Genomic DNA, 72,089 nt, shown 5'->3' with positions numbered 1-72,089 from the left:
TCATCGTTGTGTCCTTCGCCTCTTTCACCTTGTTCAATGTTGTGTCCTTGGCCTCCCTTGCCTTCTCGGTGCCGTAGTTGGTGTACTCGCCAGCTTTGTTCACAGTTGTGTCCTGTACCTCCTTTGCTTTCTCGGCTGCATAGTTAGTGTACTCGCTCGCTTTCCCCACTGTTGTGTCTTTAGCACCCTTTGCCTTCTGAGCGGCATAGTCTTTGTACTGAGAGGCTGTCTCCATTGATTTGTTTGCTGCTTCTTTCGCCTTCTGAGCCGCGGTGTCCTTGGTCTCTCTTGCCTTCTCAGCAGCATAGTTTGTATACTCGCCTGCTTTCCCCATTGTTGTATCCTTCGCCTCCTTCGCCTTCTGAGCCGCGGTGCCCTTATTCTCTCTTGCCTTTTCAGCAGCATAGTCTGTATACTCGCCCGCTTTTCCCATTTTTGTATCCTTCACCTCCTTTGCCTTCTGAGCAGCCGTTTCTTTGGTCTCCTTTGCTTTTTGAGCCGCCTCGTTCGCCTTCTGAGCAGCAGTGTCCTTAGTTGCCTTCGCCTTTGGAGCTGTGTAATCCGCATACTCACCCACCTTCCCCTTAGCCGCTTCCTTCTTCTCCTTTGCCTTCTCCGCCGTTTGTTTTGCCTTATCTGCAGCGGCTCCAGTATACTTGTTTATCTTCCCCCCGGCTGCATCAGTGGTCCCTTCCCCTTCTGGGTGGTATACTCCCTGCCCTTCTCTTGAACCTGACTTTCTTCGTGGTGTTTCCCCACCACAGCTTCCTTGGCATGCTCCAAAGTCCCTGTCACCGCCTTCATCATTGACCCGAGCACACCGGGCTTCTCATCGCGCTGCGCAAACTCTATTGGCCTCCCCAGGTCATCAGTCACATAAGTAGTCTCCACCCTGACCGTCTCTTCCTTAACAACACCTCTGTTAACGTCTGTCGGTTCATGGGCAGCGAGCCTCGCTGCTGCTTTGGCAGCTGTCTCCTCCTCCATTTGCTTGGACGACGCCATTGAAAACCCACAAAATGCACTTCGAAATTAGACACGAAATTTTTTTTTTTTTTTTTTTTTCAAGCAAACACTTGGAATGGTTTTCGAGTTTTTGATTTCTCTCCTTTTCTGTTTATTTTGGTACTCCGGAAGGCAAGAGGTGGTCGTATATATAATCAGTGAAGTTCTGGGAGTGTGACACGTGGAGGTCGGGTGCGGTGGTAGCTGCTACGTGCATGGTATTGTGGGACGAGAGTTTGACACGTTGATTTGCATGCAGAGTGATGAATGGCAATGTCGGTGGATTTAGGATGGATTAGGGGGTCCTTACTCCTTACTGTTTTGTTCTAGTTGCATTCCACGTTTCCTACCAGGTGGCAAATTGGGGTTGATTTTGGCTCTTGGTCGGTTGCTTCGAGTCGATAACTTTTTGGCTAAGAGAAATGCAATGGACTCCATTTTGGTTTTAAGAATCGGGAAAAATAAGTGCACTACTAGTCGGCTTTAATAAACGTTAATTAAAGCCTGCATTTTTGTGTCCCATGCAGGGAACTGTGATTCGGAGCTATTGGAATAAACGTTAATAGAACACAGTAGCAGAGCTCAGATCGGTTGGTCAAAAGTGTGGCAGAGGTCACAAGGTTCTCAAATTGGAGAATGAGAAGGTATATTTATCCGTCGCCGCACTGATATTAAACCTCATTTGCTTTGTCTGTGATATGCTTGGATGAATTAAAGAATCGAATGAAGTGCATGATATTGTTATCTAAAGGCCCAATCCCGAACTGTACCAAAATACTGAAACTCTTTTTGGAACACCTAAATTTTGGTTCGTTTTCGATTTTCAAAATCTTGTGTCGAAAGTGATCTGTTCGTGATTCGTTTTATGCTTTTGGGTTCGAGATCCGATCCGAACAACCCCTACCACAAATAACTGTAGCTATTACATTGGAGTGGGATGCGTAAACTGTGGATGAGCAAATTCGGGCTAAAAATTGTGTTAAGCATCAACCCAACCCAACTTGATAAATGATTGAGTTGACGTCTGGTTGGAACTTCATTATGTCATCCCCAAATAGGAAAATTACCATTTGCCATCGTCACATGTAGGGATGGTAAAATATCTACGGGTATAGATAACTACAGTTATTTATTTATTTAAAATTTACGATTACTGTTATAGGTAACCGTTTAAACAAATAAACGGTTATGAGTCTGTTAAATATAAATGGACGATTATGGGTATTATGCGTCGTTACAAACAGGTACCCATTTAACCGTTCATTAAAAAAAAAAAAAAAAAAGTCTCTCTTTGGCACTAGGATTATGACAAACATCTACTTGGTACTAGGATTCTGATACAAACTTGTTCTTTCTAATCAATTTTTTTTATGTTGAATTACCCTTGAAATTGTAGCGTTCTATTTCCTTTTCAGCATTTGATTTTTAAGTGATCGTAACTGAGAGAGATGCTAATGTACCATAGGTCAGAACTTTGCACTGTGACGAAATATAATTTGATTTTTAAATGATATACACCAGCCCTGCCGCCCAGTTGTGTTTTTGATTAGGGCACAATCCGGAAATCGAATGAAGAAGAGGAACAACTTGAGGCTACTGTTTGGTTTTAACATTGTAAACCATTATTTCAATTTTCGAAATGTTATGAGGATTTAAAGATTGAAATACCGATATGCATTTTAAATGTTTCTATAACAATGTTGAATTGTCAACAAAGAAAATTATGACAAATTTCTTTTTCAAATTTTAACTTGTTGAAAAAAAGATAAACGAGTAAAAGAAAATGGTAAACGGGTAAAAAAGGGGTTAAAAATGGGTAATGAGTAAAAGGGTATGTGGTTATAGTTAAACAGGTATGCGGTTGCAGTTAAAAAAAGTATGCGGTTATGGGTACGGCTAACCGTTTATAAACAGTTATGGGTATAGGTATATCAGTTTATGCAATTACCCAATGGGTAAACGGTTATGCGGGCAAGGGCTTAAATAGTTACGGGTAAATGACCGCAGTTGCCTGTCCGCCGTAACTGTTGCCCATCCCTAGTCACGTGCACCTGTATAATTAGAAAGAGTAGTTCTCATTTTAACCTTCTCACTTTTACTCATGTCACGTGTATTTTACTTGGTCAGTTTGCTGACCACTGTTGCCTTCTTAACCATCACAACATTTGCTAGGGTAATTCACATTTCTGATAAATTTGATGATGAGTAGTTTATCCAATTCCACTTTCATGGCTTCATAACACTTAGCATCATATGATTGTGCGACTTCGGCCTAATGGGTATGTAGTGGGGTCGAGGCTGAATTTATGTTAGATGACGTTCAGATTTATTCTCGGCAGGTCTGTGTAAGACCAATCAAATACATTAGGGTGGGTCTTAAAAAATTATATCAATCCGCTCAGAACTTTGCTATTAGTTTAGTACCATTTGAACGGTCCTGGTCGGGCATTATTCTAACTGTATAATAGTCTCTAATCCTTCCATTTGCTCAAGGTGTTCTCGACCCTCATCATCATTCAGATCTGGTGCAGTAGACTCCCTACAGGAGGTGGGCAATACTGTTGCGTGCTCAGTCGAATCAGTGGTCTTCTTTTCTTCCTTATTGTCCATCATGGTATTCGGGTAAGTGTTATTTCTTCATCGCAGAATGTCTAAGTTAGATGGGTAGAAAGCACAACCAAATTGTATGCGATTCCCATAGACGGCGTAAAATTGTTAACGCTCAAAACTTGCAGGTTAGATAGGAAATTATAACTCATTCCCTCATTAGGGTTTTTAAGAGAAGAAAGAGAAACACAAAAAACTCTCTTTCTTCTCTAGAAGGCCGGCCCTTAGGGATGATTTAACTAGCATCAAATCCTTTCCAAGTCACTCGTATTTTCTTCAATTCTCTTCTTGGTGTGGAAACTTAAAGGTTCTCTTTCTTGGGAACTTGGAGAATCCATTCTTCCACCCTCATCCCAAGATACCTACGGAGCCAAGAAGCAAGGAATGAAGGCCCTTTCTTTTGGGTGATTAACCTTTGCTTATGCAAAGAGGATTCAACAAAGGTATAAAAAATCTCAACGGCTTTCTCTTTGATTTGAGTTGAGTCTTGGTTCACCACTACTAGGCTTTGAATTTTAATGGGCAAATTTTTGTTTTTGAGTACATACAAGCATGATTTCGCCTTCAATTGTTAATTGGATGTGTAGATGTTTCTCAAATGAACTTAGTAAAATCAATTTTTTCCTTCAGGCGCTAGGGTGCCGGTCCTAGGCTGCTCGAGATGGGCCATTAGGTATAGGCCCATATGGCTATAGAAGCTGTTGGGTTTGGGCCCGTGCAGTAAGAGAGAGAGAGAGAGAGGCGGGCGAGCCGGGGGAGGGGGGAGGGAAGTGCCAGTCCCTCTCTTGTTGGTTTGGGCTGCAAGGCCTTTAGGATGCGAAAAAGGACTAGGCTGGCTGCTAGGCTCTACGCTTTCTTTAAAATATTTTTTTCTTCTCCGAGCAACCTTCTAACAATATTTTCTTGCGCCGTTGTAAGATTTTTTTCAAACATGTCTTCCTTAAGCCACAAGAATGATAATTTATTTCACAGTTGTATTACCAGGGCGGATTTGCAAGTAAGCTAGGTTACTTCAGGGTTGCTCATATCAAAGTAGGTTTCAATAAATAGTTCAAAGACTTCCTCAAGATGTTTATGCATGCAATTTCGTCTGGGATTCACGTGAAGCGGGCCAAGGAAGTTAGCATCCGTGAATCGTGTGGGTCTAGGAAAGCTATCAAGTTTCACCCCTACTACTTTGTGCTGGGGTTCACCTTTCCTATGCCTTGATTCTTCTAGGCGGTGATTTGGTCCATGAAGTGTGCTCCTACTCAGTGTTAATCGAACGCAGTCCGCGTAATGGCGGGGTTCTGTAACTTGAGCAGGTTCTTTGACTTGGACCTGACTGTCGATGAGTTTTAGTACTTCTTTGACATATGCCACATTGATGGTGTTGGGTAGCTAAGGACTCACCATAGGCTCTTCGATCATGCAAGCAAAGGGGATCATGATTGGGCCAGGAAGACCCTAGAAATCAGTAGAAAGTAGGGATCCAACTCCTCTCCTGGGCTGCGCATTCTGACTGCTTTCATAGATGGTAAATGGGCTGCTTAGTCTCTAAGTTGCTTAATACTTTTGTTGAGCTGCCTTTTAATTTGTCATCCTCTGTTTATGTAGATTTGGAATTGGGTTTAACTCCCAAAATTTCTCTATACATGAAGAAGGTGCACATTGCTTTAGGGATCCCTTCTGAATATCATGAGTGGCGTTGGTTGCTCAATCCTCTTTGTAGGGAGAAAGGTAGGCTTCCCCCGAATGAGGAGATTAAGAGGATCAAAGGTGAGGCGTTTGCTCTTTTGATTGCCACCGTGGAGCCAATTGCTAGTGAAGGTGGGAAAAAGAGATCTTCGTCGCTTGCTTGAGATCCCTTCAATGGAGAAGAAGCCAAGGGCTTCCTCTACTAATCGTGAAAGTCTGTCTACTACTGAGAGGCTCATGATTGACTGAACTTCTTCCAAGGGGAAGAAAAAGGCTGATGGATCTGAGCCTGTGAAACCTGCTGCTCCCAAGGTTGCTAGAACCTGTTGCTAACAAGATTAGGCAGTGGAGGAGTTCTGCCATGCCCTTTTTGCCTAGTTTTATTCCTAGATAGACTTCCGTGTCTAAGTCAAATCTAATCTTGGAGGAGCGCGCAACGGAAAAGAGTGAAATTAATGATTTCACTACTAAGGCTATGCTAGGGTTGGCCCCTTTTGTTGAGAAGAAAACACTTGCCCACACGAGCAACAATGAATAACCAGCCTTAGGGGAGTTTTTTGCGATCCATGCACTGTTGAGGCCCGATTTGCTTGAGGACACGGAAGCATGTGCCAAGTTTTTTTATGGAGTTAGCAAAGTTGTTGACTTCAGTTTCTTTATAAGGCGTAAGACTCAATCACAGAAGGGTTTCCTGTTCGCTATGATGACTCATATGAAGCAGGATAACGCCAAAGTTACTAAGGAGATAGTGACATCTATGGTAGCAGAGGCTTGCTTAGCTGTTGAGAAAATTAAAGTGTTGGAGTTTGAACTTGACTTTTTGAAGGGCTCTGATGTCTCTGCCCTTACTGCTCTGCAGCTTGAGACCGTTGCCAAGAGATCAGTGACTTAAAGACTTCGCTTGATGTCATCCAGGGGAAGTATGGCATTGCAAAGAAAAAGATTGATGTCTAAGCGTTGCTAGTGTAGAACCTTGAGTAGGCCATTTCAGAACTTTGGTCCGCTCGTGAATACCAAGGATGTAAAGTTATTTGTCATGCATAATGACATGGTTCGACTTAAGAAAGTCGTCAGTAAACTTAAGTCCAAGGAAGTGCAGTTGCAAAGAGTGTTATCTGCCAGCGAGAACCTGAAGAAGGAACTAGATGAGTTCCAGAGTGCTCGTACTAACCTGATTGAAGAGAATAAGCAATTCAAAAGTGAGAAAGTCCAGTCTTGAGGTTGTTCATGCCCATGGTCAAGCTGACTTCTACAAGCTTGGCTACATAGACCATTTCCTAGGCATACCGTCTGACTACGCCTTTTCTGATAAAGACCTCGAGCTTTTTGCTATTTCTTCCAAAGATCTTCTTAAGTTTTCCTTCAAAAGCATCGTTGGTAGAGCTATTGAAGATCAGCTACCCAGATAGGTGCGGCCGAAAGTGGTGCTGCCCAGGCAGGGTTGGCTTGTGACAATGCTGCTCAGGATGGGGCAACTGTAGATGAAGCGCGGGAGGTTGATGCTGCTGTGAGTGATGCGACTGTTAAAGATGTCTAAGCTACTGAGGAGTAGTCTTTTTAGATAGACTTTATGATTTACTTTCTATTCCTTTCCTGCTTTAAATCATAGGCTGCTAATTGAATTGGCAACGGCTTTAGGTTTTCAGGGATACACATAGATCGCTAGTTGGTCACATACAAGATGCTCAGCTACTTATGCTAACTGGTCACATCAAATATGCTCAACCACGTGAACCCCATGCATGCAGCAGGAGCTAGAATTCTATATCCCCGTAAAGATCACCTATGTACTGCACCAAGGATGCTTAGCTGTGAATGCTAATTGGTCACATGACAGATGCTCAAAAGGGATGTCCCTCCAACGGGTTGAGAGAATACTATTTTGTAGCACGAAGATCGCTAGTTGGTCACATACAAAATGCTTAGCTGGGGGTTACTAGTAGTTGGTCACATCAAGAATACTCAACTGCTGTCCATTTTCGTGGGCAACTGTCTAAAGGGCGAGCTGGGAAACGTGCATCCTCTGGTCAAGCCTTGAAAAAAGATCATTATGGCTACTTCTATGGATGCCGATGCAGACAATCGTGCTCTAGTTACACCAGGACAACCCGACCCATCCACGTCTAGATATTTAAAATGTGTAGTTTACCCTCTCCTAGGGGGAGAGCATGGTTGGTCCCCGGAAGGGCGCAAATCCTAAAATAAGTCCCTGATAAGGCGCGATCTTTATTGAAAGCAGAAGTAGACAATTGTTGCAGGTACATAATCGAGCCAAATGATGAATAACTTCAAAAATTGTCATTGAAAAAAGAGACGAATGATATTGAACTTAGCTGAAAGGTTGAAATTGCACAACAATTAGACAGTCGTTGGCTTTGCAAGGTAGTGCTCATCAAGCTGCTTGAGCCTTCGAGCTTTATTCAATTCGAGTTAGGCTTAGGGTGAAGTGGAAGGTCATGCGTAGTAATTCCGCAGGTTATAAGCATTCCACTATTTGTCGATCTCTTTGTCGTTCATGGTGGTGAAGGTGTAGCTACCCTTACAGCCTACTCTGCTAACTTTGTACGGACCTTTCCAAATAGGATTCATCTTTTTGGAGCCTTTTTTTTCAGGCAATGATGAATGTTTTTCTCAGGACTAGATCTTCAAGCTATAACTGTCGGATATTTGCCCTTTTGTTATAGCTGGAGATGAGATGTTGCTCGTAGGCTGCAATACGGGTGATAACCTTCTCGCGGTCCTCCTCTGCTAGATCTAAATTTATGGCTATCTCTTTTTTGTTCTCCATAGTTGGTAGTATGGTGTTGATGCTTCGCACGATAACATTAGGGGTGATGATTGCTTTTAAACCAAATGCCAAAGAGAAATGAGTTTCACCAGTTGCTCGTCGTTTAGTTGTGCGATACGTCCATATGACACCAAGAAGTTTGTCTGGTAGCTTTCCATGCTTGTTTGTGAAGAATTTCTTGAGTCAATCTAGGATTGTCATGTTGGATGCCTCCACTTGCGCGTTGCCTTAGGGATATTTAGGCGTAGACATGTGTTGCTTGATGCCATATTTCTAGAAGAACTTCGACAAGTTTTTGCCCACGAATTGCGAACCGTTGTCAGTAACGATATATTATGGGATGCTCAACCAGCGGATGATGTTCCTCCATATGAAGTGTTCTATGTTTGATTGAGTAGTGGTGATTATAGGCTCAACTTCTACATACTTGGTGAAGCAGCCGATAGCCATGATCATCATGCTTCTGCCCATAGTAGCGAGCGACATGGGCCCTACTAGGTCAATTGCCCACTGCGTGAATGACCATGGGTTTGCCTGCGAGTGCTGCTCACTTGCAGACAATACAGGTACATGCTTAAAGTGTTGGTAGCTGTCGCACTTTTGAACAATTTTTTTATCATCTTGATGCACGGTAGGCTAGTAGTAGCCGTCATTGAAGACCTTATGTGCTAAGGATCGGCCTCCTGAGTGGTTTCCAAAAATTCCTTCATGGATCGAGCTCAGAACTTTCAAGTCATCGGGCTAGGCAGCAAGGATGTGGGCCTGAAAAGGATCTTCGAACAAGAAAGTTATTCCACATGCAGTAGCTTGCCACCTTTATTTAAAGCTTCACAGTTTCCAATCTTTCTGCATAAAGTGTCCTATTGACTAGGTAGTCGATGATGTGATCTTGCTAGCTTGGGGTTGTATTTACTTGTAACACCTCGGATGCTGGTTCTTCTTCTATGCTCGGCTTTCCCAAATACTCGATCGGGATGAAGCGTTTGAACTGGTAGTCCAAAGCAAAGCTTAGGGCTGCCACGACATCTACGTGAGCATTGTCAGTTTGTGGCATCTATGTGAGAGTGTAATCTGAAACGCCTTAAGCTGCTTTCATACCTTCTTGAGGTATAGTGTCATCATTGGATGTGTTGCTACATACTCCTCGGTAGTCTGGCCAGTGATGAGTTGAGAATTGGAATGAATTGTAAGCTTATTAACTACCAATTCTTATGTCATTCGGAGGCCTACCAATAAGGCTTCATACTCTGCTTTGTTGTTTGATGCCTTGAAGCCTAAAGTGATTGCCTGCTCGAGCATCAAGCCTTCTGGGGTGATAAGAACCAAGCCTACTCCAGAACCCTTGTAGTTGGATGAACCGTCGACATGGAGGCACCAAAAGTCTTTGCCAGGAAGGGTTGGTGCGGCTAGGTTGTGCTCAGATGCTTCAGGGGCGGCTTTGGGCTATGCTGTCGCATAGTTTAGGCTGGGAGTGAACTCTACTATGAAGTCTGCCAAAGTCGTATTAGCCGAGTTCCAATGCCCACTTCATCACTTGTTGAAAAGCGTCTGGACCATGTAGGATAGATCTTAGGGGATATTGAGTCATGACAACAACCATATATGCCTAAAAGTATGGTTTGAGCTTCCGAGCTGCAACAATTAGTGCCAAAAATAAATTTTCAATCCTCGAGTATCTTGTTTCTCCTTTGTGGAGAGCTTTAGAAGTGTAGAATACTGGCAGTTGGGCCCCTAGCTCTTCTCATATAAGGGCAAAGCTTATTGCTACATCTGAGACTACCAAGTAGATGTATAATTCCTCAGCTACTTCTGGCTTGGATAGTAGCAGAGGGGATGTCAAATATCTCTTCAAGTCTTGAAATGATTTCTCGCACTCATCGTCCCATTTGTCTCTTTATGCCTTCTTGATGACCTTGAAAATGGCTTGCTTTGATCGGTTGAGCGCGAGAGAAAACGGTTTAGTGCGGTTGGGCTCAGTTGTGAGCCGATTTTTGTCATCTTCTCTGGCTGCTCAGGATCAATGATGATTTATTTGATGCCTTGTCCGTGTGTCTTCCTGAATGCCATCATCTTGATCCACTTGCAGTAGTTGTTATTTGGTAGCAGGCTTGTCATTCTTGAAAAATAATCCATGCGTCAACTCTATGATTTTTAGAATTATTTTTGACTCCACACTTAACTACGTTCATACTTGTTTGTTTGATTTGCACCACCAAGTCCAATACGTTTGGACTAAGCTAACAACAACTAAATCTCAACCCCCTTCCCAATTTTAGATCCAACAGTCTAACATCACAAATTTAGTAATTTGGCTCCATCTTTCATGTACTCCTCATCTCACTTTCAACGAGATCTCTCTCGAATTTGTTTGAGATTTTTGTTGGATTCTTTTAGAATGGTATTTAAGCATTTAAGCTGTGATTTCATATGGCGCAAAGTGTGCACTATGCAATGGGTATAACATAAGGTAGAATTAAACTTACATGTAAAACGTTTAGAAAAAAAAAAAAGCGTTAAAAAATAGAGAAGTATTTAGTGCAGACAGTTTGGTCGCAGCCTCCACTTTGTGATGAAGAACTACATGATGCGAGAATTATACGCACACAAATTAAACCCTCTTTTTTCAATTGTAGTATAAGTATAAGTAGGGATCGTTCTGGACCGGGGATTAGGAGGGATTGTTAACCACTTGGATTTGACTTCAAAAACGTAAAAACAAGTTTAAAACACTATACTAAACTCGAAGAATGCAAAACTAAAAGTAAGAAAGATTAAGACTAAAACTTAAACAAAATATGGGGGGGGGGGATTTAGGTTTGGACGAGATTAAACTAAAGTGGATAGATTGCAAAGAAAACAAATTGTAAATACGAAATTGACGGAAATGAATGGATGGGAAAGCTAGCTAAGGGGTTCATCTCCACACATGTTATACTTGCATACAAATCGATTTCTAATTGCTTTTCAATAAACCATGAATTCTCAACGCCCCGGGTTAATTAGGTCCGCTTAAATTAACCGTCAAGTTTTCCTTAAGTTAATGAATTGGATGATTGCATACGACAATCCAAAGCATTCCTCACAAGTTCCCTACATGAATTGCATAATAGAGATACAAGCAAGAATCATTAAGCATCATGAAAACTATAAGTGTTGACGAGGCATTCGTTACTATGATTGCATGAAACTTATGCCAAGAATATGTTTAACGCGATTGTTTATAAGCAACCTCCACTACTTGTGAATATAAGTTCATAACTATTACGTGAAACTCACTTATATTCTAGCGTCAAATTCATGCATGAAAATTAAGCGTTCATTCTTAATAAACATACATAAATAGGTTATCAATCAAACAGTTAAACAAATTGAATTCATAACTTATGAAACGTAATTAAAAGTAATCAAATCATATTACAAACATAAACATAGTTTCGAATCACCCCCTAGCTAAAGGGGGTTTAGTTCCTCATAACTTTGAAATCAAAGAAACACCTAAACATTCCAACAACTCAAAACTTGAATTGTATGAACGTTTAAGCACTCTTTTCTTCCATTTCTCATACGTACAAAACAAAGAGAATTAAAATGAAACTTTGAAATCAAAGAAACACCTAAACATTCCAACAACTCAAAACTTGAATTGTATGAACGTTTAGGCACTCTTCTCTTCCTCGTTGTTGTAGCACAAGGTTTAAGGATAGGTTGGTTGGGGGGATGGAAGTGTTGGGGAATTATGGAAATGGATGAGGATTGGTGGAAATGGAAGATGGTTTTTGGATTCTAAGGGAGAAAGGAATGTGTTTGTGGTGTGTTGTTGTGTTGTGAATGAGATGATCCTTGAATGAATGAATGCAAGGGTATTTATAGGAGGAGTGGAGATGTATATGGCTATTTGTTTAAGGTGTTTGTGGTTGCAATGATGAAGAATTGCATGTGGAAATAAAAGGGAAAATGTGGTGAAATGATGAAGTAGGAAGGTGGAAATGCATGTGAGATGTTGGAAGGGAAATGGGAATATGAGTAGGCCATGGCATGGGAGTTGTTTTGTTGGTGTAAATGTGCCATGGTTGCAATGATGAAGAATAAAGGGTGCATGTGGGGTGGAATTGAATGAATGCAAAGTGAATGAATAATGAAATGAGTTAAAGAGGGAGAATGTGGTGAAATGATGAAGTAGGAAGGTGGAAATGCATGTGACTTGTTTGTGGAATAAAGAATGAATGGTGGAATGATGAAGAGTTGCATAAAGAATGCATGTAGGGTTAGCTAGGTTGGCTTTGTTTGGGTGCATGTGTGTTAATGGTGGTTTTGCATGTGAATTGATGGATTGTTTTTGATGGAATGGATGGTTCTTTGCATGGCTTTTGAAGTGATTGTGGGCTTTGGAATTGGAAGGAAATGCATGGCCTTGGGGTTGGTTTAAGAGAGAATGGGCTAGGCCCTTTGTTTTATGTCCAAAATGAATACAAGGCCTTCAAATTCGTCCAACACTTTGGCTCCAATCATATGCTATCCATTCCAAGCCCAATTTTGCTCCAAAATGCTCCAAAATGCATCTTTTTGCTTCCTTAGCCATATGAACCTAAAAACACACGAAAATGGCTTAAACTACTAAAACAACTATGAATTAACAACATAGATGCACGAAAACAAGCTAAGTAAGTCGCCTAAATATGCTCCTATCAAACTCCCCCACACTTATCTTTTGCTAGTCCTCGAGCAAAACAGAATAAAAACAAATAAACAAAACGACACTAAACACGTAAAACACAACCTACACCTTCCAACAATCGTTTCAGGGATTTCCAATGCACATGACAAGTTAAAAATTATTATTCCCACAGAATTTAGCCATCTTTACCCTTAAGTACATTCTTAATCATAGTCACCACATACTAGTTCACAATTAAGCATTTAAAACCATGTTTTGAATGTAGTAACATGCCTTAGAGAATTTGCTCAATTCCTTACAAGATATGCACTCAATTTTCACTCAGATTTTCTAACTACACACCCTAATCTAGTCATATGTGAGAAGATTGATGTAAACATGAAAACGAACACTCACATATATGTATCACAAAGAACGCAATTTTTGGAGTTAATAAGCATGTTTAGATTATGATCTCATGAATGGAATGCTACTACTTAGACGCGAGAACCAGTGATACCATATGCTCATACCAAGTTCAAACTCCACAAATTGAAACACATAACACTCAAGATTGAAGTCACGGGTTGTAATGGGGTTTGGGGCATGTGGATAACAAAGAAGGGATATGGAAAACAAAGGTTCTCAAAGAAATAGTGAGCAAGGCAATTGAATCAACTTAGAATTCACTTTTGAATGAAAACTCAACTTTGGAACAAAAGGGAGAATTTAGACAATTTTGGGCCAGAATTGGTGTTTTGAGCCCTTTCTTCAATCACTCATTCTTTCATTTTTTTCAAGCTCTTTTTTCTTTCTTTCTTTTTTTTTTTTTTTTTTTTTTTTTTTTTCTTTTGAAACTCAAAACATACTTAAGAATAAGCATTCCTTCCCCCACACTCATTTTCTTGCATAATGTAACTCAAAAGGAATTCATTTAAGTCATGCTCACTATCTTTTAAGAACAAGGGTAAGGACGGTCATATTCTAGGTTAGGTGAAGATAAAGTGGGTTAACAAAGAACATGGGCTAACATGGCTCAACGGGGGTAAAACTTACAACATATACGAAACATGGGAAGTGAGGCTATTTGGCTATGGTGGCAACTACACAACTTCATCTTGATATATGTTATGCAAATCAATAACATGCTTTGAATGAAATGGGCATGAGTTCTAGCATTTGGAACTATATGATGAAACGCCTTCTAAGTAGTAACCAAGCAAAGAATAATGAGATCATGCAACAACTTTAGAAAACAAGAAATCACAGATTATACTCTCCAAAGAACGTTATGGGCTCAAGTCTCTCAGGGTTGTAGCGTTTGTTTGAGTTCCTTCCTTCAAGCATGTTACATAACTAATTTTTTCTTTTATGATTGCATGTGAAGTCATACATTATAACCATAACCAAGCATATACCAAGAGTAAATCAAACTTTTCTCCATGTTTATAACTCTTTTCAACAGTCATGCAATTAGAAACCAAATCCTTATCATTGTGTTGGAAGGTGACCTACGACACAAAAACGACTTAAAACACTCTTTTTAGGCTTTTCAAAACATGTTTTTCAAATTTTTATGTGATTTTTGAATTTTTAAGTCAAAACACACTAAACACACTTAAAAACAGCAAGAAACAACATTTGAAGTTATGGTGGATAAAATCCTACGAATTTGCATTAAACACTTTAGTAACTAATACCCCCACACTTAAATCAAACATTGTCCTCAATGTTAAAAACCACACTAAACACAAACAAACATATAAACAGCAATTAAACATCTAAACATGGCAGAATGTATCTAACAAAGAGAAGAGTTTAGAGATGCAAATCTGGTTATGGAGTTTTCGTTCCATCTTCTCCTTAGTGATTGCAGTGAGGCTTGGATCTTTGTGATTCCACAGGCTTACTCTTGAACTGCGCTGCTCCCATCGTTGATTTTCCTTTGTGCTACTCTTGAACTGGGTAGCAGGCTTCCTTTGGTCTCCCCCGAAGGTCTGAGCTTCCTCCTCTTATCTGTTTCTTTGTTCAATCTCTCCAATTCGTATTGAAGAGGGTTAGAGGATAGCTCAGCAAAGCTAGGTAAGCAACCAGGGAATAGAGTCCAGATAGACTCCAAGTGCCGGCTGATTGCTTCTTTCACTTTGCCATGCAAGTAATATCAAGGACAAAGGAAAAGACAGGGAAAGAGCATGATATGAGATACTTTTGCTTTTGACCTTGATGATATGAGATACCTTTGCTTTTGAAGAAGCGGTGAATGAATCAGCACATGTATTTGTGGTGCTGTTTCCTCATGGGTCATCTGTACTCCAGGCATCTGGTATCATCTTTGGGGAAGAAGAAAAAATGGAGTATTTCGAAAGGCTTTGCTGGGAGTGCGCCCTCAGAGGTGAGGAAGAGTTGGGCATTTTCTTCAGTTCTGTCTTGCCATAAAATATGAAGGTCGACATATATAGGGAATTCAATAGCAAGTGGTGGTACTGTTCTTTTACCGTTGTCGACAAACATTTTGATCCCGCAAATCCGGCTTTTTGGAATAGTGACGACTCTTCGATCTTTGAAGACGCCTCTTCGATAAAGCTGCACGCGTTTTCTGAAAAGCAGATAAAGCGTCACCGAACTTTGCGCTTGTCGGCTAAAGACGTGTAGTTGCGATGATGGCCTCCACGTGTTGAACGCGTTTTCTGAAAAGCCGCATGAACTTTCGGCTTTTTGAATTGGTGGACGCGTTGCCTTGGCTTTTTATAGAGCTATTGATCACCGCCAACTTACACACTCTGAAGATTTGCCATTCTTGAAACTCGTCTCCGGCCCTTTGAAAATCTACTCCGTCCACCCCTTCTCTTTTAACTTCGTGAACAATGGCTAGCTCATCCAACCCATCGAACCTTTGCTTAGATTTGAGTCTAAGCAGTGATCCGGTCGCATCTCGTCAGGGTAAGGTATGGTGCCCGTCTTTCTTATCTTCCCATGGCCCTCTTACAGATGAGGACTCTGTGATGACGGATCCCACAACGGCTACGATAGTGGCTCGGAACCTCCTCACTCCCAAAGACAGTCAGCTGCTTTCAGGACGGTCCGATGAGTTGGCCGTTCAAGAATCCCTGGCTCTGAGTGTTCAGTGCGCTGGCTCTGTGTCCAACATGGGCCAACGCCTTCTTGCTCGCTCCCGACAGGTTGAATCCTTGATGGCGGAGGTGGAGAACCTGAAACAAGAGATCAAACAACTTAAGTACGAGAATAGAACTTTGCATGTGCTTGCCAATAACTATTCGTCGGGCATGAAGAGGAAGCTTGATGAGATGCAAGAATCTCAAGGTCGGATGCAAAGTGACCGTCAACGGCTTGCGTCTTTCTTCCAGGAGCACCTCTTTCCTGGGTCATCCAGCGTTCCGCCAAGTATTGGGGCCTGGAATGCTCTATATCCTATGCCTCCCGCTCCTATGCCTCTTGCTCCGATGCCTCTTGCTCCGATGCCTCCTGCTTCGATGCCTTCTGCTTCTAGAGTTTTGCCTCGTGGTGGGTCTTCACGCAAACAAAAACAAAAACAACCTTTGTGAAGCTCCATTTGTTAGATACATTTGTAATTTCTTGAAAATTAATGAAAAAGCTTTGTTTTATTCACTGTATTGGGTTGCCTCCCAAGTAGCGCTTTCTTTTACGTCTTGTAGCCGGACGAAGAACACAATCATGCCTTAATGGAACCCACGGCATGGAGTTGATCATTGAATGGATGATGATACTTGAAATGTTCCGGCAATGGTTGAATTTCAAGAGTGGGTGCCCTAATCATTGACATCAACAACATATTAGTCAAAAACGACTTTGGATTTTGAGTTGGGGGCTTACCTACATGCTCCAATAAGAATTTAAGTACATCCTCCACGAAATGCTTCTCAAAACATTCAAGAATTGGATCTTTGTATGGAGTGGAATAGAGATCTGTCCTAAGATCCATGTAAACTCTTTCACCAAATTGGATTTGAGTAGGTGCCTGCAATGAAGAATGTAACACACGATTAATTGAAGTGGGAATTGGAATTTGAGTTGGTGGCTTACCTATGGGCTGCAATATTGGCTCTAAAGTCGCAGCACATTCAACAAATGCACAAGGGATGTTTTCATTCAGATTGGACATTCTGAAGGTTGTGGCTGTGTGATCCACTCCAATTTCCTCCTTGATGAATTCAAGATGCTCCTCAACCACTTTTTCCTCGTGAATTGTTGGAAAGGTGTCCAAGATGTCTTTCTTCCCCTCATCTTTCATGGATTGCATGAACCTGCCAGGGAAGGGTGCATTTGGGGGAACAAAGTTAGAAATAATTAAATTTGGAACAACCTTACTTGAATGGGGTGGTGTAGGAATATTGGGAGGTTGCGGCAAGGGTTGTTCTTCCCTTGCCGTGCCTTGTGCATCCTCCTCCTCTTCGAGCAGTAGCAATTCATCCATGGGCTCATCTTCAACCATTTGTTCTTGAATTTGTTCCATGCATTCTGCATTCTGCCTAAATTGACTGTTCCACTCAGCCAACTTTTTTGCTTGATAGAAATCCTCAATTGGTCGCCAAAATGCGTCTTGTTGAAATGGTTGAGCTTCCCTGCCCTGCTCCACAGAATTCAGTTGTTGAATAACTTCCTTATAATAATTTGATATACCTGAATTTGGATGTGAAGATTGAGGGGAAGGCTGTGGTGGTGCATATGAATCCTCATATGGTTGCCAATATGTTTCTTGGTGAGTCTCCTTAGCTTGATTTTGTGAACCCTGCACCAAAGAGTTTAATTCATTAAGAATTTGATTATAATCTATTGACGAACCTGAGTTTGGTTGGGCATATTGAATATGAGGTTGTGGTGGATGCATAGACGTTGAATAGAACTCCTTATAAGGCTGCCAATATCCTTCTTGTTGAATATGTTGAGGTTCCCACCATATAGAGTTTGAATGATCACTCCAATCGGAATTGTAAGTATTGGAAAACACGTCGTTCCTTGATTGATTATGATCAAATGTACCAACTCTTTGCGTTTGGTACTCTTCCATAAGCTGTGACAAAAGAGAAGCACTATCAAGTGCCATGTCTTGCTTCTAAAATCAATAAAACTAAAAATATATACACACAAACGAAAAATAAAACAATCCAAGAGATTAGCAAAGTTGCTAATCCCCGGCAACGGCGCCAAAATTTGGTGCGAGTTTTATACGCGCACAAATTAAACCCTCTTTAATTCCACATGCATTCACTTCATCATTACACCACCACTCATTCTTTAATTCCACATGCAATTCTTCATCATTCCTTCACACAAATGCTTAAACAAACATCCATATGTTCCCTCCACTCCTCCTATAAATACCCTTGCATTCCCATTCATTCAAATCATCTCATTCACAACACAACAACACACCACAAACACATTCCTTTCTCCCTTAGAATCCAAAAACCATCTTCCATTTCCACCAATCCTCATCCATTTCCATAATTCCCCAACACTTCCATCCCCCCAACCAACCTATCCTTAAACCTTGTGCTACAACAACGAGGAAGAGAAGAGTGCCTAAACGTTCATACAATTCAAGTTTTGAGTTGTTGGAATGTTTAGGTGTTTCTTTGATTTCAAAGTTTCATTTTAATTCTCTTTGTTTTGTACGTATGAGAAATGGAAGAAAAGAGTGCTTAAACGTTCATACAATTCAAGTTTTGAGTTGTTGGAATGTTTAGGTGTTTCTTTGATTTCAAAGTTATGAGGAACTAAACCCCCTTTAGCTAGGGGGTGATTCGAAACTATGTTTATGTTTGTAATATGATTTGATTACTTTTAATTACGTTTCATAAGTTATGAATTCAATTTGTTTAACTGTTTGATTGATAACCTATTTATGTATGTTTATTAAGAATGAACGCTTAATTTTCATGCATGAATTTGACGCTAGAATATAAGTGAGTTTCACGTAATAGTTATGAACTTATATTCACAAGTAGTGGAGGTTGCTTATAAACAATCGCGTTAAACATATTCTTGGCATAAGTTTCATGCAATCATAGTAACGAATGCCTCGTCAACACTTATAGTTTTCATGATGCTTAATGATTCTTGCTTGTATCTCTATTATGCAATTCATGTAGGGAACTTGTGAGGAATGCTTTGGATTGTCGTATGCAATCATCCAATTCATTAACTTAAGGAAAACTTGACGGTTAATTTAAGCGGACCTAATTAACCCGGGGCGTTGAGAATTCATGGTTTATTGAAAAGCAATTAGAAATCGATTTGTATGCAAGTATAACATGTGTGGAGATGAACCCCTTAGCTAGCTTTCCCATCCATTCATTTCCGTCAATTTCGTATTTACAATTTGTTTTCTTTGCAATCTATCCACTTTAGTTTAATCTCGTCCAAACCTAAATCCCCCCCCCCATATTTTGTTTAAGTTTTAGTCTTAATCTTTCTTACTTTTAGTTTTGCATTCTTCGAGTTTAGTATAGTGTTTTAAACTTGTTTTTACGTTTTTGAAGTCAAATCCAAGTGGTTAACAATCCCTCCTAATCCCCGGTCCAGAACGATCCCTACTTATACTTATACTACAATTGAAAAAAGAGGGTTTAATTTGCATACAAATCGATTTCTAATTGCTTTTCAATAAACCATGAATTCTCAACGCCCCGGGTTAATTAGGTCCGCTTAAATTAACCGTCAAGTTTTCCTTAAGTTAATGAATTGGATGATTGCATACGACAATCCAAAGCATTCCTCACAAGTTCCCTACATGAATTGCATAATAGAGATACAAGCAAGAATCATTAAGCATCATGAAAACTATAAGTGTTGACGAGGCATTCGTTACTATGATTGCATGAAACTTATGCCAAGAATATGTTTAACGCGATTGTTTATAAGCAACCTCCACTACTTGTGAATATAAGTTCATAACTATTACGTGAAACTCACTTATATTCTAGCGTCAAATTCATGCATGAAAATTAAGCGTTCATTCTTAATAAACATACATAAATAGGTTATCAATCAAACAGTTAAACAAATTGAATTCATAACTTATGAAACGTAATTAAAAGTAATCAAATCATATTACAAACATAAACATAGTTTCGAATCACCCCCTAGCTAAAGGGGGTTTAGTTCCTCATAACTTTGAAATCAAAGAAACACCTAAACATTCCAACAACTCAAAACTTGAATTGTATGAACGTTTAAGCACTCTTTTCTTCCATTTCTCATACGTACAAAACAAAGAGAATTAAAATGAAACTTTGAAATCAAAGAAACACCTAAACATTCCAACAACTCAAAACTTGAATTGTATGAACGTTTAGGCACTCTTCTCTTCCTCGTTGTTGTAGCACAAGGTTTAAGGATAGGTTGGTTGGGGGGATGGAAGTGTTGGGGAATTATGGAAATGGATGAGGATTGGTGGAAATGGAAGATGGTTTTTGGATTCTAAGGGAGAAAGGAATGTGTTTGTGGTGTGTTGTTGTGTTGTGAATGAGATGATCCTTGAATGAATGAATGCAAGGGTATTTATAGGAGGAGTGGAGATGTATATGGCTATTTGTTTAAGGTGTTTGTGGTTGCAATGATGAAGAATTGCATGTGGAAATAAAAGGGAAAATGTGGTGAAATGATGAAGTAGGAAGGTGGAAATGCATGTGAGATGTTGGAAGGGAAATGGGAATATGAGTAGGCCATGGCATGGGAGTTGTTTTGTTGGTGTAAATGTGCCATGGTTGCAATGATGAAGAATAAAGGGTGCATGTGGGGTGGAATTGAATGAATGCAAAGTGAATGAATAATGAAATGAGTTAAAGAGGGAGAATGTGGTGAAATGATGAAGTAGGAAGGTGGAAATGCATGTGACTTGTTTGTGGAATAAAGAATGAATGGTGGAATGATGAAGAGTTGCATAAAGAATGCATGTAGGGTTAGCTAGGTTGGCTTTGTTTGGGTGCATGTGTGTTAATGGTGGTTTTGCATGTGAATTGATGGATTGTTTTTGATGGAATGGATGGTTCTTTGCATGGCTTTTGAAGTGATTGTGGGCTTTGGAATTGGAAGGAAATGCATGGCCTTGGGGTTGGTTTAAGAGAGAATGGGCTAGGCCCTTTGTTTTATGTCCAAAATGAATACAAGGCCTTCAAATTCGTCCAACACTTTGGCTCCAATCATATGCTATCCATTCCAAGCCCAATTTTGCTCCAAAATGCTCCAAAATGCATCTTTTTGCTTCCTTAGCCATATGAACCTAAAAACACACGAAAATGGCTTAAACTACTAAAACAACTATGAATTAACAACATAGATGCACGAAAACAAGCTAAGTAAGTCGCCTAAATATGCTCCTATCACTACAACAATGGTAAACAGTTTGATCTTCATCTCGTTATAAAGCATTAAATATTTTTAGCGCAATCAGAAAATATTTAGCGACCATTTCAATGTCTAATTCATTTTTCAAATATTTTCTTTTTCTCTGGAATTATAAATAAATAAAAAATTACTGTTTAAATAATTAGTTATAATGGAAAAATTGTCAATTTATTAGCAAAATTTAGAGTTAAGAGGTTATGTCAAAGTGAACTAAAATTTAGTGTAATTTTTCAAATGTGAAGAAGTTTTGTGAAAACTTGATAAATTTTGAGATTATTAGTGTAATTACCCCAATTTAGATTAAAGAAACAATTCAAAATCAGGGCGATTCAAGATGGAAAATCAAACATCCACGCGTTGCATGCAAGCACATCTCGGGAACTTCCGGGTTTGGATTACTTGAGCAAGTTTCTTTCGAGGATTGACTTTTGACTTTAGCTCCAACTTCTGCAGGCACATCTCGGGAACTGGATTCCTTGAGTAAGTTTCCTTCGAGGATTGACTTTTGACTTTAGCTCCAACTTCTGCAGGTTTGATGTCACATTGTTATTCTTTTGTTTGATGTCACATTATTATTCTTTTAGAACTATAATACTGATAGTTATTCAATAAGTAAAAAAAAAATATAACCAGACAGTAATAATAGCGACAAACATTTATTATTAAGACAAACATTTATTATTAAAACATTTATAAAATGCATTCGAAGTCTAACACATTGTCAAAGCCTCCTTAATGAAAGTCCATCAAGGTGTGCATCACAAATGCAAAGACAAATCAAAGCAATGAAGGGTGGATTCAAACCAAGTGTTCGACTGTCGTGGTACTCGTAGGCGTCAAGCTGCCATCAAAGAATTATTTACAAGAATGGTACTTGTTCATAACAATGGTTTGCTTGATTCCTTCTACTTGCATTATTGTAACTACAATTCCTTTGGTGACGAAAGCATTGACACCCTAATTAAGGAAAAAAAAAAAAAAAAAAAAACCAAGAAACCTAGAGAATGTAATTTATTTTCTCACTTGTTACACAATTGGACAACCCCCACATAAAGAATTCCATCACCCTATGAACAAGAGAATCACAACTTATTGATCATCATGTACTCTTACGTTCAATCTTCTTAACCATATAGAATGGAGGATCATGTGAAAAACGTCGAATCGTTTTGGGGGAGAATTGACCTCAAAATGTCTCCTTACTTGTAACATTCTCCTCTGCATTCTCAGGTACCGTCTTGAGGATATGCTCGTTAGTATTTTCTTCAAATTGGGAATGTCACTCACCGAAACCTCGATGGAAAACGACTTCCAATTCAAAACATCACTGAAAGGTGGCACGTAATGGTCTGAGATGAGCACGGGGACACATCCGGCGTAAATTGCCTCTACTACCCTTGGGCTTGCAACTTCATACCCACTTGGGCAAAGGCAGAACCTGCTCTGTCTCATCATGTCGTAGTACGAAACCCCCTTTGGAAGGTACTGATGGACCCTCAAGTCTGGATCCTTGTTCTCCCAATGCTCTAGCAGAATAGGCCTAATAGGGCCATGAACCCCTCCAGCGAAGAAACCCAGGATCGAGCGTAGCCTTGGAGAAGGCCCGCCAATGAAGCCGTGCGTGTCACCTGTTTGAAGATTGATTTCGGGAAAGGACACATCCTTAGAGGGGTTGAACCCTTCTGAGGTATTTGCATTGCATAATGCACGGATTGAGTTTTTGCGAAGATGAGGATTGGAATTTGAAGTTTCGGGCCCCTGAAACAGAATCCAAGTAATCAAAATTAGAACACTGGCATTCATGAAATATGAGATTTTATTGCAATGTAGTAAACATAATAAAGTGGTTAGAGCACCATACCCAATCATGGCAAGCAAGCATAAAATGGTCAGCTCCAAGGCTTCGGTTCCAGTAGGGATATTTTTCAGAGACAATATTCACATAATCTCTCACTGTTCGTCTGATTGGACCGAAGTCATGTGAGTCGCGCACATAGACAAAACGGACCAACATTGTCACACTAAAGGGTAGAAAATAAACATGCGCTTTTTCTGGATCTCGAGTCCGAAATTGTTTATTCACCTCAATTTCATGAATAAAGTTCCCCTCCATGGAGTATATGCTCTTGCAAGGGCCATTATGAAACAACGGGGGTTCCCCTTCTCCATAAACGAAGACCTTGAACTTTTCTTCCATTTCCAAATAGCTCCTGCAAATTCAAATTGAGTTAACACATTCAAGACTAAAAAATAATAACGGTCATTCCATTGTATAATATATGTTACATATTTAAGTAGTAATAACATTGGTGAATGAATAACAAAATACCAAATTGACATTTTGAATGGTAACTTGCAAAACTAAATCTAATTCATTATAAATATAATTGAAGTCGGTACGTACCTGTGAAAGGCATTAGCATTCCAATACATTGGACCATTAGGAATGTAGTCGACGCCACGTGTTTGATTTCCAAATTTAGCGTCTCTTATTGCAGCTCGAGCTCTTCTAAGGCGGGCCTCCAGCCACCCTAAATTCGTTTTCTTTCTTTGTCGTCTTTCCATGATAGAAGCATGAGTTTCATTCATGAAGTCGTCTCCCCTTGTCACATTCTATATAAAAAATTAAATTAAAAAAAAAAAAATTTAATTGTCTTATTGACTAAGACGCAACCCTTAATCAATTAATAATCCAACTGTTCAAATTAAAACTCTGTAGGCGAATCAAAATTATTGCTGAGAGAAAGAGCAACATCGGATGACAAAGATTGAAAGCATCCATGTGACACGTTAATAAGATTGGAATATATGCCAATTACACACATATGGTCCATATTACCTGGGACAATATATAAATAGTAGAAACTAAAAAAGTAGATGCAAAAGCACAGAGAGATTAAGTACTTAAGTTAACTTTTTTACAACTTTATTCTCAATTACTTCATTCACCAAAAAACCAGAGGTGATGGGGAAAAAGGACATTAACTGTGACAGCAAGACATTTATTACATAATAATACCCATTGGAACTATATATTTTTTTTTCTCTCGATCATAATAAAAACGTGAAGTAAATTTAATAAAATTCTGATGTCAAAGATTACAGAACCATTAAACAAAATAAATAAATAAAATCCAGGTTCTTAATTTTTTTTCTGACAATTTTTTACAGAGCTTAATTAATTTTTCCCACCCAAAAATAAAAAACAATTAAATTAAAGCCAAAAGCATAAGAAAGATGGCAAGAACAAGCAATCAAATAAAAAAAAATTGCAAAAAAATTAAAGCATGAATTAAAGGAAAAGAAATTTTAACATGCATGATAAGGATGAAGGACTTACGGGTTGTTGAAGAGGTGGCAAAGCTGCTTCTTCTTCTTCTTCAACGGCGAGAGGAGGCGACGAGGATCGATTTTGTACCGAGTCATCGGAGTGAGCTTCTTCTATGTTGTGCATATCTACCACAACCACCGTCGATTGCAACCCCAAAAGGTCATCGTTTGAATCACTATTACCACTACTAGTACTAGTAGCAGTCAAATTTAAAGGCAAAGAAGCAGAGGGGGAAGTAAAAACCCAATTGGCGGTGTCCGGACCCAGCAAAGAAATCAACCCGAAAACCACAACCAGCGGAACCACAAACAGCAGAGCCGCAATCGACGAGGAGGACGACCACCATGCATGCTGATGAGTGCTGCCGGAACTACTAGTTGTACCCACCTTCTTACTACTTGCCGCCATCATCCGTAGAGCTGGATAGGTAGCTAGAGAGCTCTAGCCTTCTGTTTGTTTGCTGAGAAAAGTGGGAGAGATTTCGGGTGGTTTTAGAGAAAGAGAGAGAGGGACAAGTTAACATTTGGTAATAGATGGGTGCGGCATCACGCCAAGCGTCGTCTTATTCTTCCCTCTATTTCCGAGTTTCTCATGCAACTTTTCTCTTTTTCCGATTCTGCCCTCTCACTTTTTTTTTTTTTTTTCTGGATAACTTAAGCTAAATAATATTCTTTTTCTACTACCAACCACCGATAACTTTATTTATTTTCAGCAATTAATTCTGCCACCTTTCTCAGACCCATGCCACGAAATAAGAATCCCAACCAAGGTATTAATGGACCAACACAACTGAACTAAACTGAACCACGGGACACAAGTATCATAACAAATGATAAATCATGATAAACTAACACAAGAAATTGAAAATTTAATATTCACCAAATAGTTAAAGTTAAAACACTACCTATATGAAGAAATTGCGAGATACTGGTGTCGTTTAAGAATTCTTTGACCCTCAAGTTTTGGTCAAGCTTGGTGTGCAATGTGTGTACAGTGGTGTGAAATTGTTGAGTGCATACGTTGTAGGAAGGGTTCATATAGTAGTACGAAGGATTCTTGTTTAATTAGGAATTGTAAACATGCGTGTTTGAATTTAACCCTAAAATCAAGAGGAAACCTTAGTTAGCTTAGTCGGTTGATTGTTCTCCATCCTTCCCAAATGTAAGTGGATTTGATCCGAAATAGTTAAGTTTCAAGTGACTTATAGGAATTATAGGAAGATTTATCTAGTAAAAGTAAGTGATTTATAAAACTAACCAAATGCAAAACAAAGTATATAGAAATATTGGGAAACTAGTAAGCATGCCGTATTATACACATATTACTAAACACAAAAGGAAAGCCCTAAATATTACGAAATATAGTTTGGCCACGTTTTGATGTATGCCTAATAAAAAATGGAACATTTGGTAAATACTAAGTAAACACATAATAACACATAATGCCTTTTATTTTTTATTTTTTATTGTTGTTGTGCAATACGTGGTCATTTTTCTAGGACTATGACAAAGGATACTATTTTACATAGAATGAGTTCATTGTCATTGTGAGTCGATGACGTTTTGATTTGGTAATACAATATTATGTACAAATTTTTTTACATAACATTGCATTATTGGGCCAAAAAGCCAAATGACGAGATTAATTGTTCATGTAGATAGGTTTAGAGGTGCTTTTAGAATAACTGAAAGCGCTTTTGGTGAAAATGTTTTTGTGTTACAAGAGCACTTGATGCATTTTGGAAGAAGCAACAATTACGTTCTACTTGTTAAAGTTTCAAAGACACAGGATGAATGGTCTAACACCAATATTTTTCCAACTTAACCACGTATAAAGAGATATGTGTAGTTTTATCCTAAAAAGTCTTGGGTAATTAGAATGAGACTGTTTGTATATAAATTGTAATTTGTTTTGTCAAATCTCTAATGTGGGATTTCTAACACTTCTTGCAAGAAGCACTTCAAGTATTTTTCTAAGACTCACTTGTACGTTTATTAAGTATTGTTTCTGAAAGTACTTTCATTAAAATGCTTTTAAATATTTTAAAAAACACTTGTAAAATAAAAATAAAAGAATATCACAAGGCTTCAAAACCCAAAAAAAAACAAAACAAAAGAAAAGGGCAGGGGCCAACCAAGTAATTTGAACTAAGATTTGATCTGGCAATTGTAACGACGACCTTTGACGTACTTCTGTGTGCATTTGTTTCGTGGGGTAGGAATGAGATGAGAGCACGCCAGGTCAAATCTATGCTGCTGATTCCCGAAGCCAAATTAGGCCAAACCCCAACCGCGTGGATTCAACGTAAGCCTTCAAAGTTCAGGCCCTTAACTTGTAACATTAGTGAAGAAAGCGACATCGTTTACAGCTTGCCATCCCATGTCTCTTCGCTAATTATTTACTCGGCCAAAACCAAGAACCAACCGCATTCTCTGTTTGTTTGTTGCTATGACAACAGCGGCTCCAGAATGAAGGGTAGTTTAGTCTTTTAATGTTATTTTAGCTGTTGGCCCTCGTGAACTGACACCTCTCATTTACTTCTGCAACGGGCGACTGGACTCTTAGGATTTTTTATTCCTTTCTTTACCACTTTTAATCTCTTTCGTTTTTTTACTTTTTCTTTCTTTTGTTTGTCATATTTTGGCTCTTGGTTTCTATTTTTCAAAAACATTATTTTTGGTTTTTTTTATTATTAAATATTAATTGTGGCTATATTCACTTAACATTATCTATACTTAGATTATCTCCAACTTTTCAGTTAAAACTTAAAATTTGTAACCCATAAATTTTAGATTTTTACTTAGAAATAGTTTTTCTACTTCAATCCTTATGAATTAAATTTTTAGCTCGATATTATTAAAAAATGAATTTACGTTAATTTTTTTCCTTAAAGTATGACACGCCCAACTCTGATATTCTCCCAAACACCAGGGTAGGCACGTGATGATCGACACCCGAAGGTGATGAAGCCATATTAGAATGCATGAGAACAAAAAATAAATAAGACTTATAAATTTAAATATAATTAATATGCAAATGAGGAACGTGTTCAGAGCATATAACTAATTCTATACACTAGAAAAGAAATGATATAAAATTGAATGAACAAAGGAGTGAGTCCTACATCGAGAGAACTCGAAATGCCGATGCGGAAGTGCTTTGACGCCAAGATCATACGCCTTGAATCTAAATCCTGAGGGGCTGCAAAACAAACATGAGTTGACCAAGTTGATATATATATAAGTAGTACAACATAGTTATTCAACAACGTATTAACCCCAAAGTTTTATGAAAACTAATAGCATAATATGTGATAGATTTGCCGAAAACCCTAGCATGCCATAAAACCTGTCATAAAACAAATATCATATATGGTGTGTACTAACTAGTGGAATTAGTATCGCCCGAAGGCATATAGAACTCTTCCTTAAAAAACTTCCTTCACAAGTATCAATTGCCCGTAGGCTCCTACAACACCCAACTTGAAGGTTAATATAAGTATCATCGCCCGAAGTCTCCTACAACACCCAACCCGAAGGTCAATATGTAACCACTAGATACGCACAAAACCATTGAACATAGACTTTCCAACCATAGGTACATATATATCTCAAAAACATCTTCATAATATAAAGTCATCCATCATCTATACTATAAAGAAGAGTGCAAAAGCATGTTCATAATTATACTTAATTTCAAATATTTATATTTCAAGTCAAGCATGTTAGATTTGTGGAAATGCTTTCGGAATTATTAATATAGTGATATGTGGATATTTGGAATTGTTCATGGAGCTGAAAACTTTAGTGTTGCATTACTTCGAGGAATAAATGTAAACTGCACACGGGGACATTAGGGCAAAATATCCAATAGGAGTCATGTGGTCAGTTACTGTCACATCTCGGTCCGAGCCCCCACCACATACCTGGCTCGACTTCACCGTAGCACGATATTGTCTGCTTTGGGCCCCTACCACACCCTCACGGTTTTGTTTCTGGGAACTCGCACGAAAACTTCTCAATAGGTCACCCATCATGGGATTGCTCTCGCGTGCTATTCGCTTAACTTCGGAGTTCTGACGAAACCCGAAGGCAGTGAGCTCCCAAAAGGCACCGTGCTAAGTAGAGATGAGAATATACATATAAGGCTTAGAGGATCTATTCCCCTGGGAGATGTGGGATGTTACAATCCACCCCCTTTAGGGCCCGACGTCCTTGTCAGCACACCATGGCCAGGGTTAGGCTCTGATACCAAATTGTGACATCGGCCCGGGCCCCCACCACATCCCAGCCTCAACTCCACCGTAGCACGATATTGTTCATTTTGGGCCCCTACCACACCCTTACGGTTTTGTTTCTGGGAACTCACACGAGAACTTTCCAGTGGGTTACTCATCATAGGATTGCTCTCGCGCTCTATTTGCTTAACTTCAGAGTTCTGACGGAAACCGAAGTCAGTGAGCTCCCAAAAGGTCTCGTGCTAAGTAGAGATGGGAATATACATATAAGGCTTAGAGGATCCACTCCCCTGGGCGATGTGGGATGTTATAGTTACTATTTATGAAGGATATAATGAACACGTAAAGGGATGATGTGATATGGCACTACGTGCTTGATGATTTGATACTATTATTGTATTTTCTATAGTGACTAAAATGGCATCGCTTGACTGGCATATTACATATTCTACTCACTGAGCGACGGTGGTTGTTACTCACCCCTCACCTTTTTATTATTTGACAAGATAAGTGCTAGACGAGCTGAGTTTGGGTTAGACAAGAGATTTAAGAGTTTTCTTATTTTTGTACACTTTGTAAGGATTTTGTAATAGTTACTTGTTTAAGAGAAGTTATTGTTTTACCTTTTTAGTTTTACTTTAACTTTTACTCGCGCACCGGGCATGAAGTCCCATTGACTCCAGGTCCGGGGCATGATAAAGTAACTTTTTTTTCAAAAAATAAAAAAAATTATGTAAACTATCCTAATTAAATTGTATGAACATTTTAACAAAAAAATATTTAAATTTCAATAAATATTGAAAAATCGCTAAACCAACACCATGAGTTTCATGGAATACTATGAAATAATATGAAACACATGGAAGATATATATTTTTTTTTAATGTTTTAGTCGTTGGATTTAAAATTGGATCATTAGATTTTTTTTTTATCGTCAAATTTAATTATAATATATCTTAGATGTTGAACTCAATAAATTTATAAATATAAAACTAAAAGTACACATATATGGTGAGCCAACCCACTAACCCAGGGTGAAATTATGGGCTAAATTTGCCCCAAAATGAGTTTTGGGTTAAAAATCATATTTGGCTCAAGAGCTGGAGCAAGTTGGAGTATGTTTATAACTTAAATTTTTAGTTTTACTCCAAATGTTGGAGTGGGTCTTAGAGCATGTTTGAAAGTGCATTTAAAATGATTGAAAGACCGTTTATTGAATATGTTTTTGAGTTCTAAAAGCATCTAAAGTGCATTTTAGAAGAAACACAAACTGATGTTTTTTCTAGGAAATACATTAAGTATTTTTTTCAAGATTCACTTGCATTTTTACTAAGAATTAGTTCCAAAAGCATATACATTAAGAATGCTTTCAATCATTTTAAAAACGTCTACAAACACACTGTTATTGTATATCATTTTCTTAGCAAACTAATAATTCTCTTTGCACTCATGATTCATGTCTAAACTATTCTCACTCATAATCAACCTATAGCCACACTCATTATGTCATTTTATTTACTCACAAAATTTATATTGAATTATTGGATTAAGTTTGGACTTGTGCAGTTCATTCTCTTATGGCAATGTCAATTCATCAAATTGTATTGAATAATTAATTGTAGATCACAAGTCCCTCTACTATGAATAATGAATAATATATTCTCCAATTCAAATCTCAATGCTTAGAAATTTAAGATGAAGTACATTAAATGTTGATATTGGTTCATATGTGCGGATACAAATTTTGTACACAGTTTATTTGACGAATTTCATCTATAAGAGAACAAACACCATTAGAATATTTGACAAATACGTTGAAAAGAGACCAAGGTATCCACCTAAGGGCCTCCAATGCCTAAGTCAGAAAAGTAGTAGAGAGGAAAAGAGAACTTAAGAGTACCCTAAGTAGTAAGCGGCGATTACCGTTTCCTCTATTTGACTTGGCTATTTATAGAAAAAATCCTAGCAAGCAGTTGGGAGGGAAGGTTATAGAGCATACTAGGCAAGTCTTTAATTATGCAGGCCATTCTTTGCAGTCTTGCCAGCTAGTAGTTCTGAAGGTCGTTGTTGGTAAGAGAACACATTCAGCAAACACCCAAGAAGAGACTCCAAAGAGTTGGTACCGTGCAACCATTAAACCAGGGTATGGCCTGATAGTAGAAAATATTAAGGGTGGCCCAAACAACCTATATTATATGTCATGGGTAGGGTGAAGAGTCCATGACCCATATCGTGGATGGTGTTAGAACCAAATTCGTGCATATTCACAGACGGAGGGGAAATCCAATTGGAATTGCCCATGATCTCCGGCAGGGGAGAATGAGGTTGATTAGGGCGTGTGGTTGAATCCAGATCGACCTACATATATCTAGCAAGGAGAATCAAGACACGAGTGTATTTCTAAAGAAGAATGGTGTAATGTCCAATACATCGTGAACGAACCTTGATGAATAGCCTATGACAAGGTGTTAAGGAGATGAGTTCTTCATGGACGTATCTATGCATCTATGCGTAGACGGCGTCGTACATGCAAGATGAGCCTTTGGTAGGTGTAGAGATAATGTAAGAGAGACATATCTTTGGTTCTGATCGATTGATATAGATCATTGGATCATAAAAGACTTCGCGAGATAAATACCTAGGCTAAAGTATTTATAGACATCTTGAGATTCCTTGTAGGGAAAGTAGTCTCAATTAAATCGGCAGACTATATGGGATGGAATCTAGAATAAGATATTCAATACTCCTAGGACTGTGATTACGTTGCTTAATCCTCAAGACATCCTAATTTGACTTGAATTAGGGTTTTCTTTATCATGTTGTGATGTAGGCCACACAACTCAAAAAATCGAAGATTCAAATACCAACTAAGCAGCACATGGTTAAAAGGCAACAACTCACAACAAGCTAAGCAGCTCGACACCCCAGGAAGCCAAGACTCACGACCACAGTGGCTACGTGGACTCATCTGCTTGACTAAAACCAGTGTGCCCAACTGCCGATGCTGTGGCTAAAAGTTTCACAAGACAAAGCGAAGTTACAAAGATGGGGCTAAAGCGATGAAAGCAATTTATTAAATTTCTAGCAATATGATAAACTTTCATGAATAGTACCAAAATCTGACACAAGCTCAACAAAGTAGACTACTTATTATCATCTTAGATATCTATGGCTCATTAGCAGCCACCCCGTATCCAGCGGCCATCCCGCATTCAGCAGCCACTTTGCACTCAGCAGTTTGCTCATCTGACACCTCATCTTCAGTAGCTCTGATCGTGGAAGCTCCATCCTCAATTGCTTTATTTACAACAGCTGAGAAATCACACTTGAGCAGTTTTCTTTGAAACAACTCGTCTCTACTTTTACGATTTTATTAATTTTTAAAGGTGTAAATCGGACGATCTAGGCACATTCTCACATTGAGGGACAAAATGGTATTTTGGTACCCTCAGGAATTTCTTACTTGCTTAATGAATCCAACGAATAAGTGATCGATATTACGATCTGCAGCCCGCAAAGTTTATAATAATAATACTAAGTAAAACCATTTTTCTTTTGAACATACTAATCCCTTGTTTTGAAAACACATATATAATACTACATAATAGGTTTTCTGAAAAACCCTAGCATGCCATAAAACCTTCATAAAGCGTGTATGTATAAAACAGTGCTCAGTAATGGTAACATAGTCGCCCAAAGGCAAATCCATAAAATCTTCGTAAATTGAAATAATAAAGTACTCAACTAGGGGTATCATAGTTGCCCGAAGGACATAACCATCATCCGAAGGTGAAGTTGTACGACACTATGTTATGCTAGAGAAGAAATATATAACTACATCGCACACCGACACTAGTCGTGGGTAGTGAAGCTGTTCGACACTGGTTTCGCTAGTGAAGCTGGGAGTATGCCATAAAGATCTCACTACTCATCAACCATGACCTATGGCCATGGACAAATGCATACTCATGTTGTGTGTATGTGTTGTATGATTACCCATTAAGTAAGCACCGAAAACATAAATCGTCTTTCTCGTATCAAATCATCGGAGCTTAAAAGCTCAAATCATCATCTCATAAACCATAATAAATCAATCATGTGAAAACATAAATTCATATTCGTGAATCCATCATATATCATAAGGCGTAAAAAACCATGGTTCATAAATCTTTTGTAAACGTAAAATTTCAATAAATCGTAAATAAATCATAAACAATGCGTAAAACGTAAAATCATTATTACACCTAGTCTTGTTCATGTCAGAATATCTCTGCATGAACTCGGGTGTTAGCATATGTCGATGAGCACTTGATATTTTATGTTTGTTTATGCAAGATTATGTGATTACTAGACATTAGATATTTATTTATGAAATATTGTGACATGTTGAATTCTTGAGATATTGTAGGCAACGATAAGTATTTTCATACTATATGTAGTACGTATATTTTGGAAACTATACTTGTTTTACAGCGAGGGGTTATTACGTTTTCAAAAAGGTTTTTACAAAGCTTTACTTTTAGGCCTACTCACCCTTATTTTTCGCCCCTCCAGGTTTTAGTGGCAGAGTTTCTGTGTCGATGAGGATACTTGGCAAAAGTTGGAGTATGAGATTACCTTCGATGGTATATTTCTTATCCTACTTTTAATGTACTTATGCTCTGGCATCACGTGTGAATTGAGTTCATTCCGCTCACATGCGCACTCTTACATTTAGGCATTTTTAGGTTTAAATTTACTCACATTTTCCATATCACTACACTTTATGGCTTTGACACCTTCCTGGTGTCAGCCAGCAGAACTCGATTCGAAGTCCAGGTGGACATTCCGGGTTGCGGTGTGTCATCCTCTTTCTTAGAAGGCAATATAGATGTCGTAGCAACAAAAGGAGTATGCTTTGGCCCCTTTTTGTAGCCGAATCAACTTTCCCAAGTGACGAACTTTCCCCTCACTTCTCATAGTGGCAAGCTTTTCAGAAGCCAATCTAGACTTAGCCATAGTTGGATATTTCACTCTATGTTTGAACCCAGATACTAGAAATAGCTCGATAACAACCTTTTTGGAAGCAACAAAATTTCCACTAGCATCAAAGAAAGCCCTTGACTTTTTCTCAATTGAAGGTTTAATAAACAGGCTAACTTACCAACAACAGCAACTCGCGCCAAGCCCAAGGGGTTAATCCTCACAGGCTCGCCCAGCTTTGCACCTCAATGTGCCATTCCCCTCGGCTCGAGCCAAGCCGAGCTCTTGGTTTCTACCAGTCGACACGTTGCACCACCTCGACTGCTGTTTTGCGGTAGCATAACCCAACAAAAAGAAGAAGGAAAAAAAAAATTTCTTACCTTGATGCAGCATAGAGAAGAAAAACAATGATGACGATAATCAACACTTTGCAAGGGCAAGCAAAGAAGAAGGCTAAGGGAGGGGGAATAAATTTCCTCTGGCTTTTTCTCTTTCTTGTTAGGATAAAAAAATTTCTTCAAATTTATTTAGCCCCTGCCTAAATAAGCTTTGGTGGCAATTGTTTTCCCTTTCCTAGAAGACTTTACTTCCAAGACAAATTGGAAGATCAACATCAAATTGGGAAACAGTTCTCTGCTTACCTATGTAGCTTGGAACTTTTACACCTACTGCCATTTTTTGAATGTAGCCCATCAGGGTTGGGGGCATTTATGGAGCCAAAAACAATCCCAAAAATCCTAGGGGCGACATGTGAATTTTTCCTCAAGAAAGACAAGATTGCCCTCATTGAACGGGTAGGGCACACAAATATTCCCACGATGCATTCAGAGCTTTGGAAGTTCAAGAAGCAGACTACTAATGCTCAAAGCTCCCCTGATCGTTGCATGATAAAGATAGGGTTCAGTACTAAATTATATCTTTAATATATTCCCAATTGAAGATCAACTCAATCAAGTAAGGAATCCCTATCACAATCACTTAGGGAAACTTCCACCATTATCCCAAGGTCTTTCCTCCTAATTATCTTTCCTCCTAATTAATATCTTGGGAATATTATTTCCTCATTCATCCAACGATGACATACCTTGACCAATAGGATGCCGCCATGTGTGGGGCAAAACCTTAACATTATGGCCGGCCACCTTCTCTATAAATACCTCATCTCCACCATATTTTAGTAAGCTTTTTGCTACACATACAAGCCCTAAACACTCACTATTTTCAGAGATACTAAATTAGGTATCGGAGATCCATTGGCCAAAGCCCCCCATAGTAGGCTTGTGAGGCTTTGGTCCTTGATCAAGGGTTTTAATTGTTTAAACTCAAAGATATTGTTTTTGCTTTATCATTGTAATTCCCAACAGAGTTTTGAATTTTTTTCAATTTGCTCACCACATTTTCCCTTCTAATATTTGTAGACGTCAGTTAATTTGATACAAAGTGAGGAATTTAACATATGGCTTACATGTCATTTGTAAATTAAATTCAAAGGAAAGCTAATAAATTAATATGGGAACAAAGAGTTTGAGGCGAAGGTAATTTTACATGAGTTTTGCTTCATTCTTTGGTAATCTTTGCATAGTTCCATTCATTTTTCACTCTTTGCATGTCTATGTGTCAATAACGTGGGAAGTAAGAAAAGAAGAAATTCAATGAGGTAAAAAAATATAAATAATGCAAATTAGATCAACTAGTCTTTTTTTTTTTTTTTTTTTTTTTTTTTTTTTTTTTTTTTTTGTGTGTGTGTGTGTGATATGGACATCAACTAAATCTCATAATTGTAGTTTATCTATTATTTTTGGTTTTGAGGTTTTTTTTTTTTTTTTTAATCCAAATAATTGATATCAAATTTGTCGCTAACGAGGTTCGAATCTTAGAATTTTGAACAAATGAAGAGGTTGATTACTAATTTTAAGGTAAGACTCACATAACCTTTACTTCTTCGTGTGTTAGTAAATATAGAAAAGTTGCAGTGGCCGAACCCGGATTCCTTGTGAGGATGGGCCTCACACAAGTATAGAAGAAGAAAAAACAAATAGTGCTTATAAAATTACTAATGCAAAACATCATAATATATCCAAATAATTAAGTGGTCAAAATATGTATAGATAATTTTATCTATTTATAGTAATCATAATTATTCTCGACGAATTTCATATGTCGAAACCATTGCATGATGTCATCTATACTATTAAAAGAATTATTAAACTCAACATAGAGAATTACTAAAAATTTTGCAAACCCTAAAACTCAAGGAAAGGTAGGATAAAATAGAAACAAATATTATATAGAGAATACTAGAGTTTTACAAACCTTATTACTCTTTATTCAATAAATATGGGATTTGGATTGGCTAAATATATGAAATACAAGAAGAATAGGAGTAATAGCTATGCCAATGCATGAGTGAAGGATGATTTTCTTTTTCTTTTTTTTTTTAATTAAAAGGGAATGAAGGGTTTTAATTTAAATGTTATTGATTTATGATAAATGACCATTTGAAGTATTATACTTAATTTTGGGATGAGATTTGGATGAAAAGATAGACAATGATTGCATTTGCTTTGATGTGTTGAGAAGGGTTGCAAAGTAATAGAAATAGGTGTAATACTAATCTTGTTTTTTCAAGTGGTAGGTCTAGGACTAGTCTAGTCCTTGTGTGCCAGTGAGAAGTTGCAAAATTTATACAATATGAATCGTTTATCTTTTAGGTTTTCTCTAAGAAGTAACTTTACAAAAAAGCATCAAAATCCAAAATCCTATGATCACTTGATTATATGGGGACAAGGATCCTCTTTGGATTCTCTTTGTGGGGATCCGGAGGATTAATCAATCGCAACCGTTCATCTTTCATTGTGGGGTCAATTTTCGTTAGGTACTGTTTATATTTAATTTTAAATAAAAATTTTAAAATAATTTCTAACCGCACAATGTACGATGAACTGACATAATTGTTGATCCTTTAGATCCTCACAAATAGGATCTATATGGGATTCTATTCCATTATATAGTAATCATTTTAGTGTTTTTTGAAAGTATCGTATTCATTGTCACGATTAGACGTCTTATTCATGTCAAATAAATAATCGCGTGTTACTAATTTCAAGCTATTCCAGCGTACCCGATGAATTTATTTAAGTTTCCATGATTGCTGGGTTCTGGTGGGGGTAGAGAAATGGTGAGCGGAAAATTCATTGGGTATCAAAAAATGTGTTAGGCCTTCCAAAGCATGAAGGGGGTATGGGTTTTAGGAACTTTAAAACCTTCAATGATGCTCTTCTTGCCAAGCAATGTTGGAGGTTAATCACGGAGCCGAATTCGTTATGGGCTTCGGTTCTCAAGGCCCGGTACTTCCCATATTGTTCTTTTCTAGATGCTCAGTGGGGAAGCTGGGCATCATGGGCTTGGACCAATTTATTAGTGGGAATAGATATATTGTTGAAGGGGGCACATTGGCAAATCATGGACGGGCATAATGTGTGGATTTGGGTTGACAAGTAGCTCTCATCCCTCCTCTCGGGCTATCCTATTCCAGGTGGAGAGGTGCCGATCACCAAGGATACCTGGGTGGCAACTCTTATTTGTCCAACTACTAGAACTTGGGAACTCAACTCCCTTCAACCCTTCTTATCCATAGAGGATCTTAATTCCATAAGTGATATGCAGATTGGTGATTCAATGAGTGGAGACAAATTCATTTGGCCGGCTACCAAGAATGGAGGGTACTTCGTAACGATTGGGTACCAATGGGTTCAATCTCGAACTTGGTCCCCGGTGATGCAACATCCTTCTTCATCCCGTGTTACCCCGAGTCGGGTTTAGAAGTTCATATGGAAGCTTCAAACCCCAGCAAAGATCCGTAATTTCATGTGGAAAACCCTCCACAGAGCTTTGGCCACGATGGAAGAATTGTACAAACGGCGTTTCGCCCCCAACCTGACATGCCCGATATGCCACAACCAGGATGAGTCAATCGAACATTTACTATTATTATGCCCATGGGTGGAGACCATCTGGTTTGGAGGGATTCTTAATCTTAAGATTGACAGGAATGATGTCTCGAATTGGATGGAGTGGTTATTCTTATTCTCAAACCTGCATGTTGGTACTAATGGTGACCGAATGTCTTTACTATCATATGTAGCCTTCACGTACTGGCATATATGGAAAGCTAGGTGCAACCTTTGTATAATCAAAGACAAATCAATCCCACACAGATCCTACGTGCAATCACTAACTCGGTTGGAGCATTCTTTGATGCCATCTGAAGGAATCCGGAGCCACCTGCACTTGTGATGGTGGCTGATCAATTGTCCCAGTGGTTTTTCTTGCCACGCCATATACAAAAATTAATGTTGATGCCCGTTGGTCGGCGTCGACGAGATCCGATTTTGTGGTGATTGTTTTGCGGGATGTTGGGGGCCCTTTCGTGGCAATGATCATGCATGCCATTCGGGCTCTCTGTGTGTGGGTGCAGCTGAAGCCGTGACCATCCTTAAAGGTTGTGAGTTTGGTGTGGCAATAGGGCTTCACAAGGTTATTGTTGAATCTGATTCCTCTGAATCCATTTGTTCTCTTTTAGATTTGCTTGAGAATGGTAGATGGGAGGCCTACCCTTCCTTAGTGAAAGCTAAATGGTTAGGGGGGTCTTTCCTGGACCATCGTTGGTATTGGATTTCAAGATCAACCAACATGGCGGCGGACTCGTTGGCATCGTAGCGGTGTGCGAAGATGCGCGATGTTTCCTGGGTCAACAGACCCCCATCTTGGTTAGTTTTTGTGCTTCAAAATGATAATTTACCCTGTCCTCCGTAATGTAATAGGGGCAGTGGAGGGGGCGACGCGATAACTTGGCTATGGCGTCTTCCTTGTAACTCCCTCTACTATCCGTTGTTTTTCTTTAGCTTTGCTGTCTGCTTGCCTCGTTGTAGCTCTCCATGTTATGTTTGACTTCTTTGCCCAGGTAATGAATTTCCCAGTTTCTAAAAAAATAAATAAATGTTGGGATTTACGCGCGCTTTGGCGCGTCTAGGATAAAAACGAAAGTGCACGACGCGATAAAAAGTAAAGTAACAAAACAAAGGGGAAAGCCCCAGGTTAAAAACGGTCGCGAAAGGTAGTCGTCCTTAACGATAAGCCAAAGAGATCGAAGAAAAAACTCTCGATTGAAGCGTCGCCGAGCTCCGACGACGTCCATGGACAAGCCAGGCAAACATCAGGTATTACAAATTAATTATTCAACCCCAAATTCAATTTCTGTTTTTCCAGTCAATCGAAAATTGCGATTACATTTCTCAGAAATTTGAAATTTTGATTCGAAAATGGCGACCGGATTGCTCAGGTTTCGTTGAGAGGAGCGAGCGCCAAGGAGATTACCAGAGATGCGCTGCTCGAGAAGGTCTCTCAGGAACGAGAGCTCCGTCAGTACGCCCGACGGGCCACGGCTGCTGCTCTCTTCATTCAGGTGTGCTTTTGTTTTTGTTCATTTTTTTTTTCAGTTTCTTTTCTGTTTTTTGATGAATAAAAATTGAAATTTCTGTCTTTGGGTGTTGATTTTTGCCCTAAAGTAAGCGAATTTTATGCGAGCAAGAAGCAAAATGCAAAAAAAAATAAAATGATAAAAAGGAGGAGAGTTTAGATTCTGTAGTGAGGGATATAAAAGGCTGTTTGTTGTTTATGTTTAATTTTGTGTATTCAGAGAGTGTGGAGGCGCTACAGGGCGGCGAAGATTGCTGCGTTGGAGTTTCGAGAAGAGTGGGAGAAAGTAGTGGACCGGTATACTAAGTTAGCCTTCTCTGCAACATGGATTTCCAGCAATGTAGTGAGGCCTTTTCTTTTATTTGTTACTTGTTTATCTAATCGGCATAGGAGCATTCAAACCGCCGAAATGTGCTCTATGAAGACTTGCTTTCAGATTCTACTGGAAAGTGTGAATTCTACTGGTATGCTTCTTTTTGACAATTGAAAAGTTTTCTTGGTGTGTTTTAACTGTTGGGTTGATTTCATTTTCCGTGTCTAGATTCAAAGAAGAACTATTGTTCCCTGGCAATTGGCACTCTTGAAGAAAGAAGAGTCTGGAGTTATCAGTCAAGGAAGCTGATTTCTCTCTGCATGTTTGTTCTTTCTGAGTGTGACACGTCCCATGCACGGGGTCAAGATTTTGTTGCTCTCACCTCCCTAGCAATGCGTTTTGTTGTTGTCTTAACTGATCTCAAAGGATGGAAGAGCGTTGCTGAGCTTGACTGGCTGAGTGCAGATGCAGCAGTGAAGGATTTAGTTCGATTTATGGGTGGTGGTGAAAGTGGTCTCTACTTAGCCATTAGAAGATACATTAGCACGTTGGATCCTCCGGGATCTTCACGGATAAGCAGTAATATACAAAGAGATGATAGTTTTCTGATTACTGCAAGTACAATAACTTTAGCTCTCAGGCCATTTCATCTAGCAAAGTTTGATTCAGATGGCCCTGGCATATTGGATGTCCATTATGTTGCTGAGAAGTACTGCGTGTTTCTACTTACAATTCCTTGTCTTACTCAACGCCTTCCAGCTGTGCTTATATCTGCTATGAGGCACAAGTCCATTCTCTCACCTTGTTTCCAGACATTACTGGTAAGGCTTATTAAATTTGAACCTAATAAGTGTAAATTCTTTTCAGTGAGGTACTCCCTTTAATGTACACTCATTAGAATATATGCTTAAGTAGATTTATCAGTATTCTTCGTGTTGAATCTTATACGATCTATGTATAACTTATGAGCAACTGCTGCATAATTCCAACCATAACCTGATATTTCAAATTGAAAGCTTATCTATCTCTATCTTTTTGCCATGTAAAAGGAATCTATTGCAATCAATACATTGACAAATTGTAGAAAAGGTCCCTCTACTTTAATCCAATTGGAGCAATGGTCCCTTAACTAAAAATCCATGACCATTGGTCCCTTAACTCATCAAAACGTGCAGCTATGGTCCTTTTCGTCAACTCCGTTAGAATTCCGTCAAAATGAGTTATTTTGGAAAGACCATTGCTACAATTGGGATAGAGTTGAGGGACCATTGACCATTTCTCCAATTGGGTTAAAGTTGAGGGACCATTGCTACAATTTTTCACATTTGGTTTTCCATATTTGCCCCTTGATTCAGCCTCACGTGCGTGGCACGTGGCTCGTTTTGACGATCCAACAAAGTTGACGAAAGGACCATAGTTGCACGTTTTTATGAGTTAAGGGACCAATGGTCACAGACTTTTAGTTGAGGACCATTACTCCAATTGGATTAAAGTTGGGGGACCATTGGTATAGTTTCCTCCCTGATCTTATTAAGATTTTGGAGAGAGCATTTTTCTTCTTCTGAAAATAATACAACCAATTATTTTGGATTGGGAATTAATTTTATTAATGGCTCAATACTTTGTTGACACTTATAAGAGGTAAATGTAAACAGTAAACATATTGTGTATGGTACCTTGGAGTTACAAGTAGCAATGACTCAGAACATTTCTCCATTGGAGGCATTTTTTTCATTTATTTTATTTTGAAGTTGTCGACTTGGGTAATTAATGAGCAGAACTATTAATCATGTAATTTATTCGTGCCGTGTTTTGTTCATTCTACATAAATTGCATGCACCCATCTATCTGTCTGTCTATGTTATGTGATTTTTTTCAAAAATTTCATCATCGTATTTGTCAGTATATAAGTGGTTTAAACCCAAGTTCTTTTTTTTTACTTTCAAATATAACTTATATGTCCTGTAATTCAGACATGTGGGACTGATCAAGCTTTTTCAGGTGATGGCAGATTTTGAAAGAGAAAATATTAAAAGAGATGTTAGATGTGGATCAGTCAAAGGTTCATTTTCTTCCCAAGGTGATTCCCCCAGTTGGTTGGGCTCTTGCAAACATTATGTGCCTCGCAGCAGGGACAGAGAATGATTCCATTGATCCTGGAGGGTTCAGTCATGATTTGGATTTTGTATCATATGTCTCTGCTGTTAACACTCTTGCAGAAAACTTATTGTCTAGGCTTGAGAATGTTGACTGTGTCAAGGATAACCAGGATCTCCAAAGTGATGCTGGAACACATGAGAAGTCCAATACAGTTTTATGTGAGGGTGAGACGGGGTCCTTTGAGATGTACTTGGATATGTTTAGGCCTATTTCCCAGCAGTGGCATCTTACAGATCTTTTGGCAACAATGAACAAAGTTGGTGATATTCAAGGGTCTGAGATTCTGACACCAAAAAAATGGGAACGTTTAGGGAAGTTGGAACTGCTAGATGTTGTGCATTTATATTCTTACATGATCAGAATATTTTCATGCTTGAGCCCTGCAGTTGGGTCGTTGCCTATCCTTAACATGCTATCATTTACTCCTGGGTTTCTTGAGAATCTATGGAGAGCCTTGGAAACTTACCTTTACCCTGGGGATTGTCACACTGGTCCTGATCGTTATGATTGTATCAGTAAAAATTCTGGTGGTGTAGAAAAAGTTAAGGGTTTTGAGAGAAAACAAAAACACACCAACAATGATGGATTTAATAAGTGGGTCACTGTTCTTCATAAAATTACTGGCAAGTCACAAGCAGGCGTTGATTGTACGAATTTGAGTGATGGTCAACCTAAGCCTAGATCTGTTCATGAGGATTCATCTGACGTTTGGGATATAGAACCTGTGAGGCATGGCCCTCAAGGTATCTCAAGAGACATGTCATGTATGCTTCATCTTTTCTGTGCAAGCTATTCACACCTGCTTTTGATTCTTGATGACATAGAGTTTTACGAGAAACAGGTAAAACAGTTTTAGGTTTTTTTACTTCTTATTTTCTATTTTCTGTTGATTTTTTTGGAATTTTCAGTTCTGATCATATGAGCATTTTAATAGGTGCCATTCACACTGGAGCAACAACAGAAAATTGCATCTGTTATCAATACATTAGTTTATAATGGATTTTCTCAAACTATTGGACAGCAGGGTAAGTCACTTATGGAATCTGCAATCAGATGCTTGCATTTAATGTATGAAAGGGATTGCAGGCACCAGTTTTGCCCTCCTATTTTGTGGCTTGCACCTGCTAGAAAGAACCGCCCTCCAAGTGCTGTAGCTGCCAGAACTCGTGAATTTTTCTCAGCAAATGTAGGGTCAGATGATGCTCCGGTTGTCCCAAGTATAGGCTCTGTTATAACTACAACTCCACATGTATTTCCATTTGAAGAAAGGTACGGAAATAGTTGACAAACCGAAAAATCAAGGATTGCATAGTTCAAAGTTGTTTCTTCTGTATTGTTTGGCTGCCTTTGTGTACTTTCATAACTTTGGAGAAATCTTGTTTTTCTTGGTTGTTGAAACCCCATTTTGTGGCCTTTAAAGGACCTGTTATTGGCTTTTTCCACTGGTAGTTGTTGACCTTGTGTCATATGCCTTGGGGTTGAACAGGTGTGTTGACCTGAAGGTTTGGTTTCTATATGTTTGCAAGTGAGAGTGCAGAAGTTGTCCAATGCGATATGCATATGTGGCTACTCTGGCTTGTGAGGTTGAGTGAGCACTGGTAGGTGGGTGGGTGGGTTGGTAGGGCTTGTTCAATGCTGATTCTTCATTATTCATATAATTCTTCACTAAGTATGAGGATATCGAATTACGTTTCTCACTACTTACATTTTTTTAGTTTTACCTTTGACATTATTTTAACTTTGGTTTTGAAAATCTTAAAAGACCTCTGCTCTAAATTATTCTATATTTATTATCCTGGCAGAGTTGAGATGTTTAGAGAGTTTATCAAGATGGACAAAGCCTCTAGAAAAATGGCTGGTGAAGTTGCTGGACCTGGTTCACGATCAGTTGAAATAGTAGTTCGCCGTGGTCATATTGTTGAAGATGGATTTCGGCAATTAAATTCCCTGGGTTCAAGGTTAAAATCATCAATCCATGTTTCATTTGTCAGTGAATGTGGCCTTCCAGAGGCTGGCCTGGACTATGGTGGATTATCCAAAGAGTTTTTGACTGATATATCAAAAGCAGCCTTTTCTCCCGAGTAAGTTTCAGAGTTTGTAAAGATAAAAATCAATTACAAATTTGGCTTTCTTACATGGTTAGCAGCACATTTTTAAGTCAGTTTTCTAACCTCATCTTTCCAAATTGCAGTTATGGGCTATTCTCCCAAACCTCAACATCAGACGGACTTCTAATCCCTAACGTGTCTGCAAGGTTCCTAGAGAATGGTATCCAGATGATTGAATTCCTTGGAAGAGTTGTTGGCAAAGCTCTTTATGAAGGAATTTTGCTAGACTACTCCTTTTCACATGTTTTTGTACAAAAGCTGTTAGGTCGGTATAGCTTTCTTGATGAACTGTCAACACTGGATCCAGAGCTTTACAAGAATCTCATGTATGTGAAGGTAAACTTTGTATTTGTTGTTTGTCTTTGTTTCCTTTCTCATTTACTTTCTCAACCATCGGTCAATATTTTGGTGATAATTTAACTAAATTGAATTCATGTAATACGTTTTAAGATAAAATAGTAAGATTCTTCAGGATTTATCATAGACGATTTAAGAGATAAAACTTGGATGCGAAAGTAAGGAACTAATGTGCCTTGCCCTTTAAGGGGATATATGAAAATTATCCAACAGAAAAAGGCTACATGATGCCAGGACTACTAATTGTTTACTTCAGAGGGTCCATGTGGTTGCATTGCAACCCAAACTATTTGAAATAAGATGTTTTTGGTTGCTTTGTCCGAACTCTTTGAGATAAAGCAATGGGTATCTGGTATCTGGAAGCCCCCATTCTGAATTAAGTTTGTCTTACGTTTATTGAAATGCTTCGCCACGTATTTTATTTCTTGAAAGATTTTGATCTTTAGTTGTGTGGTTATTGCAGCACTACGATGGAGATGTGGAGGAACTCTGTCTTGATTTTACGGTAACTGAAGAATCATTTGGGAAACGGCATATCATTGAGCTTAAGCCTGGTGGAAAGGATGTTACTGTGACAAACAAGAACAGAATGCAGTACATTCATGGAATTGCCGATTATAAGCTTAACCGACAGGTTTTTATTTCATTCTGGTTCAACTAATGAAAATATATCTTTTGAAGATTTTTGAAAGAATTATTATTACATTATTGGTGAGAAAAATTACCTCATTTTAATGTTGAATTGCAGATTTTTCCTTTCTCAAATGCGTTCAATAGAGGGTTAGCTGATGTCATATCACCATCCTGGCTAAAACTATTTAATGCAGGTGAATTTAATCAGGTAAGTCCCTGAATGGATGGGTCTGCTTGTAATTCTAGTGAATGTTAATGTATGACGGCTGGGTGCATTTTTTATGGATGAATTCATATAAGATATGCATCTCTTGTAACCTAATGTGCCAATTAGTCTTATGCTTAATATATTGATCATCTTAAACTTGTAAGATCAAGTAGTAGTCCCTTTTTTCTTTCATTCCAAAATAGAAAAGTAAAAACATAAATAAGCACTATCATTCTTTCTCAGTCTTACTTTGTTCTGTCTTTGGTTTAGGTAGCCGACTGATAAGGTGACAATTTGGAAAGAATATCAATATTAGCAGAATTGTTCCTTACTTGCACCGAAATTGCAGGGGAAAAAAGTTTTATTTGTTGATCAATCGGGAAAAAGGGGATTAGAACTTATGACCTCTTCCAACATTGGGAAGAGAAACCAATAACCAAGAGCTAGTTGGTAAGAAGAAAAATGTTGAAATCTAACAATAGGGACCAGGGGAATTAAAATATAAGAGTCGCTTTAACTACAGGATCCTTGTATGGAGCTATTTTATCCTCAGATATTCTGGGTGGGCCAAAGTTTTCTACTTTAATCTTTTCACCATCTAAATTTGTTCATAGTGACAGTAATTGTTCATTACGGTCCTGTATTCGGTCCTCAAAATTACATTTCCTTTTAAGGTTGCTGAGCTTTCATGCGCACGAGTCCGGTTGGTGTCAAAGACTGATCTATAATTACTATATGCAGTTGCTTTCGGGTGGAAACCATGACATTGACGTTGATGATTTAAGGAAGAACACAAAGTATACTGGTGGTTACTCTGAGGGGAGCCGGACTATTAAAATCTTTTGGGAGGTATTGACTCATCTTTAGAGGTTGAATGAACTTATATAAGTTTGTAGAATTAGGTTTTCCTATTTTAGAAAGTACACTAGTGGTTTCTCCAAAATGATTCTTGTAAAGTACACATTCCCTTTTTTGGTTCCTCACTGAATCACTATGGAGTTCCATATTTGTGGCCTGTTATCTGTTACACATTCAAGAGCCCATATGCTCATATAAACATATTATGCTCTCTCTCTTCCCAACATTTGAGTGCAATGATTCATGTCTGACTATCAGAAGAGAAGCAATCTAACTTTCATCATTATCTGATTTTTAATGATGAGCAGTCCTACTATTCGTTTGTCATATTTTATTGTGGTATTTGTATTGTATCTTATCTTATACATGCCTATTTTTTCCTTGGGATGCTTACGATCCTTTTATGTTTTATTGAGTTTCTTCATACCATTATCACAGGTAATGGAAGGATTTGAACCTAAAGAACGTTGTATGCTTCTGAAATTCGTAACCAGTTGTTCTCGAGCTCCGTTACTTGGATTCAAACACCTGCAGCCTACTTTTACAATTCATAAGGTATCTTAATTTATCATCTACATCTATGTATGAAGTATATACAATCAATTTATCAAACTAACTCAAAAGTTTGTTCTTATATAGGTTGCATGTGATATCCCTCTTTGGGCGACAATGAGAGGACAGGATGTTGAGAGGCTTCCATCAGCCTCGACTTGCTACAATACTCTGAAGGTACAATAAAGGGAGAAATACCCCCTATCCCCGTATATTTATCAATAAACATCGCAAAAGACACAGTTCAGAAATGTAACCAGACTACCACTTATATCTGCAGGCCAATTATGCTCATTTCTTTTTGCTACAAATAACGCTTGTTTTTTCATTCAATGTGATGCCTGCAGCTTCCAACTTACAAACGTCCAAGCACTTTGAGAGACAAACTTCTATATGCAATCAGTTCCAATGCAGGATTTGAACTTTCTTGAGATTCCCCTTCAGGTAATACTTTTTTGTCTTGCCTTACTGAACCCTTAATCCTATCTTGTACTAACAGTATTGCTCACCAGTTACATACTAAAATTAGGTGAATTTTGATTGTCATTGATTGTACGGATTTTTAAAGCCGTAAAACTATTACTGATAGGTCATACTGAACAATGGAAAAGAATAACCCATAACCTCATATTCTTGTACACATTAGTCATTCCGGACAGAAGATAGAAGATATTAGAAAGGGAAGAAAAATACTTTAAATTATCTAATAAGATGGTAACTTCACGCACTGATTGCCTTAAAAGTTTTCATTTTTCCTTTTCATGTATAAAAATGATTTGGCAAATCACTGAGAAAGCATCAGTTACGTAGCTTCAGGTTCATGCATGGGATTTACTTTCACTAACTTAGAGCCCATTTACAGATCCGGGCATCACCTTATTAGCACTAAAGATCAAAACACCTGAAATTTCACAGAGGACATCATCCGTCACTCTTACATGAAAAGCAAAGGACTAAGTGCTAAAAGTTATCATATAACATATCTAAAAGATAAAGAGAGTGCAGTAGTATTAGATTATGCCGCTTTGGAAATAGATTCAAGATATGAGGTCAAAACCTTGTTGAAGTAGATCTCCAGCTAAGACCTCGTTGGTCGCTTCAGAGGGATGGAATCCATCCCAAAACACATAACCAGTCACATTGGTACATGTTCCTACGGACCTAGAGTTGCAAAGCACAGAGGTCTTTAATATACCTGTTCCACAACAAGCTCTTCTCTACTCGAACCCTGTTGCATGAATACATCACAGAAGTATTAGAAATTCACTACTCTTAGCATCAAACAGATTTTTTACTGTATTCATGTAGCAGTCTTGTTTTGTGAATGCTGAATATGTATGTTAAGTTAAAGAGGGAATGGATTTGTGATAGAGGAAATATATTTTACAAGACTTCAAAGAGGAGGCTGAGATTTTTCCCTTCGTTGTTAATACATTTGCTATCTAGAACTACCTTTGTTCTTAAGCAACAATTTAGGTGGGAGGGGAGGGGACTTTGTCTTCAGTAAAATGTCAAAAATTAAACATTGATTAACATACTTCAATTTTTCTTGACAATGAAATTTTGTAACTAATATAGTTTTTATTTTATTGATTGGTTGTCGAAAAAAAAAAAAAAGAATTCTTTTATTTAACTAATATAGATTTTATTTTATTGAACGGTTAACTATTCAACAGCGAGTTTCCTTACCATTATCACCAGGATTCGCAATTATATCCAGAAGAGGCTGGAAGATATTGAAGACCACAAGCTTGAGGCATGGAAGCCTGTTCTTCAAATCTTGAGATGTGTTGTTTAGCTTATTGTTGAAAAAAATGGCATCTTGGTTTAACCTTGGGATGCACTCGTTAGTTCCGGAGCCAAACAGGGTGATTGCTGCTGGCCAACACCCAGTTGGTGGTAAGTTTGTGACTCCAACACTTCGTGCCTCGAGTGCATACAAATTCTGTCAGTGTGCTGCATATGTCATAAGTGTATTTGAAGAAACAGAGACTGATGTACAATTTGCTATATGAAACATAATTGAATTCGGTTCTCATGCAAATCTAAATCTATATGATCACTATGCATTTAATCAGTTCTGTTTCACATACATTTAGATTTGGTCAGCAAACATCATTGAGTAATGTGATTATTTCTTCTTTTTTGGGGGATCATGGACAAAACGAGTAGCTAGAGATCTGACCAGGTTTGATACTGACTGTTATGTGCAAATAATATTGATGTTTTATTTAGAAAAAGCACTTCAATGGGAAGTTGCAGAAGTCTAGAAAAAGCACTTCTCCCTCGAATAAAAAAGAAACTAGTATGAATAATCTGAGTGTGGAGTGACCTGAATGAAAGTGGAATATGTTCAATGAGAATGTTTGAGAATTGGAAGAACATACCTATATACAGGGGTGTATATATCCCCCCTGCTTCCTATCTCGCTCTCTCCTTCCTTCTCGTGTGATCGCATGAAGAGAAAGAGAGGAAGAAGAGGTATGCACCTCATTTCATAAAAGTTGCTCTCGAGTTTAAAAAGCGGTACAAAGCAGCCATTTTCTGGTAAGGAAATATGTTTGGAGGTTATGCAATTTGTCCTATTTGTTAGCCTGTTGCAGTGAAAGTGCTATGACTTGGTCCAATTTGTGGGTTTGTTTTGAGAAGGGACAAATGATTTGGTTGAAGCATAAAAAACTTAAGAAATCTTAAGGAAAAAGATTATCGAGAGAATTCGGTTGTTATTTTTAGAGGATTTAACTCTCTAAAATTATCGAGAGATTTTCCAATGCTCTAAACATAAATTGTTACTTGTCATAACATAAGTGGATAGGCGTTAAAAATATATTGTACAATGAAATAAAATAGTACAATGAAGTAATATAATTTGCAATGTTTCTTTATTGAAAAGCAGCTCATGGACTAAATGGACCTTGTCATGGAATGGCATTGCAATATCAAATAACAATGATCATATATTTTTATTTGAATCTCAACCAACATTTTTTATTTTCCAGTGTCTTCGCTAGTTGCGGCCTGTAACCTACAAACGCCCAATATCTTTGAGAGAAAATGTCTATAGGGAATCCCCTTCAGAAGTGGATTTCAAACTTCCATATTTGAAGGGATTCTATACAGACATTAGTCATTCGTGATATTCTGGTTAAACCATGGTACTCTAATTCTCTAAAAGTATGTGATTTCCACCTGTTGTTTTACTTATAATTATTAAATTTTTTTTTCCTTCTCATTTCTTAAATATTTGTACATAATATTTGGTTATTGAGATTTATAACTAAAGCAGCTTTTACAAAGATTTCATTTGAATCATAGATAATCAGTCATTCAGTTCAATTTACTAGTCACTGATTTCAGTTCAAGGAGGAATTGGCTTTATTTGAGACATCTTTTATGTGAATTTAAGGTCAAATATTGCGTGTTCATGCCTGACACACCCCAACCCAGAAAGTCCACTTGGACCCTGAATCGAGCTGTGCTGGCCGACACCTGGAAGGTGACGAAGCCATAAAATGTGATAGTGTATAAAAAGTTAATGAATTTGAATCCAAAAGTGTCTAAATACCAAAGTGCGCTATGAGTGGGAGCGAACCCATTTCACGCGCGATGTCAGAGCATAAGTAAGGTACAGTAATGTGGGTAAGAATCATACTCTCAAAAAATATCCATCAAAACACAGATTCTTGTCGATACAAACTTAGCAGCTAAAACCTGGAGGGCACAGTAAGCAATAAAACCAAGCTTCCCGAAGTTACTACCTCTCTAAAAGTAATGCCACTAAATGTAAAACCCGTATTGTTTTCCATAAGACAGTACAACATATATACATATATCCAAACCATACTCGGAAATGACCAAAACCACGGTTTGCCATCAAATCTACCATACATTAATAAGTAGGCCAAATGAACTAAATCAATACAAAGTGATATATCAGTCAGAGTCATCTAAAATGACATGTACAACTTATCCGTATCTCATCAATCATGGCTAGCATATAAGTCGGAGTCACCTATAGTGACCTGTACGACTTATCCATATCTCGTCAATCCTGGCTAGCATATAAGTCGGAGTCACCTATAGTGACCTGTACGACTTATCCATATCTCGTCAATCCTGGCTAGCCAATAGCTCAATAAGTACACTTGCACACGAGTTGGAACCACCTAAAGTGGTCTGTACGACAGGACTGGGTGTAAATAAATACGCTCAAGTGCTACGATCACGTGAAGACTGGGCGAATAATCGCGGGTCACCTACGAGTTGGAACCACCTAAAGTGGTCTGTACGACAGGACTGTGCACCTACCTTGGATCCAAGGTGAGCATAAGGTGCGGGAGGTGAACATCACGTGAAGGACTGTGCCCTGGCCACAGGCGGGAGCACTGACACTGGGGTGCAGGTTTATTGATGCAAACTAAATAAGCACACAAATTAAAACCCTCTTGTGACAATTGTAGTATATGTATAAGTAGGGATCGTTCTTAACCGGGGATTAGGAGGGATTGCAAAATCACTTGGAAACTGACTCAAAAACGTAAAATAAAGTTTAAAACACTAAACTAGACTCAAAGAATGCAAAACTAAACAATAAAAACACTAAAACAAACCAAAAGACTCAAACAGCACCCAAAACACTCAAAACTGCCTTAAAAACACAATCTGGGCAGTTTTGAGCACTTTGACTACTTTGGACGAATTTGGGTAAATAAATGAATCAAAACACTTAGAAACACAAACTAAGACACTTTCTAACTAAATTGGACACTAAAGTAAAGGGGGATTGAGTTTTTGGCGAAATTAAATAAAATGCACAGATTGTAATTAAAGGCAGATTGTAAGTATGAATGTGATGAAAATATGGATGAAATGCTAACTAGAAGGTTCTTCTCCACACATGTTACACTTGCATACAAGATGATTTTCAGTTGGTCTTTCGATAAATTATGAAACTCAACACCCCGGGTTAATTAGGTCCGCTTAAATTAACCGTCAAGTTCTCCTTAAGTTAATGAATTGGATGGGTTAGCGCATACGCAATTCAAAACATTCTCCAAAAGTCCTTTACGTGAAAAGCACAATAAAGATACAATCAAAGATCATTAAGCATCATGAAAACTATAAGTGTTGACGAGGCATTCGTTACTATGATGACCATGAAACTAGTACCAAGAATTCATTTAACGCGATTGTTTATAAGCAACCTCCACTACTTGTGAATATAAGTTCATAACTATTAGGTGAAACTCACTTATATTCTAGCGTCATATTTATGTATGAAAATTAAGCGTGCACTCTCAATAAACATACATAAATAAGTTATCAATCAAACAGTTAAACAAATTGAATCCACAACTCATGAAATTCCAACCAAAGGTAATCAATTCATATTGCAAGCATAAACATGGTTTCGAATCATCCCCTAGCTAATTAGGGATTTAGCCTCTCATGTTCACAGAAAGAGAAATAAAATTGAATTTAAACATAGAGAACAAAGGATTGATTACACCTAAAACGCCCAACGAATCCACTTGAATTTTTGCGCGTCTAAGCTCCTCATTCTTCTTCTCCTTGCTGCGGCAGAGAGGTTTTATGGTGTTTTTGGATGGTTTTCTGGGTTATAGATGGGTTTAGGGTGGTATGGTGGTGCGGCAAGAAGTGTGGATGGTATGTGGAGGTGTGGAAGGTGGCTGGAAGGGTTATGGTGGCTGCGGCAATGGTGGGAAGGGTGTGGAAGATGGCTGGAATGAAAGGGAAAAGGTGCGGCTGATGGATGAATGGGAGAGAATGGGAGTGACGGCTTATAGGAGAGAATTTGGGTGAATGGCAGATGAAAATATGAATGATAGTGGACACAAATGCCCCCCCCTTGCACGGCAAGGGAAGGAAAGAAGACAAAAGGGCACGGCAAGGGCTTTAAAGTGGGCTAGGGCCTGTGTTTTGTGTCCTAAAGTGCATACAAGGCCTTCAAAGTGGCTAGAAAATACGGACGTTTCAAATTAGGAAAGGTTACCAAAACGGGAAACCTAGGGTTTGAAGGAAGATTTGTAATAAACATGTTCATTTAAGCAACATTAATAGCATGCAATTAACAATTAAAGGCGGAATCATGCTTGTATGCACTTAAAACAAAACATTTACCCATGAAATTCAAAGCCTAGTAGATAGGTGAACCAAGACTCAACTCAAAACAAAGTGAGTTGAGAAATCAATACCTTTGTAGATTCCTCTTTGCATAAGCAAAGGCTAATCACCCAAAGAGAGGGCCTTCATTCCTTGCATCTTAGATCCATGGATTTGGATGGATGAACAGGTTTCTCCAAGTTCCCAAAATTGAGAACCTCTAATTATTCATCACCAAGGCATAATGAAGAAGAAATGAGTGACCTTGGAGGAGTTTGATTGCTAGATGATCCCTCCAAGGTGGCCTAAATTTTAGAGAGAAAGGAGAGCTTGTGTTCTCATCCTTTCCCCAAAAATTACCATATGTAAATTTTAGGCTATAAAGTCCTTTATATAGTCCTTTCAAATAAGTGACCTAATGGACCAAAAGCCCTATTCTTCTAACATGGCAAGCCTATAGGGTTTATTGGGCTTTCAAGCCCTTTGTTTATTCAAGTTGTCATACAACTTGAGTTAATGGGCTTGACATTCAAATCCCATTGGGCCTTGCGGCCCAAAACTAACCCGAGGTCTTTAACGAACTTATTCGTTTGATTAATTAACATATTAATTAATCCTAGCCTTAGATAAATAATTAAACCATTTAATTATTCTTACTCATCTCCGTTGTTTCTTCAAACTCTACCTTACTCAGTGAACGATCCATTAGGTTCCTTTTAGCGAGGCAGTGGGCGATTAAAACTCTTTCTAATCGATTGTGAATTGAAACTTACTTTCAATTCTCCCGTTAGTGATAATACACTTTTAGGGCTTCCACAAACCATGGTTGACGCCTAGCAGCATGTCATGGTTACCCAAGCTAATTAGAAGAGGTGGAGAACCTATTCAGTTTTAGGATTACAAATGCAATACGGTCTTTCTCTAATACAATACTCTTGACCACATTGTTTGGTTTGATAGTTTATTCATGTCTACTATCCAATGTGAGTCTTGTGCTTATATGATTACCTTGAATGTGATTTGGAACACATTCCTAAATCTCATTCATACTTTGGCCAAAGATTCTTAATCATATCATAGAGTATTCTCCCTCAAACAGTTTGAAGGTTAGAGATCCCTTGTTGCGCATTCACTTGCCTCCATGGCTAAGTGGCTTAACCCCAACGATGCCATGGACACCCTCATGATGGAGTGACTTTGACATAATCAAAGATTAAGGACCTAACCACAAGACAACTGTGATGCCTCAGGTCAAAAGACTAATTTGCATTATCCCAACCATGAGTTCTCATGTGACATGAATATGAGAACTCTTCGTTGATCGTGTTCAGTGAACTCATTCTCTATTGAGCACCTACGTACTTGTCTTGATGTCACACACACCAATGACTCGAGACTAGTCACTCTCCCTGAGAGAAGACATAGCACGTACTGATCTTAACGGACTGTCAATGCCCAATTGATAATCCTATGATCAGGAACGTTTAGGATGTGTCAACGAAAGAATGGTCTCATGAATCTAACTTCTTTAGATCGCATTCTTCCAATCACATATTCCTTGGACTTATCGTTTAAGCATATAACATTTATATGAGATGGCTCAAACAATAATGTTTGCCCTTAATATTAAACTAGATTAGTTTAACATGTGAAATGTCCATAAAGTATCATCATATGATTGGTTTTAGGGCACATTTCCAACAATCTCCCACTTGCACTAGAGCCAATCAGCTTAGTCATCAGTGATGATACCTCTTCTGTAGTCATTTCATAAATGGCTGAGTAGTAAGCCTAGACAATGGATATCTATATGTTATCCATAGAAGCAACCTTGAGAATAATGACGTCACCATTATACATGATTCTCAATCATGTGGTTCAGTCTCTCATTTGAGTTCGGACCTTGATGAGACCTTGATTCCCTGGCTTGAGCTATCGCCCCATTAGTGTCATACACTTTCTGGTTGGAACCGAATGGAGAGTTCATGAATGAACTTTCCCATCCAAACAACAATGTTGTAAGCTTCTATATGGCAATATATTTTGCATACATGATGGAACACATTAAAGTCATTTACTTTTAACGTTTCCACCCAAATATCTCTTTAGTCATAATAAAGAGATATCTCATTATCACTTCATTCATAATGAAGAGATATTCTATGATGGATTAGATTCATAATCTAATACATTTACGCTTCCATTACGTTACTCTAATTCTTCCTCATTCTTGAGGAATCCATCCTTAGTATTTCTTAAATACCTAAGGATTCACTTGACAGTTGTCATGGTTCTGATCCTGGGCTTGCACTGATATCATCTTGTACCGTTCTAGGTACAACTTATATCAATGTTTTCATACAATATGAAATACATAAATCACCTTTCTGCGTATGCATAAAGGATTCTATTTACGCATTATTTCTTTGGGAGTCAAAGGGTACATTCCCTTTGAGAAGAACAACTTCCTAGTTTCACTAGAATTGTCATTCTAATTGAAGTTTATCATCATATGAGAAACTTCCTAGCATCTCATTGTCTATTTTAGGGATTGATATAATCCAATTATATCTTGAAATCTATCATTATAGATTTCCATCCCATGTATATAGACTATGTCTCCCATATACATTCTATCATTATAGAATGTTTAAAGTCATAACTTTAACGATGAAGAATTCCTTTCATTTTCAAAAATTAATATATATCATGTATATATATTCAAATTTAGGAATATGATCAACTCCCACTAATCTTTTGTAAACCTAGTAAACAAAAGATTCATTTACATCTTTATGAGAAATCAAACAATTGATCTTTTCTCATAAGACGCTTATAGCTCCCACTAGCTTGCTAAGATCCATGATGGATGGATCTCTACAACTAACATGTCTTAGAAGTATATATCATATATATATGGGTAATTGATAATGTCCAACGAACTAAATCTTATTTATGTTCATTCTTCTCATAATGGAGAAATTCATTATCTTACGATGCTACTTTCCTTGATATTTTTCAAGGAAATTAATCTAAAGTGTTACTTTTTCCTTGGATCAAATCTAAGGAGGTAAATACTTTAGACGTCTTACTCATCTACTTACATTTCTTGAATTCTTTGAAACCTTTTGCAAAGTATTCGGACTTGTGTTTATTCAAAATAAACTATAGTCCAACCGAGAGTGATCTTCGGTGAATGTCATACAACATGAGTAGTATTATGTTGTGGACAAGTGCCACTAACATCTAAGTGAATTAACCTCAACAACTTTGTGATTCTTTCTTCTTTCCAAAAGAATAAAGATTCGAACATTTCGCCTCTATACAATTTTAACAAGAAGGTATTGGATCCGGATCTAACGATCCAAAGCATCCATCTATGACCAACTCGTAACTTATGTTTTAGAGGTATCACAACTCAGTTGGGATTAGTCACTACCTTGCAACCTTTTGGGTTTTAAGCATCATCGTATTCTAAACAGTTAAACTACCACATCATCTCTACTATAAAGACAATTAATTAGATTACCATAATCTAATCATTCATTAATAAAGAACAATGTTTTGTCAAACAAAACATTCATCCATCTCTACAATTGTGACGGAATTATGTTCCTTTAAAATTGGGACGTAAAGACAATCTTTGGTTTTTCCAATTTCTTTGGTAGTTCATATGAGGAAGTAAGTACAATCCGCTTTCGCAGAGATCTATATTCGATTCACGTTTGGAATGTGAAGTACTTTCTCTTCTCTCATTAATCTTCTACCTTTTTATTAGCACACTTTTACAACAATTGTAAAACATAGTTACTAATACAGAATCATACATTCAAGTAGAAGAACCAACTGTTTTGAATTATTCAAGAACATTTTACAACACCTTTGAAAGGTGTGTTCTTAACACTTGCAAGACATTTCTTGCAAATACCCCTTCCAATGTCCATCCTTTCATAAAGAAAGTTTGTTCCCTTGGAGTTATTTTGCCTTCTTCATTTGACTTCTCCTTTGACTACAATAGTCATGGTCCCTAAACTCCCACTATCTCTCTTGAAACTTATTTCAATTGTGTTATACACATCAAACAATTTGGAGAGTGTGCGGTTATTGTTCACTATATAGTTTACAATAAACTTAGTGAACCATTAGGATAGGGACACAAAGGTGAAGTCCTTGCCTAGTTTCCATCTCGTTAAGTGGTTTAACACTTCAACACTCAATGATTCAAAATCATCATAAGTCCATATAAATGGACTATTTTTGTCAACCAACCATTATGTTCTAAACATAACAACAAACTCTCAAGAGTTGTTCAAGGCAACTCTCATTTCTTCATACAACAATTTGTAAGTGAAGAATCATGGCACATAAAGTGTCCATGCCCTTGTGCTTACTTCTCAAGTTCCTTGTTTATGTAACAAAGAAACAAGCACTAAAGTTTGTGTTGATTAAGGGTTGTTCAAAGCAACTCTTATTTCTTCATACAACAATTTTTATTTGAAGAATTATGACATTAAAAGTGTTGTCCTTCTCATGTTAGACTTATCTAACATATTCTTCCAATGAGACATTATCAATAGGAAGATTGTGAGGGTGAGACTACTTAGTTACATCTACAAGCCATTAAAGACAATCTATGGGATTGTAGAACTAAGTCCGGAAATTAAAGCATTCGGCTTTTCTTTGTCAAGTTTTGGATAGCGTTTGCAAATATATTGGTAAACAAATACATAACGAATATAAATTGATTGATTTTAAGCTATTTGATTCGGGTCTTTAAATCAAATAGCACCACCCACTATTTTTGGCAAATTCCATATCCCTCATCGGAATTCGAGAGTTTTGGAGGAAACTCTTAGTAGGGTATGGGAGGCTCACTATTACCAAGCCCACCTCACGATGATACGATATCGGGTAGCATTAATAATAATGAGAGAGTACACTTACTCATTTGCATCTCTTGCAAGTACCCATCTTATTTGGCCTCTAGAGAATGTTGCCTCACAATGATATGATATCGGCGCCATTGCACTTAGTTAAGTTATTCCCACCATGCTTAGTTCATGAAGGGGTTCAAGAATAGCCTCACAATGATATGATATTGGCCATCCTCGTTGCCTACACTCACCTCATCATATGCGTATAGACTCCTCCTGAGTGTAAGCATGCACTTTGTACTCCCCCATGATAGGGTGAAGCCGGTGTACAAGTCACAAACGATTGGAGCCTACCACGGTGGAAGGCCACGAAGAGATATTCAAAGCATCTCTCGCTTATCAACTTAATATTGATTTGGTTTAGGGTTTTTAGGTCTCATCACATATAAACATACATTTTAATCCAATTAAAACATTTTGGTCCTATTACAACTATTGGTCCATATGATTGATTTAGTAGTATATAATACTCCCACTATGCTTTTAAAACGGTTTTTAAAGCAAGACTATATGGTACTACTAACATAAGATTTGCATTCATTGATGGACTATATAGTTGCCTTAGGGCCTTAGGATGACTATGAACCTTTGATTCGATTCAACACGAGCCTAGTGTTGAATCTTGGTCTAGGGATGGTGATTGATTTTAGTTACGCGTTTAATCACATTAAGGCGTGTTGTCTTATTGGGCGTTGGACCCAACTACTCCAATTTCATGCATATCGAATAAAACAAGAAAGGAGTACTTCAAAGTAAATAAGAGCTTATGCTCTTTTACAACAATTGATCAAATCAAATTACTTTAAAGTAAAGAAGAGCTTATGCTCTTTTACAACAATTGATCATATCAAATTACAACCAAAATTTAATCTACTCATTCCCATGGTTCAAACAAATTTGAAACGGCCATTCACATAGCTCAATTATCGTAGGCTAAGGTTCATAATCACCCTTTCTTTAATTAATTAACGCTTTAACTAATTAAACTTGAATGCAACATTTTCATTTGGTTTTTGTATCCATAGAATTGATTTAAATGGAGCTAAATGAAATGAAAATCCAATTCTCATTTAAAGAGACAAAACAATTTTTGTTCTCTACCTAATTTGGGCCAAAATGCTATGACCTCAACTTGTTTGGGCCATAGTGCAATTAACCTCAACTTTTGGGCTATTTTGCAAAAACTTCAACTTTTGGGGTCACTTTGTAAAAACACAAAAGTCCACTACTTCATGTAATTACAACTAGAACCCAAAAATTTCCACAAAAAATAAAACTTCATTAAAGGAGCAAAACAATTTGTCCTTTTAGTGATTTTGGACCTTTACATAAAAACGTAAACTTTTGGGTCAAAATGCAAATACACAAAAGTATCAAAACTTTATATAATTGCACAAAAGCCCCACAAGGACCCTAATTGAGTAGGGTGGCTGATTTTGAAGCAAAGTAATAAAAAAAAATTTCAAAGTTTTTTGTAAGTGGGGTGTGTGTAATGGAATAAATCATTACATACCTACCCACTAAAATTTCTTTAATTTTTTCAAAACAAATATCTAATATATTTAAACATTAGAAATATTTCAAAACAAAAACTTTATGAAATAAATCAAAACTTTGAATCAAAACACCAAACCTTTTGTTCTTGGCAAGAACATATCAAGAACAATGAAGAACATCCATGAAAACCCATAAGAGCTCCATGAACATTCTTCACCCAAAAACATACCAAAACCACTCAAACTTAAGGGAAATAACATACAACCATACTAGGGTACATAGGGGTTCCAAAAGTCACTTTAAAACACTTTTAACAAGTCAAACAAGAACCCAAAAATCCACCCTTTGGATTTGGCCGAATTTCCCCAAAAAACATGGCACCAAATTTTAGCTCCAAAATTCATGCTCATATGAACTACATCTACAACATTTGAGATGGCAAATTTTCTAACAAAATTTACATTCAAAGAAGCAAGAATAAAGCTTGTAACAATTACAACATTCAAATCACAAACTATGAACTACAAAACCCAAAAGGATTCACCAACTACTAGACTTAGGCTCTTGATACCACTTGAAGGAAAATTTGTGAAAAACATGTTCATTTAAGCAACATCAATAGCATGCAATTAACAATTAAAGGCGGAATCATGCTTGTATGCACTTAAAACAAAACATTTACCCATGAAATTCAAAGCCTAGTAGATAGGTGAACCAAGACTCAACTCAAAACAAAGTGAGTTGAGAAATCAATACCTTTGTAGATTCCTCTTTGCATAAGCAAAGGCTAATCACCCAAAGAGAGGGCCTTCATTCCTTGCATCTTAGATCCATGGATTTGGATGGATGAAAAGGTTTCTCCAAGTTCCCAAAATTGAGAACCTCTAATTATTCATCACCAAGGCATAATGAAGAAGAAATGAGTGACCTTGGAGGAGTTTGATTGCTAGATGATCCCTCCAAGGTGGCCTAAATTTTAGAGAGAAAGGAGAGCTTGTGTTCTCATCCTTTCCCCAAAAATTACCATATGTAAATTTTAGGCTATAAAGTCCTTTATATAGTCCCTTCAAATAAGTGACCTAATGGACCAAAAGCCTTATTCTTCTAACATGGCAAGCCTATAGGGTTTATTGGGCTTTCAAGCCCTTTGTTTATGCAAGTTGTCATACAACTTGAGTTAATGGGCTTGACATTCAAATCCCATTGGGCCTTGCGGCCCAAAACTAACCCGAGGTCTTTAACGAACTTATTTGTTTGATTAATTAACATATTAATTAATCCTAGCCTTAGATAAATAATTAAACCATTTAATTATTCTTACTCATCTCCGTTGTTTCTTCAAACTCTACCTTACTCGGTGAACGATCCATTAGGTTCCTTTTAGCGAGGCAGTGGGCGATTAAAACTCTTTCTAATCGATTGTGAATTGAAACTTACTTTCAATTCTCCCGTTAGTGATAATACACTTTTAGGGCTTCCACAAACCATGGTTGACGCCTAGCAGCATGTCATGGTTACCCAAGCTAATCAGAAGAGGTGGAGAACCTATTCAGTTTTAGGATTACAAATGCAATACGGTCTTTCTCTAATACAATACTCTTGACCACATTGTTTGGTTTGATAGTTTATTCATGTCTACTATCCAATGTGAGTCATGTGCTTATATGATTACCTTGAATGTGATTTGGAATACATTCCTAAATCTCATTCATACTTTGGCCAAAGATTCTTAATCATATCATAGAGTATTCTCCCTCAAACAGTTTGAAGGTTAGAGATCCCTTGTTGCGCATTCACTTGCCTCCATGGCTAAGTGGCTTAACCCCAACGATGCCATGGACACCCTCATGACGGAGTGACTTTGACATAATCAAAGATTAAGGACCTAACCACAAGACAACTGTGATGCCTCAGGTCAAAAGACTAATTTGCATTATCCCAACCATGAGTTCTCATGTGACATGAATATGAGAACTCTTCGTTGATCGTGTTCAGTGAACTCATTCTCTATTGAGCACCTACGTACTTGTCTTGATGTCACACACACCAATGACTCGAGACTAGTCACTCTCCCTGAGAGAAGACATAGCACGTACTGATCTTAACGGACTGTCAATGCCCAATTGATAATCCTATGATCAGGAACGTTTAGGATGTGTCAACGAAAGAATGGTCTCATGAATCTAACTTCTTTAGATCGCATTCTTCCAATCACATATTCCTTGGACTTATCGTTTAAGCATATAACATTTATATGAGACGGCTCAAACAATAATGTTTGCCCTTAATATTAAACTAGATTAGTTTAACATGTGAAATGTCCATAAAGTATCATCATATGATTGGTTTTAGGGCACATTTCCAACAGGGTTGACTCTCCTACTTCAAGTAGGAAACCTTGTTTGAGTAGGATTCCTCGTTTTGGTAGGAATTCCTCGTTGGAGTAGGAATTCGTCGTTTCTTCAAGTCTTCAACTCATTCATTCCTCTTTCGCTCCAAAATACTCCAATTTGCATCTTCTTGCACACTTTGGCCTTATAATCTGAAAATACACAAAAGTGGCCTTAAACACTAAAATAGCTAAGTAAACACAACATAAATGCACGAGAACAAGCTAATTAAGTCGCATGAATATGCTCCTATCATTTATGAGCTCTCAATGCATCTCAATATAACATGTGCAACTCATGGCAACCAGTACAATAATATCGAAGTTGCCTAACACATAACTATAGTCATGCTATAACGCAATCGATTCAACTAATATCATAACTCACCTGAACTTACCTGGGTGTCCTGCGTTCACCTTTGCACTTGAAAGCATTCCCAATAATTATATGCAAGTAATATACATATGGATATACCATGATGCAATCTAATACTCAACCATGTCGTACCATTTTCAATTATAAACAATACAGTGAGAAGTGTACAATCAATAACGCCTACTCCCAAACTACTTATTTTCAGGGATAATTATCCATGACAACTCAATTAACACTAATTTAACAAACTAATTCATAAAACTAAAACTTGCCTTTACCAATTTCCTCCGCATTACTCAATTTCCCAAGCAAGGCTTTTGTCTCAAATATTTTATGGCTGCATCTAACGTCTCGTTAGACTGCCTACGTACCCTAAACAAGGATCAAGCCATTCGTAGTTCATATAGTACTTCAAGCATTCACAATAATTATATATGAAAGTAATATACCTAATCAATTTAAAAGTGTCGATAGAACTCTCAACAATATGTACGATAAAAAGGAAAAGATCCACTTACCTGGAGTCCACGCTATGATTCTCTAGCGCACACATCGAGGCGTCCTGAATGATTGGTCCCTGTGACCAATTATCAAATCACATCTCAGAACTCTTATTCGAAGAATACGTAATTCACATAAAACACAACCTCAACGACATTCTAAAATAGTTTGGGACCCATTGACCACAAGTCAACCGTCGATCAAAGATCGACGGTAGGGTTTACAACCCTGTATAACTTGACCCGAAAGATCCGCATATCAGATTTTCAATCCGCAACTCCCAACAATCCACAATATGTTTCTAGAATAACATATTAAAATTTCATTACGATCCAACGGTCAAATCTCCGCCAATTGCCTAAAACAAGTGGCCGTGAACATTTATTTTACTAACTTACAAATCCAATTCAGGAAGATCCGTAAGCCGAATTCCAGATCTGTAAATTCCTATGATCTTTAAATATTACGTATTATAATGTATCCAATTTTGGTGACGATCCAACGGTCGGATCATCGATTCACATTTTTATCAAGTAACGTATCATAACGAATTTAGGTTCCAACGATCAACCTACGTCATTCAAATGACAAAACTGAATTCAAAACATTCGACATAGCCTAAAAATAGCATTGGCGGCTCACTAGCCACGCGCCGCCGCACGCGACGCCGCGGGTGGCGGTCGGCCGCCCCGACTCACCGGAAAATCCAACTATTTCCAAAAATTCTCAAACTTCACAGAAATGAAGATCTCAGTGAGTGGAGCAACTTTCATACCTACCACGAAGTCCAAAAGTGGACGGAAGATGGTCAATTTTGCCCACGAAGCCGGCGGGTGCCTAAAACTTCCTGACGTCGATTCGTCGTCTACGATGGTCCAATGGGGTCAAGGTGGTTGGGTTTTGCTCCTAGGATGATGGGCTACAAAGCCCAAGTGGTGGCATCGGCCATCGCTTTGCCGATTTGCCAGAAAATCGAAAAGGGTGGCCGGAGCACCATTGATTTTCGTCAACTTTCGTGGCCTCAAACCTCCACATCCCATGGTTAATCAAGGTGGTTCTTGGGTGGGTTTTGTAGAGGGGAATGAGAGCTTCAAGATGGTGGTGGTGGCATCGAAAAACTCCACCGGAGTTGGCCGAAATCCGCCTTGGAAAATGGACTCGCGATGGTGCAGGTATGGGTGCAAGGGAAGCTTTCCCCCCTTTTTTTTTTTTTTTTTTTTCTTTTCTTCTTTCTTTCTGATTGGCTGCAAGCTTCACTTCTCTCTTCTAATTGGTTCCTTGTCCTTTTAATTTAATTGGTCCACTAATCCCACAAGGTGGGAATTCAAATATTTAAATAACCAATTTCAAACGTCCATAAGTATACCGTTATAGTCCGGACTCGCAAACGGTTTTTGCCCATACGTTCGTACCAATGAGTACTACGAGGATATGTTAAAAGAATAAGTCCCACATCTCTCAAGTCGATGGTCAACGGAAGTCAAAGTCCTTGCCTCTAGGGCAATTTCGTAAATTCACGCTTTTAAAATAAAATAAAAACGTAAAATTTGGAACGGGTTGTCACAATGCCACTGTTCTAAAAATCTCCGCCTAGGTCCCGCTTACACATTAGGTAGGCTATGGCCCCTATTAGTCTCTAGGCATTTGAAAATTAAGAAAGTGCACCTAGGCCCGCTTAGGCGTCCATCTAGCAAGCATAGGCGCCCGTGTAGCCCGCTTAAACTTGCCTAGGTCTCGACTGTCATTTAGATAGAAAGTTAATAACTTTCATATTGCATTTTAATTTTTCAATAAAATGTAAGAGACTTGTTGAATACTTGGACAAACACTCATTATATGTTTGTTCCTCATGTTTTCAATATGTTCTAATACTTTATAATTTATATGTCATTTTATTTTAATCTCAATATAATTATGTGTGTTTTAAAGTATAAATAGACACTTATTTATACAATATATAATAAATTAGTTATATCCACCTAGTTGTCTAGGCGCTAGGTCTCAGCTTGCCGTCCGACTAGCACTAACTTTTTTTAGAACCTTGGTTCATGCACTTGAGCAAGATCTCCTTGCAATGTGATGCTTCTCTGCATAATCTGAAACAGAATGTCTTCCAAAACACTTGAATTCGTCATGCATTTCTTTTTCATCCAGTCTTCCTCTTCCCTTCTCATTCCTTTCCACCCATCTTGTAAGCCTGCAGAATAACTTTCGCCTTTTCAAACGCTCCTGATTACTCCTCACATTTCCAAAGCAAGGTTTATTGTGCTCCACAACCATGCTAGTCAATTCATGCTCCATCCCACAATTTCCAGCTTTTGAGCTTCCTTCAAAATCTGTTTCCAGATTATTATCCTTCTCTTGAGCCTGTTGTTCTTGTCGCACTTGATTTCTCATTAACTCGTGCCTTTAAGCATGTATTGATCCACCTCAAGTAAATCAGTTCCTTGATTTTAGATGCATGATCTTTTTTCAGTTTCTCCAACTTCTTTTCGAGGCCTGTACTGTATAGTCCCCGATTTGGATCCCTTCTTCAATCTGCGTTATGGGATACCTCAAAATGGCTAGACTATCAATGTGATTTCTAATGCATTTTTTTCTAATACAGTGATTTCTATTACGTTATAGAAGAGTGATTTCACCTTGGAGATTGAAGAAGCCAATTTTTCTGCCAACCCAAGCTTTGCCAAGAGCCCTTTTTTCTCATCCTGCAATTGCTCCAAAAGCGCTCTCAACTCCCCAGTTTCATTCTCCAATTTCTTGATAACCTTTGTCTTTGTTTCTAGTGCACCATGGATTCCCAAAAGTTCTGCTTCCCTAGCATCAAGCTTCTAGTCTTATTCGTGTATTAGGCAAGATTGCCGTTTTACTTTCCGCAAAAGTTTCTTTACCTTCCTCTGAAGCAACCCATTTTCTAATTTCCAATACTCCATTTGCTCCAAAGTTCTCAAACATTCTCCAATGAATTTCTCAAGCCTTTGGTTCTCAACCTCCCTGGATGAAGCTTCTCTCTCCAAGAACTCAACCAAGCCACTACCAATAGCAACATATTCGAAAACTCCATAAGAACAGATTCTTGCTCTTTCAAGTCACAATAGCATATAAACTGCATCTCTAACTTAGATTCCTTTTTCTGAAGCTCATCAAGTCGGATTCTCAGGTGTGAAATCTCTTGTTCCAATTTGCGTTTATTATCTTGGATCTCCAAGCATTCCGTTGAATGTATACAAGTAAAGCTGAAACCATGTAAACCATCCTCGTATCTAAACTTCAGAGAATTGATCTCTAGGGAACACACCTGATCATCAGTTTCTAATGAAGGCCCTTACAGATTAACACTTGGATTAGCCACAATCTTGGCACAGATGAAACCAGCCACTGGCAAAGGTAAAGGAATCCCAGCTTTACGAAGCACTGGCTTCATGATGATATCTACCTTCGATGTTGAGCTCTCCATCTTACAAAACCAATTTGATGTTTGTGATAGGCTGTTGGATGATCAAATTCCGATCCTGATATCCCAATATGAAATGACAACGAAAAGACTAGAAAAATTAGAAAACAAAGCCACCTTGGCCATTCTATGTGTTGCATAATTAGTGGTTCGACGAACATGGTAAAGTCTAACGGATTCAAAACCCCATAAACTCGACTTAATATCCTTAATTAATAATCCATCAATAGAGGTTTCATAGTTAAGGCTGCCAATAGCTTGAAGTTGTGGTGTTCGAATTTGTACGTTTTCTCGTTCAAGCTTCGTGGAGCTTACAACATATGGCAAGGCTTCCGAGGGAGCAATTGGATAGTGGGGTTATTTGCTCTTCGGCAGGAAACCATGCCCAGGGTGTTGCCTTGGCTGCCAAGAATTTGAATTGCACTGCCATGATTGCAATGCCGGTCACCACTGATGAGTATATTTTATATTATATATTTTACCCTATTCTTAGTATATTTTGGTTAATAATTTGGAAGAATTTTGATATTTTGAATTGTATTTCTAATATAGGACTTTCGACTTCTTTTGGAGCAAAACATGGTCAAATGGACGAATTTTGGAGTAATTCTAATTGGAGGACGTTCGTGAATCACTTAGCTTGATCGTGTCAAAATATCAGTTTTTTCTACCAAGCGATGATTTTCTGGCAATAAAATAAAAGAGCCATGTGCAGTGCTGGAATAGTGACGTTTTGGGCTTGAATTGCGTTTTTGGAGCCCAAGATGACCTCGGATGGGTTTGTGGCCTTCTGGAGATGTGTTCAGAACGTCCTGATCCTAAAGCAAGCTATTATGGGCCCGATTTGGAGGAGATTTGAAGCTAAAATGTGGCTGGACAAGTGCTTGGCAGATTCTCCTAATTTAATTAGGGTTTTATTTTCTATTTTATTTTATTATTATTTAGTTTCCTAGTTGGAATAAGAGACCTATGTTTTAGGGTTTGTGTGATGGCTCAGCAAACATATTGCTTGGCCGTTCTTAATCTTTGAAAGGCTTTCTTTTATGCAATTTTGGAGTCAGAGAGTAATTGCTAGGGTTCTTGGAGATTTTCTACTTTAAGGTGTTTTCATTCCTTTTATTCTTAATAATATTCTCTATGATTTCAATTATGAATATGCGCAACTAATTCCTTTTGCTAGGGCAAAGCCTTGAGCCTTAGCATGAATATGTAATTTTTATTCAATTGCTTATGATTGTTTGCATGTGCACTTTGAATTACTAATCACTGTGATTAAAACTATCTAATTGTCTTAATGCCTGATCACCATTAGTATCCTTAGAAAAGTAATTTGGTGCAGTTTTGGTCGGAAGGTTCCCTGAAATTGATGCTGGCTTCTTGTAATTAATAATTGTAATTTCACTTATGATGAACACCACGTCTTAAGGGTTGCATGGTTTTTCAAGGGTTTTCATAAAGCATAATGAGTTTTTCATGTTCAGATTTGATCCGAACGTCCAAATGGGTTGCATGTTAGATATACGTTCTATGTTGGAGGTTCCAAGTAGAATATAAATTAGGAAAACCTAACCTTCAAAGTGGCATGTGTAGAACATAAGTAATTGGTAAAAATACATAGGATTGCTAGGTGATGGTGGAACCCTAGTGCTTTCTTAATTTGATTTTTCCAAAATAGTTTTCTTTTCCTTTCATCTTTAATATTGCATCTTAGTTTATTTTTATTAATTAAATTCGTTTTAATTTAAGTAGGTTATAAAACTAATCATCTCAACTTTCTGCTTTACAATAATTAATTGGAATTAGGTTTGTTTTGAATTATTTAATAATCCCTGTAGATAACGACCTTGCGAGATCCATTTATACTACAACAACCTTGTCATTCTTGCAAGTAATATAGGAGTTTTTAACCTTTTTGCGTGTGTGGTAAAATCTCTATCAACCACACCGGAGATTAAGGTACTTTTTTTCCTTTGGAGCTGGTTATTTGAAATTGAAATTTGTGTGGTTGGCTTATTGAATGTTTTGATTGCGTATTGCTTTTGTATAGTGGAAGTCGGTTGAGAGGTTGGGCACCATGGTTGTTCTTATAGGGGATTCATATACGATGAGGCTCAAGCTTATGCTAAGAAGCGGGCGAAAGAGGAGGGAATGAGCTTCGTACCTCCTTTTGATCACCCAGATGTTATTATGGGGCAGGGCATAGTTGGATGGAAATTATGCACCACACAAAGGGTTCATTGCATGCAATTTTTGTGTAGGCTGGGGGTGGTAGCCTTATAGCTGGTATTGCTGCATATGTAAAAAGGGTTGCTCCAAAGGTATATCTGGTTTTTCTGTTTTCAACTTTCTTATTATCTTTGAGGCTTTCTTCTCGGAAAAAATTGATCTTTTCTTTCCTTTTTGTTTTGAAATAAGTCTTTAGTTTCACATCGTGTCATTCCCAAAGATTGCTGATTGTGCCATCTCTTATGCAGGTAAAGATTATTGGTGTGGAGCCCTTTGATGCAAATGCAATGGCATTGTTACTACATCATGGCCAGAGAAAATGTTGGACCAGGTTGGCAGTTTCACAGATGGTATGGCTGTGAAAGAGGTCAGTGAAGAGACCTTCCGCTTATGCAAGGACATGGTAGATGGTGTAGTTCTTCTTAGCCATGATGTTATCTGCGGCTCAATAAAGGTGAAACGTCTTTCAAGTCTTTAAATTTTTGAGATCTTAAAAGTTACAATCTTAGTGCTCTTTTTGCAGGACATGTTTGAGTAAACAAGGGGCATTTTAGAACTAGCGGGAGCACTTTCTCTTGCCGATGCTGAACAAGAGGCTGTACTCACAACTGTTGTGCCCGAGGAGCCTGGGATCTTTAAACATTATTATGAACTGGTATACTATACTATGGTTTTTTACTAAGGTTCTAAAAGACGCTAGGCGTTACTCGACTGGTGGACTGGGGCCTAGTGCCTAGGCTGTTAGGCGGGGCCTAGCCGGATTTAGGTGGCATGAAATAAAACTTCAAGTGATTACAAGTTCGTAGTAATTTATAAAATATTTTTTTTAGAGATCATATTAATTTTTGTTGAATTTAAAGAGAAATAAAGGTGTCAAATATGTGGATGTAGAAAACAAAGTGGCGCACTAGGATGCATAAAGATTGGACTCTATACCAATACTTAATAGTAAAGACATCTTCAACTTGACACCCCATCATTTTTTATGAGAAAAATCAATATGCTAGGGTTTGATAGCCTATGGCTCTGATAGCCTATGGCTTTTTACGAAAAGCAAGCAACTTGATGCTAGCTGTCCAAACTTGATTGGAGAGAAACTAAGAAAAAAAAATTTAATAAAAGAAGTATGAGAGTGGTCACGTGGTGTGTGAAGGAAAATTTATGTCCTTACTAAGAACATGTAAAGAACATTTGAATACATAGGCAAACTATTAACAAATTAAAGTAGGCATGCATCCAAAAACAATTCATAAAACCCATGACTTTCAAAGCCTAGTATATGGTAAACCATAACTCTTTAACAACATTAAAGAGAAGAAAGGATTTAGAGAATCATTACCCTTGTAGCTCATCCTTGATTACACAAGGGATTCACCCAAGTGGAGGGCCTTCAAGTCACCTCCTTTGCTTCCTTGAGGATTTGAGGATATGTTCTCCAAAACACCAAAAGCTTGATGTCTCCAAGTCTCTACACCAAAGATTAATTGTGAAGATAAAAGTGGATGACTTAGGGGAGAGGAAATTGCTAGACATCCCTCCCTAAGTGGCCGGCCTCCCTTGTTGAAATAGAGAGAATAATTTTTTTTTTTTTTTTTTTTTTTAATTTCATCAAGAAAAACCCTAACAAAATAAAGTTATAATTTTGAATTTATACTTCATTTCTTGTGAGTGGCAAACTTGTAATTAACACAAGTTTGGTATCCCTCACTATTAATGGCCGACCTCTCTAAGTGTTTGGGCTAATTGCCCATTTTGTTTTAGTTGTCATACAACTTAAACATAATGGGCCTTGTGGACCAAAACACTTTTGGGCCCCTAAACCCAAAACCAACTTAGAAGTCCAATACGAACGTTTCGTATAATTAATTAACTAATTAATTAACTTTGACCATACTTCAATTAACCATTTAATTGCTTATCCATTTCATTTAATTACCTCACTTTCATCCTTACTCGGTGTACGATCCATTAGGTTCCAATTAGCGAGACAGTGGGCAATGTTACTCTTAACTATCGATTGTGAATTTAAACCATATTTCAATTCTCCCTTAAGATTAGTGTTTGCTAATCTTTAGGGCTTCCACAAACCATGAGTGACACCTAGCAGCATGTCATGGTTACCCAAGCTAAGTAGAAGTGGTTGGAGAACCTATCCAGTTACAACTACAATGCAATACGGTCCTTCTCTAATACAATACTCTTAATCACATTGTTGAAGTGATAGTTTGTTTCATGTCTACTATCCAATGTGATACTTCCCTATATGATTCGCTTGAATAAGATTTGGAACAAACTTCCTAAGTCATATTCATATGCTTTGGCCAAAGACTCTCGAATCATATCTTAGAGTATTCTCCTTCCACCATGGAAGGTTAGAGATCCCTTGTTGTGCATTCATATGCCTACATGACTAGATAGCTTGACCCCAACCATGCCGTGGACACTTCAAAGGAATGCCATTTGACACGATCAAAGATCAAGGACCTAACCATTAGACATCTATGATGCCTCAGGTCAAAGGACTACTTTGCATATTGTAACCATCGAGTTCTTACATGACATGTATGTTTGAACTCTCTTTTGATCATAGTTCAGTGTACTCGATTACTCTTTCGAGCACCTATGTGTTTGTCTTAGTGTCCAACACTAAATGACTTGAGACTTGTCATATCCATACTTGAGTCGACATAACACATACTAACCTTAGCGGATTGTCAATGCCCAATTGGCAACCCTATGGCTAGGAACGTTTTAGGAATGAACATAAGAGAAAGGTCTCGAAAATCTAAATTACTTAGATCACTTATCTCTTAGATCAAATACATTCCTTGGATTCCCTTATTGCTTAAACACAAGATACAATAAATAGTGATTAACAATAAGCTTTGCCCTCCATTAAACATATAAAAGTTTAATACATTAAGTATTCCAAAAAGCTATTACATCAAATGAGTGGCTTTGTGGGCATACTTCCAACAATCTCCCACTTGCACTCAAAGCCATCCTCCCATGTATCTAATACCTATCTTTTCCATATGGCGGTCAAGTTGGATTTGAGACATTGGCTTCGTTAGTGGATCTGCTACGTTATCGGCTGAAGCAACTTTAAGGATGTTGACTTTCCTTTCGGCAGCATATCCTTTAAAGCGCCTATCAAAATGCTTGTTCTTTTGATGTGCCCTGGGTTCCTTGGCTTGAGCTATCGCCCCACTATTATCACAGTACAAAGTTACTGGTGATGTAATGGTTGGAACCACTCCAAGTTCAGTGATGAACTTCTTCATCCAGAACGCTTCTTTGCCGGCTTCAGCTGCAGCGACATATTCAGCCTCTGTCGTGGAATCAGCAATTACACTTTGTTTCTTGCTTTTCCAGCTGACAGCCCCACCATTCAGAGTGAATACATATCCGGAGTTGGAACTTCTATCATCGACGTCAGATTGGAAATCTGCGTCTGTATAGCCTTCCACTCGTAACTCTGTCGCTCCTCCATAAACGAGGAACATGTCCTTAGTTCTTCTTAAGTACTTAAGGACCGTCTTGACAGCTGCCCAGTGTTCTGATCCTGGGTTAAATTGATATCGACTAGTAATGCTCACAGCATATGCGATATCAGGCCTTGTGCATATCATGGCATACATGAAACTTCCTATGGCGGAAGCATAAGGAATAGTATTCATTTGCCGTATCTCTTCAGGAGTCTTAGGTCCCATGGACTTAGAAAGGTGAATTCCATGTCTCACAGGAAGAAAACCTTTCTTAGATTGTTCCATCTGGAACCTACTTAGCACCTTATCAATGTACATAGATTGGGATAATGCAATTAGTCTTCTGGTTCTATCACGATAGAGCTTTATCCCAAGTACATAAGATGCATCTCCTAGATCTTTCATGTGGAAGGTTTTGGACAACCACACTTTTACAGAAGAAAGTACTGCAGTGTCATTCCCGAATAGTAATATGTCATCTACATATAACACTAGAAATACCACTGCATCCCCTACGACCTTTTGATAAACACAATTGTTGTCTTCGTTTTGAGTAAAATCAAACGATTTGATTTCAATATCAAAACGAATGTTCCAGCTCCTTGAGGCTTGCTTAAGTCCATAAATGGACCTCAGAAGCTTGCATACCTTAGTCTTTGCAGACTTGGACACGAAACCTTCGGGTTGAGCCATATAAAGCTCTTCCTCTAGGTAGCCGTTCAGAAAGGCCGTCTTCACGTCCATTTGCCAGATTTCATAATCATGGTACGCAGCTATAGCAAGCA

At 38.0% G+C, this 72,089-nt stretch overlaps 4 protein-coding genes across 6 annotated transcripts in view; 1 reads left to right on the top strand and 3 right to left on the bottom strand.

Moving 5' to 3' along the window:
- LOC103964436 (embryonic protein DC-8) overlaps nt 1-1,487 on the bottom strand; it is a 2,434-nt gene extending 947 nt beyond the window's left edge. The window contains 3 exon segments of the mRNA XM_048590051.1: nt 1-187; nt 449-690; nt 693-1,487. The exon segment at nt 1-187 is cut by the window's left edge and continues 141 nt beyond it. Of these exon segments, the coding sequence (XP_048446008.1) occupies nt 1-187; nt 449-690; nt 693-1,005 (742 nt within the window). The 5' untranslated portion in view covers nt 1,006-1,487.
- A 20,474-nt stretch (nt 1,488-21,961) lies between these two features.
- Nucleotides 21,962-24,998, bottom strand: LOC103964426 (probable glycosyltransferase At5g03795). The gene is made up of 4 exons (XM_009377357.3): nt 24,460-24,998; nt 23,524-23,732; nt 22,981-23,329; nt 21,962-22,877 (listed from the first exon to the last, which is right to left on the bottom strand). The coding sequence occupies exons 1-4, from the start codon at nt 24,859-24,861 to the stop codon at nt 22,209-22,211; spliced, it is 1,629 nt and encodes a 542-aa protein (XP_009375632.3). The 5' UTR covers nt 24,862-24,998; the 3' UTR covers nt 21,962-22,208.
- Nucleotides 24,999-38,708: 13,710 nt separating this feature from the next.
- LOC103964427 (E3 ubiquitin-protein ligase UPL7) lies at nt 38,709-48,393 on the top strand. Of its 3 annotated transcripts, none has more exons than XM_048590070.1 (15): nt 38,709-38,868; nt 38,991-39,113; nt 39,348-39,591; nt 39,669-40,261; nt 41,452-42,441; nt 42,535-42,869; nt 43,403-43,681; nt 43,792-44,044; nt 44,529-44,699; nt 44,814-44,906; nt 45,648-45,755; nt 46,203-46,319; nt 46,404-46,493; nt 46,664-46,760; nt 48,018-48,393. In XM_048590070.1, the coding sequence occupies exons 1-14, from the start codon at nt 38,845-38,847 to the stop codon at nt 46,745-46,747; spliced, it is 3,504 nt and encodes a 1,167-aa protein (XP_048446027.1). In that variant the 5' UTR covers nt 38,709-38,844; the 3' UTR covers nt 46,748-46,760; nt 48,018-48,393. The 3 variants fall into 3 exon arrangements, with proteins under 3 accessions (XP_048446027.1, XP_048446025.1, XP_048446026.1); XM_048590068.1 differs by having other exon boundaries at nt 47,993-48,393; XM_048590069.1 differs by having other exon boundaries at nt 47,978-48,393.
- Nucleotides 48,394-64,182: 15,789 nt separating this feature from the next.
- LOC103964437 lies at nt 64,183-65,593 on the bottom strand. The gene is made up of 4 exons (XM_048590105.1): nt 65,466-65,593; nt 65,028-65,169; nt 64,779-64,964; nt 64,183-64,503 (listed from the first exon to the last, which is right to left on the bottom strand). Exons 1-4 carry the CDS (start codon nt 65,591-65,593, stop codon nt 64,183-64,185), a joined length of 777 nt encoding a protein of 258 aa, XP_048446062.1.
- Between the last annotated feature and the right edge of the window lie 6,496 nt (nt 65,594-72,089).

Source organism: the organism of the source record quoted next, unplaced genomic scaffold (genome assembly GCF_019419815.1).
Source record: "Pyrus x bretschneideri cultivar Hongxiangsu unplaced genomic scaffold, Pyrus_bretschneideri_v1 Contig30, whole genome shotgun sequence".
Lineage (NCBI taxonomy): Eukaryota > Viridiplantae > Streptophyta > Magnoliopsida > Rosales > Rosaceae > Pyrus > Pyrus x bretschneideri.
The sequence above is the reverse complement of the archived record's forward strand: the minus strand, read 5'-3'. Positions and strand labels throughout refer to the sequence as shown.

Bases quoted from the DNA above. Each gene is read 5' to 3' on its own strand.
- LOC103964426 (XM_009377357.3), bottom strand. From the start codon at position 24,861: ATGATGGCGGCAAGTAGTAAGAAGGTGGGTACAACTAGTAGTTCCGGC. The intron at 23,733-24,459 runs GTAAGTCCTTCA...TTTTTTATATAG, and splicing joins TGCCACCTCTTCAACAACCC to AATGTGACAAGGGGAGACGA. The intron at 22,878-22,980 runs GTATGGTGCTCT...ATTCTGTTTCAG, and splicing joins TGCTTGCTTGCCATGATTGG to GGGCCCGAAACTTCAAATTC.
- LOC103964427 (XM_048590070.1), top strand. From the start codon at position 38,845: ATGGACAAGCCAGGCAAACATCAG. The intron at 43,682-43,791 runs GTAAGTTTCAGA...TCCAAATTGCAG, and splicing joins AAAGCAGCCTTTTCTCCCGA to TTATGGGCTATTCTCCCAAA. The intron at 46,320-46,403 runs GTATCTTAATTT...GTTCTTATATAG, and splicing joins CTACTTTTACAATTCATAAG to GTTGCATGTGATATCCCTCT.
- LOC103964437 (XM_048590105.1), bottom strand. From the start codon at position 65,593: ATGGAGAGCTCAACATCGAAGGTAGATATCATCATGAAGCCAGTGCTT. The intron at 65,170-65,465 runs GTAAGGGCCTTC...TGCTATTGGTAG, and splicing joins GCTAATCCAAGTGTTAATCT to TGGCTTGGTTGAGTTCTTGG. The intron at 64,504-64,778 runs GTGAAATCACTC...CAAGAACAACAG, and splicing joins TGGCTTCTTCAATCTCCAAG to GCTCAAGAGAAGGATAATAA.